Source organism: Notothenia rossii (genome assembly GCF_949606895.1).
Source record: "Notothenia rossii genome assembly, chromosome: 3".
NCBI lineage: Eukaryota > Metazoa > Chordata > Actinopteri > Perciformes > Nototheniidae > Notothenia > Notothenia rossii.
Window position 1 is genome coordinate 39,321,906 of NC_136901.1, and position 72,089 is coordinate 39,393,994.

General features: G+C 40.8%; 2 protein-coding genes across 2 annotated transcripts in view; one reads left to right on the forward strand and one right to left on the reverse strand.

Annotated features, from left to right (window-relative positions):
* The first annotated feature begins 1,671 nt into the window (after window positions 1–1,671).
* irs4b (insulin receptor substrate 4b) lies at window positions 1,672–21,072 on the forward strand. Its single transcript, XM_079672190.1, has 2 exons — window positions 1,672–6,045; window positions 17,458–21,072. The coding sequence occupies exons 1-2, from the start codon at window positions 2,043–2,045 to the stop codon at window positions 17,460–17,462; spliced, it is 4,008 nt and encodes a 1,335-aa protein (XP_079528316.1). The 5' UTR covers window positions 1,672–2,042; the 3' UTR covers window positions 17,463–21,072.
* A 16,446-nt stretch (window positions 21,073–37,518) lies between these two features.
* col4a5 (collagen, type IV, alpha 5 (Alport syndrome)) overlaps window positions 37,519–72,089 on the reverse strand; it is a 62,101-nt gene continuing 27,530 nt past the window's right edge. The window contains exons 12-49 of the mRNA XM_079672183.1: window positions 71,976–72,017; window positions 71,635–71,727; window positions 70,801–70,854; window positions 70,653–70,709; window positions 69,982–70,026; window positions 69,846–69,899; window positions 69,697–69,738; window positions 69,217–69,310; window positions 68,314–68,601; window positions 67,538–67,627; window positions 66,620–66,690; window positions 65,877–66,068; window positions 63,782–63,950; window positions 61,921–62,013; window positions 61,603–61,707; window positions 60,650–60,747; window positions 59,786–59,936; window positions 59,360–59,473; window positions 58,060–58,227; window positions 57,790–57,879; window positions 57,042–57,188; window positions 55,919–56,017; window positions 54,705–54,794; window positions 53,833–53,972; window positions 52,749–52,875; window positions 51,687–51,866; window positions 51,073–51,123; window positions 50,436–50,621; window positions 46,102–46,235; window positions 45,942–46,014; window positions 45,399–45,470; window positions 45,107–45,235; window positions 44,398–44,496; window positions 43,834–44,046; window positions 43,128–43,305; window positions 42,617–42,731; window positions 40,829–41,001; window positions 37,519–39,228 (exon numbers count right to left, since the gene is read on the reverse strand). Coding sequence (XP_079528309.1) covers window positions 39,147–39,228; window positions 40,829–41,001; window positions 42,617–42,731; window positions 43,128–43,305; window positions 43,834–44,046; window positions 44,398–44,496; window positions 45,107–45,235; window positions 45,399–45,470; window positions 45,942–46,014; window positions 46,102–46,235; window positions 50,436–50,621; window positions 51,073–51,123; window positions 51,687–51,866; window positions 52,749–52,875; window positions 53,833–53,972; window positions 54,705–54,794; window positions 55,919–56,017; window positions 57,042–57,188; window positions 57,790–57,879; window positions 58,060–58,227; window positions 59,360–59,473; window positions 59,786–59,936; window positions 60,650–60,747; window positions 61,603–61,707; window positions 61,921–62,013; window positions 63,782–63,950; window positions 65,877–66,068; window positions 66,620–66,690; window positions 67,538–67,627; window positions 68,314–68,601; window positions 69,217–69,310; window positions 69,697–69,738; window positions 69,846–69,899; window positions 69,982–70,026; window positions 70,653–70,709; window positions 70,801–70,854; window positions 71,635–71,727; window positions 71,976–72,017 — 4,398 coding nt within the window. The 3' untranslated portion in view covers window positions 37,519–39,146. The remainder of the gene's footprint in view (window positions 39,229–40,828; window positions 41,002–42,616; window positions 42,732–43,127; window positions 43,306–43,833; window positions 44,047–44,397; window positions 44,497–45,106; window positions 45,236–45,398; window positions 45,471–45,941; window positions 46,015–46,101; window positions 46,236–50,435; window positions 50,622–51,072; window positions 51,124–51,686; window positions 51,867–52,748; window positions 52,876–53,832; window positions 53,973–54,704; window positions 54,795–55,918; window positions 56,018–57,041; window positions 57,189–57,789; window positions 57,880–58,059; window positions 58,228–59,359; window positions 59,474–59,785; window positions 59,937–60,649; window positions 60,748–61,602; window positions 61,708–61,920; window positions 62,014–63,781; window positions 63,951–65,876; window positions 66,069–66,619; window positions 66,691–67,537; window positions 67,628–68,313; window positions 68,602–69,216; window positions 69,311–69,696; window positions 69,739–69,845; window positions 69,900–69,981; window positions 70,027–70,652; window positions 70,710–70,800; window positions 70,855–71,634; window positions 71,728–71,975; window positions 72,018–72,089) is intronic.

The following is a 72,089-nucleotide window of genomic DNA, read 5'->3' on the forward strand; positions in this document are numbered from 1 at the left end:
AAGTATGTAAAAAGGTTTTAAGCAATTTGCTCAATTTAAAGGAATCAAAGTCAACTTTATTGTCAATCTTTCAGTTTGTGTGTACAGACAGAGAGATCGAAATGCCGTTTCCCACAATCCCGAATACAAAAATACGTCTAAAGATATGTATATCCTATATATACACCATCAACACACACATTTATATACATGCACAATTTAGAATAGATAGCACAAAGACAGAAAGACATGGAGAAAAAAAACGTCCTCTGGCTTTGTTCAAAGTTTCAAAAGCATCCTGAGGTGAAATACTTTTTCAAAAGCGTGACGAATGGCAGATGCCATGGAAGGTAATGAAACGTGGATTTGATCTGAATTGACCGCAGTGTGCCAAGGAGGGGATTGGTTTTAGCGTTACAGGCCGTGTGAGGTCACACCAGCTGACACACTGGCTGGCCAGTTCCCAAACTCTCAAGCGGATTCTCACACCGGAGAGCGGCTCTGTGTGTTTTACTAAACCTCGGGCTTTGCAGGAAACCGGTCCAAGATTTTGGGGAGCTGTTAATATCCTCAGGGCGTGATCAGAGTTATCTAAGGTCACTAAATGAGCTTTTACTTACAGGTGTATGAGAGAGAAATGGGATGTTAAACAAGGTAAAAAAAACTACAGGGAATAGTGAAATGCGTAATTATCCATTCAAAATTGAAGTTACTTCTTTGACTGATTTTTTCTTTTACAGAGGAAGTCTGTTTTTTCTGCATTTGTTTGGTGTATAAGATTTTACATGGACAACATTGATTAAATCATGATTAATTGCCTAAATGTGGTCTTTGTGGATCCATTATATTGACTTATTGCTGCAGATTAACTTACATTTTTTCTACTAAATCTTGCTCAAAACTGCATTCAAAATTATATATGGTAAAAAAAGAGTAATCTTAAAACGTTTACATACAAAATACAAATATTTTTTGTGCTTCTTAGATATGTATTTAATTGGTTGTCTCATTTCGTTTACTTTTTAAATGCTCATATTTTATGCATAAATCTTGTTACTTTTGAATATTTGTGTGGATCATATTGGATTTATATTTTCTATGAATTATGATTAATGAAAGCGAGAAATGTAAAAGCTGTATTTCTGATGCAATTATGTGTAAGCTGCTGTTATTTATTTTTATTTCAGGGTAATGGCTCGTATATTTCGTACCTGAAGGTCTGATATCTTTTTTTAAAACCTAAAGCCTGACCCCAGACCTGTCTGCTCACAGCTACAGGGGGAAGACTCCGGGGGCTCTTTGGTTCGTCTGCAGGTCTGGGATCAGCTTTCTACGTCAAAAGAATAGCTGTAAACCCTAACAACAGACTCCAGATCAGCCCTGAAGTCACCGCCTTATTTATAACTTTAGTAAAACTTTCTGCAACGTGATTGGTGGCAGCCATTTACGCAAAAGCACCAATACCCTCCACCGATTGGCTGACACAGCTGTCATGTAACGTCAATCAAACTGACGGACCAATCAGAGCCCGTGTTTCCGTCTTTGTTCCTCCCGTTTGGAGTGTGACGCAGAGGGTCATGTGTTGACGCAAAAGCTCTAATATCCCACACCGATTGGTTGCCGCAGCCTTCATGGAACGTCAATCAAACTGACAGACCAATCAGAAGCCGTGTTTGGGTCTTTGTTCCTCCCGTTTGCTGCGTGACGCGGAGGGTCATGTGTTGTTTGTGCTCTCGCCCGTAGAGATGTGTTAAGGAGGAGAAGGGAACGGATTGCTAACCCGAGCTAGCCGGATCCCTCCCGATTATAGAAAACACGGCAGTGCGTGGCCATGCACACACGGCAGGATTAAATCCGTGAGAAAAAAGCACGCTTTGGAATACAAAAAAAGGGACGAGAGGACTACTTTTCTTGCGGAATAACAAAGCCGGTGTGGATTTTGCATTAAAAAAATCTGAGCCAGCTGGCCTAGCCGGACTCTGGGAGCTCGTCTCCCAAAAACAACAAGAATGGGGTCTAGCTTCACTCCGAATAGCTAGTAAAGAGTGACCTTTAATTGCAGAATGGCAAATTTCACGAATTACCAGGAGGGTAAAGCAGTGATGTTGATGGTGGAGGCGCACGGTACAAATGGAGATGGATCGGTCGGGGAACCCCCTTCCCAGTTAATTAATATCGGAGGTGGTGCTGGTGGTGGTTCTCGCTTGCATCAACATCTACCGCCCTCCAACCACCACAATCAGTACCAGCTGGCCCCACAGCAGCAGCATCTTTCCGGGGAAAACATTGCAGAGTCTCCAGGCTGCAGGAAAGCCTCTTCTTCTTCCAACGCGGAGGAATCTGCCGCTTCGCCCGCCGTTAGCGGCAGCCATGTCTACGCGGCGGTGAGCGTCAATAACACCTCCGATGTTGTGGATGATATTCGCAAATGTGGCTATTTAAGGAAACAGAAACATGGACATAAGAGATTTTTTGTGCTCAGGGCTGCCAGTCACCTCGGTCCGAGCCGCTTGGAGTATTATGACAGCGAGAAGAAATTCAGGAGCAGCCTGCGCTCTGCTGCCGCTGCTGCTGCCGCGTCTGCTGCAAGCGGTGGAGTTGTGGCCGCTTCTCCCCCGAAAAGGGTTATTTACCTCTACCAGTGCTTCACGGTGAACAAAAGGGCGGATTCCAAAAACAAACACCTCATTGCGCTTTACACTAAGGATGAATATTTTGCCATTGTGGCGGAAAACGAGCTGGAGCAGGAGGACTGGTACGTGGCTGTCAGTGAGTTGATGGGTGAGGGCAAAAAAGGGCATGTGGATTCAGATGATTTAGATGATGGATATGGTACTGTCACCCCTGGTACTGTGTTTAAAGAGGTGTGGCAGGTGAATGTGAAACCTAAAGGACTGGGTCAAACTAAAAACCTCACAGGTGTTTACCGGCTATGCCTCTCAACGAAAACAGTTCACCTGGTAAAGTTGAACTCTGAAACCCCCTGTGTTAACCTCCAGTTGATGAATATCAGACGCTGTGGACATTCAGAAAGTTTCTTTTTCATTGAAGTGGGTCGCTCCTCCTCAATCGGGCCCGGGGAGATATGGATGCAGGTGGATGATTCTGTAGTGGCCCAAAACATGCATGAAACCATCTTGGAGACGATGAAAGCCCTGAAAGCTTTTGCAGAGTTTCGGCCCAGGAGTAAGAGCCAATCATCCGGCTCCAACCCGATGCCCTTCATCACGACGCGGCGCCACCTTGGAAACCTGCCTCCGAGCCAGACGGGACTCCAGCGGCGGTCGAGAACAGAGTCAGTCGTCGGCACGCCACCGTCGAGTAAAAGCTCCGGGGCGAGTGGTTATCGCTTCCGAACATCCAGTGAGGGCGAGGGGACGATGAACCGGCCGTTTCGCTCCGCCACAGGAAGTCTGGTTCACCTCAACTCTGCACGGGCCCATCATTGTCGTCAGGAAGGCGCCGGCAGCAGTGGTGTCGCTACAGGAAATGCTGGTACGAGCACAGGAAGTGGACGCTACGTCAGAGCCATCCAGGGGTCGTCGTCCGCTTATCATGCCCGCTCCGCCTCACTCCCAGTCTCCCACTTCCCCTCCACCACCAGCCCAGTTAGCGTATCCTCCAGTAGCGGCCATGGCTCCGTTTCCGACACACTAACCCGCCCGTCGAGCGCCTCAATATGCGGCTCTCCATCCGATGGAGGCTTCAACTCATCGGATGAATACGGATCCAGTCCCGGCGACTTTAGGTACTTCCGGGTACGGAGCAACACGCCAGACTCCCTCGGAAACACGCCGCCAATCAGAGAAGAGAACTGTCTAAACGACTACATGGCGATGGGCTGGAACCGGGAAGTTTTCGGCACCAGCTCCGGAAACAACAGCGGAGGAGACACGCCACGAGACGAAAGCACGTCGACGACGGAAGAGGACCGCTTTTCTTCATCGTCGCTGAGGAGGAGGACGCACTCGTTCTCCAGAGCGGCTGCTGCTGCTGCTGCTGGCGGCAGTGGAGCGACCGGCGGTTCTGGGGTAGCAGTTTACCAAAAAATGACCCAGACCAACTTCTCATTGGACGAAGGGTCGGATATCGTGTTACCGTTTGGCAGTGGGTTGCTTCGTGGCGGGCCTTCTTCCTCTTCTTCATCGCTACGATCCGACTACAGCTCCTGCTCCGAGCACAGCCAGCCGAGCCGACCCTCCACTCTCTCCCGTACCGAAACCAGCTCTGATCGCCCTCCTCCATCTTCCTCTTCCTCTGCTAAAGAAGACAGCGGCTACATGCCTATGATGTGTGGCGTGGCTTCATCGTCGCAAGACACTCCCCCTGACTACATGCCTATGCAACCCGGCTCTTACCCCCACCCCGTCTCTAATTCCCCGCAGTTTCACAGTCCAGCTTTAGGTCACCGTTCAGCCCACCAGCTCCAGCCCCAAGACTCCCACGGCTACATGATGATGCTCCCAGGGGGCGGAGGCTCTCCTTCCCCAGGACATCCGGCCTCCCCCAGCCCTCACAGTAGCTCCAGCATGCCCGATGGGAGTGACAGCATAGCAGAGAGACCAGAAAATGGAGAATATATGGACATGTCGTACTGCAGCGGTGGGTCACGAAAGCCCCCGAATGAAGGGAACGGTGGGTATTATACACCTGGTACACCTGAGGGCACCCCAAAGTCTTACAGCCCTTATTTCTCCCTCCCTCGCTCCTACAAAGCCCCCACCAGAGAGAGAGATGAGAAGGAATATGGGGAGTATGTTCCCATGAGTTCTCCTGCCAAGCCAGTTTTTTCATCCATTGCCACAGCTTCCATGTCAACACCAGAGAAAAGGGCTGGGGGAGGCAGTAGCGGCAATTTAACCCCTTCACACCCACCCCCGCCTTACGGTGCTCACCACACGACCGCAGCGATGGGCGACAGACGTGCCGAGAGGCCGAACCGCCTTCCTTTGGGCCGACGAAGTTTCCACGGTCCACTGCGGGTTAGTGAGCCCCCCACGGCGTCTTCAGGCACCTCAACATCTGTCCCCGCCACCGTCAGCTCCTCCGAAAGACCCTCAAGTCCCGGAGAGTATATTAACATTGAGTTTGGCGATCACTATCCTCACCAACAACAGCCCCCCGATTATCCCCACACTGTCCAAGACGAAGCGCCTTCTTCAAGTGACCGCCGCTCCTCCCCTCACCAGGATTATATGAGTGTGGAGGTGGGGGCAGATCAGCAGGACGCCTCTGGATGTAAAAAACAATCACCCAGACCCAGTCTAGTCGCCCCCTGGAACCCACCGAGCTACATCCGACCGCTGGCTACCAATCCTGGGGCCTCTCCTGGAGCCGGAGGTCACTGGAGTTCGATGGGCGACGACTACACGGACATGACGTTCAGCAGAGGGGAGAGGACTCAAAGCAGTCCGACAGCCATGCTGCAGCATCTCTGTGTGATAGAGGGACGTTACGGCCACCCTCCCCCCTCCTCTTCCTCACCCCCTCTCCTTCCTCTCACCCCTTCGAGCCCAGGAAGGGTGCAGACACAACAGCTGGAGCCCAAGGTGGTTCGAGCCGACCCGCAAGGCCGACGGAGACACAGTTCAGAGACTTTCTCCTCCACATCTTCCTCTAATTCAACTCCGTCTGGAATTGTACCCTCAGCAAACCCCCCAACAGTGGCCAACCCCACAGCCCCTTACCTAGCGGAGGGTCAGGCTTCCAGGTGGACCAGCTCGGCGTCTTTTGACAGCATGTGGGTGTCCATGGAGGGTCTCGGCGGGGAGTCACCGGTCCACCATGCTCCTGTAAGATCCATGGAAATGGGTGCAGCATCTGCATCATCATCATCCTCTGGAGGCGGCAGGATGTGCAGGAACATGTCTGTGGGATACCAGAACGGCCTGAACTACATCGCCTTGGAGCTGCGGGAGGACGGGAGTGACGCGGGAGTAACGTCTGGAGCCGGGAGCAGCAACGGGGGTTTGGCGTCGACGCCGGGGACGGTGCCGACGCCGGAGAACGGAGCCTACGCCAGCATAGACTTCACCAAATCAGACGGGGTCACGACGACAACGAAGGGTGAGTATACAAGTGTGTGTTTGGGTCTAAAGATGCTGCATTGTGGGTCCTTTGACGGCCATTAGTCACATTTTTATAATAACTTTTATTTATGTTGCAACTTTCATGCAAGATGCAGCCCGTAAAGTGCTTTGCAGAAGAAGAGAAGATACATACAAACAATAACAATGAGTGCAAATAACGAGTAAGAAACATATTTTGAAATGAGTTATGAAAAACAAAACAGAAAAATCACAAAACCCCGAATTAAATAACTAATTTACATTCCAAGGGAGATTGCTGTTCTAAAATCCAAAAGGTTATTCTCTCCTTTCGTGTGTGTGTGTGTGTGTGTGTGTGTGTGTGTGTGTGTGTGTGTGTGTGTGTGTGTGTGTGTGTGTGTGTGTGTGTGTGTGTGTGTGTGTGTGTGTGTGTGTGTGTGTGTGTGTGTGTGTGTGTGTGTGTGTGTGTGTGTGTGTGTGTATTTTCTCCCGTCCCTGAAATCTAAAATAACCCTAAGTACCGCATGCTATTATTAGTCGGATTTTATCTCGCGAATCTATTTTGGATGGAGTCCCTGTGATCTTGACAAGGCTACGTTCGAGCGCTTTGAGCAGCCAGAAGTTACTCTTTGAAGGCATCTATCCAGGGAGCTGAAAGTCTCGCCTATAACAGGAAGTGGCACCAATATGTGGTTCACGTTGAGGTCTGCGTGTGTTGTGCAGTAGACAATTAGCTCGAGGTTCATCTGAGGCCAAGTGAGGACTGAATTTCTCCCCAAAAAAGAGCCCGACTTCCTGTCTTTGTAGTGTTTCTTCTGTGCCTGTTTGAGCATGTGCCGCTGTTTTCTTTGTGTCAGCATGTTTGCAGAGTGTACTTAATGTGTGTGTGTTCACAGCCTTTTGTCTGCTGTTAAGGCTGTCACTTGAGACATCGTTAAAATATATATTTATTTCTACAGAACAGGGATGAGTGCAGTAGCGGTTAGCATATTGGCAAACACATAAAACAGTGCTGTGATTGAATGAATCTTGATGGTGTTTACTTTTTGCGGTGTTGAGTAAACTCAGTAGGACATACGCTATGTGTATAATGTGCAAAGAAAACTTAAAATATTACATTTCAATCAAAGAAAAGCAGAGAATCCTCACAATAGGCACCATGGTTACTTCACGTAGGTTTTGATTTGTTGTCACTGTTATCGAATATCACTTCTAATGAAATATATATTGATAAAAGTACATTGTATTGAAATAGCAGCTGTAGCTTGCATTGAGACGTGAGTCTGGTTTACTGCAGTCTTAAAAAGCCCAGACGTGGATATGTGTGTGTGTTATTAACATAGTGCTGAGGTTAGGTCTGCAGTCAGTGTTCGAGATCAAGAGGAATACAAGAGGATGTTTTGACTCAGTTTTCAGTCTTGCGTTTCCCCTTTTTCCTCGCCTCCTTTCCCATATCGTGTCCTCTCTTTTATACTCCCTGCTCTCCCCCTCCCATCCTCCCTGACTCTCGCTTCGTGTGTGTGTGCATGAGTCAGGATTCTCTGCAAACGCTGGCTGACTCATTTGTTTATCGTGGTGCGATGAAAGCGTGTGTGTGTGTCGTGTAAATCAGTGCTGTGTGTGTGTGTGTGTGTGTGTGTGTGTGTGAAATGTTAATCCACACACACTGTCTGCTTTTCTGTGTGTGTGTTGGACACATCTATGTAGGTGTGTGTGTGTGTTTATACGCGCTGAGTCATGGCAGGCAGCCTTTGATGTGGCGCTGTAATTTCGGCGGCAGCGTGTCAAGGCACACAGTCGGGAGGAAACGCATCATCATCGCTCAGGAATGCACTTCCTGTCAGCTGCGATGCATGCACACCTGGATCCTTGACCCAGAGGAGAGAAAAGGGAGGTTTTCTGTCCAGCTGTCAAGAAAATTCAGCCGTAAATATGAGATAAAAGGTTCATTCAGCCGGGCTTTACGGGACTGGAGATGCCAGGGGGAGAACAATAATGGAGGAAATATTGGGACTTTGAGGAAGAAATAGCACTTTTGCGTTGAGTTGTGCTCCATTTGGAACAACATTGCTTATTTTGTTTAATAATGCAAATCAGTTTAGCAGGAATTGATAATCTGTGCATTGTTATTCTCATTATCCTTTTTGATTAAATATGTATTGAAGACACACAGAAAATACATTTGGTACATTGATAGGTTGGATTGAACCGTTCAAAGTGTTCAACATTAGTCTCTACTATTGTACATCAATTATTCTCTTATCCTTGCATCACGTTACATTGATCTTGATTGTGTTTCATTTGAAAGAAGACCCTTTCCAAACAGTCGGTAGAATACATCGCGTTGGTCTTGATTTCTCTGCAGCTCTACAATAGTTAATTACGAATATTATTTTTATAGTATCGTGCTTCCTGCGATTTGGATATTATATGAAATGAGTTGCGATTTTGATGCATTTTCTAACCCTAACAACAGGGTTTATGGTTCATTTGTTAACCTTGTTGTTATAAAGACAAGTAGTATTGCAACCAATCGTACTTTTAATAACTTAATTAATCTGTCTTTTGCAGACCATTGCAACTTTTTAGAGGCAAGAAAAACATGCAAAAACCTATGTTTGAGAAATCAAAACAAGACTATATTGTTGTGTTTTAGCTTCAACAGTTATTTAATCGTTTTAATCACTGATGGTTTTCCAATAGGGCTGTCCCGAATACCATTTTTCGGGCTCCGGATATTCGGTATTAATCAGCAGCGAATATTCGGCCCGCGGGCAGGGGGTGCGTAGTATTCAGCAGCGATGACCTTTCCTTTAGTTATTCTACAGTATTGTTGTTTTCTAGTTATTTGTTAATGTATACAACCCAATTTGTGTTCTTTGAAATTCAAAAGGATATCTTATTGTGTTTGTTTTGTTCTTTCGTTGCAGTTGTATATGTCTTAAGTGTAATTTGGCATGGCTTCCTATTTTGTATGCTTTTATTTTGAAGGAGAGGTAGCGCTGTTGACAGGAAGTTGTTGTTGCTATGGAAACACCATGACGGAGATTAACGGAGAAAAAGTAATATCTACATATAAAGACGGAGAAAGTAAACAATAACGTTTATGGTTACGTGTTAGCACCTCCCGAAGAGGCACAAGCTCTTATTTTAAATTAAAATAAAAACGAAAATCTGAATAACGAAATTGAAACCCAAATAGTACTCTAACGAACGAGTATTCGGATATTCGGGTACAGCCCTATTTTTCATGCTAAAGAACAGCATTTATTAACTCCATGTGTACTTTACATCTCCATCATTTCCCTTTTTTAGTTTCAACTTTGGACTTCTGCATCTGCTCTACGTTCTCAGAAACGATGCTCTCTCTTGGGAAAGTTTGATCGCTAAATATCCCGTTTTGTTGAATAATTAAAAGAGTTTTATATAATCTAGCTAGCAGCCCTTTTGAACAAAACAAAAGAGCGGCTCTATCATAAAACACTTATAATAACTTCCCACATCTGGAGAAGATGGTACAAGCAATACTATATTCTGTCAAAAAACAATCGTCAAAACTCATATAAAAGAATAAACAACTAAGATTGTCTTTACTTTGTGTACTTTTAATATATCTTAAAGGTCCCATGTCTTGCTTTTCCGGTTATTACCCGTCCCCTTGTGTGTTATGAAGGTGTTTCTGCATGTAAACGGTCTGCAGAGTCAAAACCCTCAAAGTACACCCTGTAGCGAGTAAAACCCTAACACAGAAAAGACCTTCCCAAAACGCGTCGTTGGAGATACGTCACTGTCCATTGTTTACTTCCTGGGTATCGTGAAGTAGGAATGGCCAGTAGCCGCGCCCAGAGCTATGACGCGATACGGTCATGCGGTACCCAGAACCAAATGGACCAATCCGTGGAGCCGTTACGTTACGTCCGCGGAGCCGTTACGTTAAGCCCCCGCTGATTGGTCCAAATTGACCAATCCACGGACTTCCTCACACACACACTCAGTGCAGGCAGCCCTGCTGATCTCTCCTCCCTGGCTGCAGGCTGATAACAGACAGTTGGGATCGCGGCGAAATTCTCTCTGCAGACCCATTCTCACAGCGTTTATCAACCTTTTTCTTACTCAATATCAAGCCACACTTATTGGTTTTACTTCGACTGTGACTTTGTGTGTGCTCAGGGTGAGTTTGGATGTGTTTCGCTAAACAAGGAAACCACACCTCCACGGAGCTCAGCGCGATTCACAACGTCCCGACCAATCAGAGCACACTGTTTGTTTTCCAATGTGAGTTTGGAAAATTGCACAATATAAATCTATTCTATTAGACCTCAACAATGGAATTATGATCAGTGGAAATGGCCATGAAATGGAACCTTCAACCACACATTAAATGGTTAAAAACTGTCTCCACGGCGTCTTTGGCACGATCTCGGTCTCTTTTAGTGGATTTTTCAGGCCCTTTTTAACAAAACAAAAGACTTGAATAACATAAAGTACTGGAGTAAATGTACTCAGTAACCCCCCAACCTCTGGAGGAGACGGTGCGTGGCTGCCCTTTTCCTCTCGTTCCCACCTCCTCTGCCAAACCCTTCTATATTTACAAGTCTATTTCCAGACTGACACCAGTTTATGGGCCGGTCCGAGGCACGCTGGTAACAGGACCCCCCTTTCTGCTCGGAGGGCTCTCTCTCTCTCAAATAGCCTCATATATTCACCCACAGATGTTAGAGTTATTAACCATCATGCATGCACACAAGGCCATTTACTTTCTGACCGTCACAGGAAAATACCACTGTTTTCCGCAGAGGTTTTGGTGTCAAAGGTGTCAAAAGTACTCGGCTCCGGTAGTTAAAAAGTAGAAATACGAGAGTGTAGGAATACTGTGTTACAAGTCCTGCATTCGTGAGGTGACTCGAGGTTTAAATTTCAGTTGCATTGTGTAATCAATTATCTTTTGCTAATGTGATAGTAAGATAGGATTGCTTATTTTTCCAAATAAAAGGGATTTATGGATTATTAATACATATTTTTTCTAAGTGGATCTGTCCCAAACAAAGCTAGGATGTCTCTGCAGCATCGAACATAATTAATACAACACAAGTCCATATTTCAGTCTTTCCACTATTTCTGCCACCACATGCTAAACACTTCGCTTATTAATTGGACCTAGTAGGTTATTTGAAGGCGTCACGTTGCACTTCAGACATTCAAATAGTGAGGAATTCATACAGTTATTGAACATAAAACCTAAATGCGGCTCCAGATGACTCGATGCAAGGAAACAGCTGTTATTCACCTGAAGTTCATTCATGTTTTACAAACAATTTTTGGAAGTCATGCAAGTGGAAGAAAGCGTTATTAATTGAGCTCCACATGCAGCAGCAGGGCTCTCTCTTTGGGAAGTGTCTCGTCAGTAATGCAGCCTCCTAAACTCTGACAGCTATGTGCTCAGAGAGTTCAGTTACTGTGAAGTGTGGGTTTCAGAGGCTTTCGTTCCGTCACTCGATCGGTTCCTCTCAAACATGCGGGAACTCCCATTTTCTACCTTCATTTGTCTCTCTCTCTCTCACTCTCTCTCTCTCCCTCTCACACTCTCACTCTCTCACTCTCTCTCTCTCGCTCTCTCACTCCCTCTCACACTCTCACTCTCTATCTCTCTCACTCTCACTCTCTCTCCCTCTCTCTCTCCCTCTCTCTCTCCCTCTCTCACTCCCCCTCTCTCTCTCTCTCTCTCTCTCCCCATTTCACTCTCTCTATCTCTCTCCCTCTCTCTCCCTCTCTCACTCTCTCTCTCTCCCTCTCACACTCTCACTCTCTACCTCTCTCTCTCTCCCTCTCACACTCTCTCTCTCTCTCTCTCTCCCTCTCTCTCTCCCTCTCTCTCTCCCTCTCTCTCTCCCTCTCTCACTCTCTCTCTCTATCTCTCTCACTCTCACTCTCTCCCTCTCACACTCTCACTCTCTACCTCTCTCTCTCCCCATCTCACTCTCTCTCTCTCTCCCTCTCCCTCTCTCTCTCTCTCCCTCTCTCTCTCCCTCTCACACTCTCACTCTCTACCTCTCTCTCTCTCTCTCCCCATCTCACTCTCTCTCTCTCTCTCCCTCTCTCTCTCCCTCTCACTCTCCCTCTCCCACTCTCACTCTCTATCTCTCTCTCTCTCTCTCTCTCTCTCCATCTCACTCTCTCTATCTCCCTCTCTCTCTCTCCCCATCTCACTCTCTCTCTCTCTCTCCCCATCTCACTCTCTCTCTCTCTCTCCCCATCTCACTCTCTCTCACTCTCCCTCTCCCACTCTCACTCTCTATCTCTCTCACTCTCACTCTCTCTCTCTCTCTCCATCTCACTCTCTCTATCTCCCTCTCTCTCTCTCTCCCCATCTCACTCTCTCTCTCTCTCCCCATCTCACTCTCTCTCTCTCTCTCTCTCCCCATCTCACTCTCTCTCACTCTCCCTCTCTCTCTCTCTCTCTCTCTGACATACGGTAATAATAAAGCAGGGTTTTACTAGAGAACCCCGAGACTCACTGGAATGTGACGTTAGATGTTTTACAAGAGAAAGTCTGTGTGTGTAAAAAAACGAGAGCGTTTGTTCGACTTATTGATCCTGGTTTCTTCTTTTTTTTCACATTTTGAACTAACAGAAAAATCCAAAATGTCTACAAGCTGCAGGGAAATAGTGTTTTGAGCAGAAATCTTAGAAGTTTTTACCTTTTTCACAACTTATATGACTAGAAGACATCATAGAAATATCAAGAAGTGTTCGATTGTAGGCTGTTTTTATACATTTTGTAGCCGTTCTCTCTGCGATAAATCACCAATATTTACGAAAACGGCCTTAAACATGTAGAAACACTTGTTTTTATGCTAGATATACAGTATATGGTTCATTTGACTACTACACTCCTTGACAATTTAGCCTGATTGTAAGCAAATAAGGGTAAAGATGGTGCAAAATGAAATCTATTACTGTTGTTTTTAAGCTGAAAACAAACAACAACGGCGTTCTAGATCTAAGGAGAAGGAAAAACGATTCGCTTCGAGTATCTGATCAAATTCCCGTCCACTCTCATTCCTCAATCTGCACTTTAAAGGCCGTCAGGTCAACACGTTGCACTCGCTGGAAACTCCCATCATGCATTTCATCTGTTGTCCCAGCTGGGGGAATGAGGATTTTAGGAAAGAGAGAGAGAGGGAGAGAGAGAGACGGCCTGTGTTGAAACGACACAAAAAGGTGTGTGTGTGTGTGTGTGTGTGTGTGTGTGTGTGTGTGTGTGTGTGTGTGTGTGTGTGTGTGTGTGTGTGTGTGTGTGTGTGTGTGTGTGTGTGTGTGTGTGTGTGTGTGTGTGTGTGTGTGTGTGTGTGTGTGTGTGTGTGTGTGTGTGTGTGTGTGTGTGTGTGTGTGTGTGTGTGAGATGGAGGTCAATTCAGTTCAGGTGGGCTTGTGTCCTAAGAAAGTTGTTTTGATTAAAGTCCAGGACGAGACTGCAGAAAACCCAGAGACCTCAAACTGCTCTTTTTCTGTCTCCACGTCTTTCTCAATTAATATCAATGGGGCTTTTTTTGGCATGGGATACATGTTAGCGTTGCAACTATATACAAGTACAGATAACTTGAAATAGCCTTTTGAAAAATGAATTTGTATAAGTAAAGATGTCTTAACATAAAGAAATGTAAACGTTGCATATATAACGTGGACACCTCTTTTATTTTTAATGATACGTGTTGCAACGTCACTTTCTCCCATGTAAAAAGTACCTCAGGTCTTTTTTGGGTTGCCAGGTTTGTCTGCATCCCTTAGTTGTGGTCACCTTACTTTGGATATCATCCCAAGTAATTAGTGCATTTTGTTGTTTTTTCCTTACGTCAAAGTCTTGGTATTGGACTTTTATTTTGGCATTGCTCTTCCTCTACCTCAGGTCTTTTTTGGGTTGCCAGGTTTGTCTGCATCCTTTAGTTGTGGTCACCTTACTTAGGCTATCATTCGGTTGATGTTTGGCCCACTGAAACATTTTATTTCTCAATCTGTGACACATATTTTGTGTTTTTTTCCTTAAGTCAAAGTCTAGGTATTTGAGTTTTAGTTTGGCATTGCTCTTCTTCTACCTCAGGTCTTTTAGGGTTGCCAGGTTTGTCTGCGTCCCTTAGTTGTGGTCACCTTACTTTGGATATCATCCCAAGTAATTAGTTCATTTTGTTGTTTTTTTTCTTACGTCAAAGTCTAGGTATTTGAGTTTTAGTTTGGCATTGCTCTTCCTCTCCCCCAGGTCTTTTTAGGGTTGCCAGGTTTGTCTGCGTCCCTTAGTTGTGGTCACCTTACTTTAAGTGAGTGTGTCGTTCTTCCTCTTCCTCCTCTCTGTGTGCTCCTGTCTTTTTTTCTATCCATCTTGTTCTCTCATCCCCCCTGACAAACATTCGCAGCAGCATTCCAGCCGTGCCCCCTGTCAAAGCGCCTGTATTGTGGCGTGCCGCTCACATTGTTGTTTCGCACAAAGCCTCGCTCTCAGTGGAATAACCCAGCTGGACTCCGGCCACGAAACACAGGATCACACGAGGCCAAAGCGGCCGTGATAGCAGGCAGGAAACAGACTTAATGTGTGTGTCTGCTGGCAGCCGCAGAGATCCAAAGTTCACCGGCCACGCTCACTTATTTACCGGGCAAACACGTTTTTTTAATCAGCGAGTAGAGAGAGCCAAAGCCGCCGGGTCTCACATGTGTGGGGCGTCTTTTTAAAAAGCTTTCAGACCCAATGTGACTGTGATTATAGGACCAGAGGTTTGTTTCCATGATTGTTGATGTTACAGCTGTGCTAAATGACCTCTAAGAGTGTACAGAACTTATTTACAAGTCTGGTTGTTGGTCATTTCTTCTACTATTTCAACAATTGGATAGTTTATTCATCCAAAAAACTAACAAAATTAGTAGAAACAGGGCAGAAAGCTCATTCTATACAGAGGTATTTCTCCCGTTAGTCATACATAGCAGGATAAAGAAAAAAAGATAATTCTGTAATCAAATACTCTCACAGGTAAACACAATTTTATATATATATATATATATATACATTAGGGCTGTCAAACGATTAACAATTGTAATCAGATTAATCACAGCTTAAACATGAATTAATCATGATTAATCACCATTCGAACTATTCCAAAATATGCCATTTCTTTATGTATATTGTTGTGGGAATGGAAAGATAAATGAAAGAAGGCGGATATATCCATTTAACATACAGTATGTATGTTTATTATAACATGTTTCTGTGTGTCAAAATGAAAGACAGCCCACACACCTATCAATCATCAAACCGTGGGGTCTTATTTCATTAATTTACGTGTTGATTTCTATCAACACGTAATGTTGTATCGATGTATATAGAGCAGAGATGTACTACAGCAAAAGTATTCTCCGTCGGGTCTTCCTGCAACAACACCACGCCGTTATCTTGATTCTGATTGGCCAGAAGACATTATCAAAGATGTTCTATTGAGAAGACGATCACTACGTGACAAAAGTTTTCAAAACGGTTTCTAGTCTTCGGTATTTCCAGACAAGTGGCTACTGAAATAAATCTTACTAACTGCTGTCTGTGCAATTTACTCCGCGAGTTGGAGCACTTTATTTTGCTTACTTTAACATCATTTTTCATGGTGGGGCTAAGCCATTTCTTGGTATGGCTGTAGCCTACCCCAGGCATACCCTGGCATTGCCACTGGTGGGATGTATGGGGCGTACCATTCTGCACATGCGTTAAATGCGTTAAATATTTTAACGCAATTCATTCAAAAAATGAATTGCCGCTGTTAACGCGATCATTTTTGACAGCATTAATATACATACATATTATGTACACACACTAGTGCTGTAGTGATGCGTCGACTTCAAAATATCGTTGACGACATATTTGCTCGTCGACGCATCGCCACACACACGTGGGTCACCCAAAACAACAACAAGCAGTTCGCAATCGCACTTTAAACACTATGGAGACTGAAAAGGCTACCACCTCCTCCTCACAGGATTGGGCACGAAGCCCTGCAAAAAGCCCCCAAACAAAAACATCTCGCCCTAGGTCTTTCAAATTGAATTTATTGAAATCTCCAATATCAACGTAAGAGCTTGTTCGGGGGGTGCTAACACTTAACCATAAACTTTATCGTTTACTTTCTCCGTCTTTATATGTAGATATTACTTTTCTCCGTTAATCTCAGTCACGTTGTTTCCATAGCAACAACAACTTCCTGTCAACAGGGCTACCTCTCCTTCAAAATAAAAGCATATTCATAAATAGGAACAGCTCTAGTGTGTTGTGCAGCTTGAGTTCTGTGCACTTGGGTAGTGCTAACTATCCTATAGCTCTCCGTGCGGTTTGTTCGTGCTTGGTTGGTTAGTAGTTAATGTTAGCTACCTAGCTAGCGGCGCCAGCTGTGTGTTAGTTAACGTTTTGTCAGCATATAGCAATGTTAAAACGAAGTAAACTGGATATAAAATCCCCAAACAGGTGAAAACCTACCAGTTTCCCCCACTGTCTCTGCCACCTCCCTCCATGCCTGGTTCCTCCGGTTTGTATCCCGGCAAATAGTTCTGGTCGTAAAGAACCGGGTGATTTGCTACCTTAATTTCTCGTTTGGAATATGAGGAAATGAACTGCGGTCTGGCTCTCCCAGCTTGCACACGGTTTGATTGGCTAGCGCTTGTACTGTCAGATTTGCATAAACGGGATTTGATTGGCTGACGCTTCCAGCTCAGCTTCAAAAGTTGAACATTGCTCAACTTTTGAATCCTGAAAATCCTGTAAATCTTTGCTTTGCTTCCCCACAATGCAGTTCGGCAAAAAGCGAGGCAAAGTGACGTCACCCCCATTCAAAGTCAATGGGCAGAGAAGCGTTGGAAGATTTTTTAAAGCTGCTGTGTGGACGTACCGTTAAAGTTTAAACACAAGTCATGTGCTCGGAAGTGCTGTTCAACCATTGGTCAGACATTAAGGGGGTAAAAACGCAAATCCTGACAATTTCTACCGGAGCTTTGGAGCATCGGCAGGTCATTTTCATGCTGCTGTTAATCTGGAGAGCATATCAATGGACTCTAGCAGACGGCGCATATGATCATATAATCAGACAACTTGCAATGAAAAACATTATAACACATATAATGAGACGTTCTGCAGTCAGGAGGGCGTTTCACCGACGACAGGTGGCTCTGACTTTTATGTATAGTTGACGGAGCATTTTTACACTGTTCAACACTTCATTCTGCTTCACTCTTTCGCTAAAATTTTTGAAAACATCCGTGTTCTTGTGACTCGTAAATACTACGCTTCCTATGTTTTGGTGCGGACTGCGTTCACACCAGCGATGAACCGCTCCAGAGTTCACGAGCAAGCGCTCCGAGACCACCTATTTTAGATTTCTGACCTCTTCTCTTTCATTTTCTCTTACAGACTGAGCGTCGGGATAATGGTTCCCCTTCTTCCTCCTCCTCCTCTTCCTCCTCATCTCTCTGGTCGGGGCTCTCGACCTTTGACCTCTTCACACAGACGGAGAAGCCGCTCTGGATGCAGAAAAACAACAACAACAGATGACTAAAATGCTTGCATTTTTTATAAGTGTATTTTATCATTATTTTAGTGTTTTTTATGCATATCTTGTCCCGTTTTATTTTTTAATATAATTTCCCCCCTCTCACAATCAATGCTGCGAGTGTACGCTGCTTTTTCAACAGACTTTGGTGGGGGGGGTTAAAAAGAGCCTCATTATCAGGCTCTCCATACGGTATTAAAAAAGGGACGCTGGAAGCAACGGCATTATTGGTACGGACTTTTATGTTGCGTTGACTTTAAAATATGATTTTAATTCTATTTTGTACCCCCCATGCATTATCCTTCCTCAATATGGTACCGTACAGTTATGACATAAGTTGGAGTAGATTTATTATAATAGATTACCCAAATAAATGGTACAAGCTCACAGGTACTGCGATTGTTCCCAAATACCATCTTTACCACAGTGTACTGAAACAACCTTAAAACCATTACCCTCCTCATGTTCTGTAGCACATATTATATATTTATTTGTTGCAATAGGTACAAATATTCCGGTACATTTCTTTGTTTGCTTTCACTACAGCGATGGTACTCTGCAATGCTGGAAAGTTTTATTGTTTTTTATTCATTACTGATGTGTTTTAAAGGGGTCGTTTTGGCAAAAGCTATGAGGCTAGTTAGCTTAGCATAAAGACTGGAAGCAGAGGGAAACAGTTAGCCGAGTCTGAATTTTTCAAATGAGACATTACAGTATCTTTTGAAGCTTATAGTTTGACATTTTATAACTTGTATTGTTTAATCTGTACATACAACCCAGGTGTAAAGTTAATAATTCATGTTTTATGGGCTGTTATTATGGAGGACAATTTCCTGAAGTCTTGTTGTCCATCCCTCTCGTAAATCCATTTTGTAAAATGCCGAAAAGTACCCTTCGGCTTTTGTGCAGGTTAAACCAAAAAGATATCACATCATTATTGAGATCTCGAGTAACTGACAGGTGGATTTTGTTGACCTTAAAACAGAGCTAGGCTAGCTGTTTCCCTCCGTCTCAAGTCTTGATGCTAAGCTAAGCTAGCATCATCGAAAACCTGACGAGCAGAAAACTATTCCTTTAAAAAAAAATGACATGAGGAATTAGCTTGTAGCGGTTTTGGAAACTCGACTTTGACTTATCCGAAACTAAAGCAGGTTTTTTTTTTCGTTTTTGTCTTTCTTAAGTTTGACCTCATATGGTCCGTAGCACAGTTCAGGTTAGCGAGGGAAAGACACACACACACACACACACACACACACACACACACACACACACACCCCAGTGTAAAAGGTTAAAGCACAAAGTACAGATGCTGACACTGGGATGCAAACATAACACCTATGCACACATACACACACAAAATATCTGCAAGTGAAGTGTGTACCTTACAGCTGTGGCATTTATACACACACACACACACACACGTCATAAAGACACGTGTCACGGTCATGTGGCGTCTCCCATGTCTGCTCTATTTAGGCCCCCATTTTGGCTCTTTGTCAATGCTCTCTTGACGCACAAACACACACACTCACACACACTTGGTGACGCAAAGGGGTTTCCAGTAACCTGAGCTTTAGCCTCCAGGTGCAGCGCGCTGGTCACACTCACCCCGCTACAAACTCTCACACACCCGTATATGCACACACACACACATTCGGACAGGCGGTGGACACACACATCAATCACAGTCCTATCTGAACGCTTGCTGCCTTTTCACACACACACACACACACACACACACACACACACACACACACACACACACACACACACACACACACACTTTAACAGACTGACACGCCCATATTTAGCCTTTCTACTTTTCTCCTCTCCTATTTCTAGACTGACAGCCCGCAGAATTGCATTTTTTTTTTTCAGCATTCGCTCATCTAATGCTACAAATGCTTCCCTTCTTTTTAATCCTCCCACTCTTTGTTTTGTTGTTTTGAATTCATTTAGACTGAAAAGGCCTGTCACTCTCACTGCTCTTTTGTGTGCGACGCATCATTGTGGTGCCGCACAGCAGGAAATCTGACCGACTGAGCCGAGTGTCTTTAAATAATCCTCGTTTGAAGACGGTTTTTTGTCGAGGTTTAAGCGGAAAAACGTCGGTACAGAAACTCCACTTCCCCCTCCCTTATCATCCACATTTCAAACGGTCTGATTTCAAACCCACCAAATGCTGTTTTTGAAGCCTGTGACGTGTCTTATATGTACATTACGAACAATTTGACATACTTTTAGTTTGCCCCGCTCGTCGGACGATCAAATAATATTAAGGCTGCTGCCCAAGAATATTTTCTTATGTTTTGTGTACTTGCTATGCTACAGCGAAGTGTTGCTTTTTGAGTTTTATTTTATGGTAAATGCAAGATTTTTTTTTTGGGGGGGGGGGATTTTGAAAGAAGCCTCTGTAACTTATTTGAAGCATTATTCAAAAAATGGCTAAATGTTGTTCATGTCTGATTGCCTTCATGTTGGATTTGACCCCCTTTTTTTTTTAACCATGACCTTGAATTAATTTACACAGAATCTGTGTTTATTTTGGCAACTACTCAACCTCAAAACTGTCCTCGATTTTACCCATTCTGATGTTGAAAATCAGCTGTTGTGAATTTTTCTTGTTGGGGGGTGGAGAAATGAGAAAGAAGACCTACGTAATATATCATTATATATATATATATATATATAATCCTCGCAGAGAAGACTTAAGGTTACTGCATCATTATGCAATTTCCTTTTTCCTCTAATATTTTGGTTTCTTTTGTATTCTAGTTTACAGAGGGGAATAATCATCTTATTTTTGGTTGTTTTTGTCGTATTGGGGCGACCTTGTTTCTCTGAAAAACAAAGCAAGGCTAGTATTTTTCTTTTTTAAGAGTACATAGGCATTTTGCAGTTATTTGTATAATAAAATGGGCAACAACCTCTGCCTAATGTTTATTTTTTTGTAACTATATTACAGTTTATTTGCTGCTGTGTAGTACAGTTAACGGTCGGAAATGCTGTCGATGAAGATGATTTGGGAGGAGGGGGATTGGGAAGCAGATCTCATGTGTTCTTAGTTTCCGAGTTGAACGATGTTGTTTATTAGCTTTACATGAAAGAGAAAGAGTTAAAAAAAATACTGTGGAGGTGTGTATCCTTCGTATGTGCATTATTTTTCAGCGACGTACGTCCCATATACGAAAAAAAAAAAAAAGAGTTAAAAAATGTGTTGGAAATGGAAAATCCTCCTTCTGTAAATAAGGAAAACTCAAGTTGTCGCTTTTTTCCTGTTATGATCGGCGCCTCGGCAGGTGCCCCCCCTATTTTTTTGTTTTTGTGTTACTTCCTTCTCTCTTTTCTTTCTCGTTTTTCCTCGTGGAGGGAAAGGGGGGCGGGAGCAGGCGATTTGAGCATCGGCATAGTGTTTATATTTATCAAAACTTTTTTGCTTTCGATAGAGCTATTGCAATAAAAATGTGTTCATGTAACTGCGGTGGTCTCACTGTCTTCTTTACTGTGTGGGCGTCGTTCATCTTCATTTACAGTGCATACACAACCAGTGGTGGAAAGTACATTTACTCAAGCACAGAAGTAAAAGTACTGTCAAATGTACACATTGCAGCCGTGATATTAAACCAAAAGCATCATATATAATAGTGACGGTACATCTTAATGCATAATAACTTTGTTTTTCATATTTTAAGCACGTGTTTTTACTTAAATATGGGTTAGAATTAGGGCTGCTTAATTAAACGTATTTTAATCGCGATTACGATTATGGCTTGCAACGATATACGAAAACAACGTAATCGAAATAAAACGATTATTTTTTTATTATTATTACTTTTTTTTTTTTTTTTTGGGGGGGGGTTTTCAGTTGAATTATATTTAAAGTTCCGGGTAATCAACTGTTAAAAACATACTGTTCAACTTTTTTTCTCGCATGAATTAATGTTTTCAAAGTCAATGAATAATCGTATTTAATAATCGCAATTGCAATTATTGACCCAAATAATCGAGATTATGATTTTTGCCATAATCGAGCAGCCCTAGTTAAAATGCAGGATTTTAAAGTATTTTCACTATATACAGGACTGTCTCAGAAAATTAGAATATTGTGATAAAGTTCTTTATTTTCTGTAATGCAATTAAAAAAAACAAAAATGTCATACATTCTGGATTCATTACAAATCAACTGAAATATTGCAAGCCTTTTATTATTTTAATATTGCTGATTATGGCATACAGCTTAAGAAAACTCAAAAATCCTATCTCAAAAAATTAGAATAGTTCCTCAGACCAAGTAAAAAAAAAGATTTATAACAGCAAAACACAATCAAACATTTGAAAATGTCCATTAATGCACTCAGTACTTGGTTGGGAATCCTTTTGCACGGATTACTGCATCAATGCGGCGTGGCATGGAGGCAATCAGCCTGTGGCATTGCTGAGGTGTTATGGATGCCCAGGATGCTTCAATAGCAGCCTTTAGCTCATTAGCATTGTTGGGTCTGGTGTCTTTCAGCTTCTTCTTCACAATACCCCACATATTCTCTATGGGGTTCAGGTCAGGGGAATTTGCAGGCCAATCGAGGACAGTAATGCCATGGTCAGTACACCAGTTACTGGTGGTTTTGGCACTGTGGGCAGGTGCCAGATCATGCTGGAAAATGAATTCCTCATCTCCATAGAGCTTTTCAGCAGACGGAAGCATGTAGTGCTCTAAAATCTCTTGGTACACAGCTGCATTTACTCTGGGCTTGATGAAACACAGTGGACCAACACCAGCAGCTGACATGGCTCCCCAAACCATCGCTGACTGTGGGAACTTCACACTGGATTTCAAGCAACTTGGATTTTGCTCCTCTCCAGCCTTTCTCCAGACTCTGGCGCCTTGACTTCCAAATGAAATACAAAACTTGCTTTCGTCTGAAAAGAGGACTTTGGACCACTGTGCAACTGTCCAGTGCTTCTTTTCCTTAGCCCAAGTCAGACGCCTCTTCCGTTGTCTTGAGTTCAGAAGTGGCTTGACCATGGGAATACGGCTATTGTAGCCCATTTCCCGGACACGTCTGTGAACAGTGACTTTTGATACCTGGACTCCAGCTTCAGTCCACTGTCTTTGAAGCTCCCCCAAATTCTGGAAGCGACTCTTCTTCACAATGCTGTTAAGGCTGCGGTCATCTCTCTTGGTTGTGCAGCGTTTCCTGCCACATTTCCCCCTTCCAACAGAATTTTTGTGGATGTGCTTTGAAACTGCACACTGTGAACAGCTTGCTCTTTGAGAAATTTCTTTTTGTGTCTTACCCTCCTGATGGAGGGTGTCAATGACGGTCCTCTGGACAGCAGTCAGATCAGCAGTCTTCCCCATACTTGTGATTTAGTTTACTGAACCAAGCTGAGTGTTTTTCAAGGCTCAGGAAACCCTTGCAGGTGTTTCGAGTTAATTAGACGATTCAAGTGATTCGTTGAACACCCTACTAGTATACTTTTTCATGATATTCTAATATTTAGAGATAGGATATTTGAGTTTTCTTAAGCTGTATGCCATAATCAGCAATATTAAAATAATAAAAGGCTTGCAATATTTCAGTTGATTTGTAATGAATCCAGAATGTATGACATTTTTGTTTTTTTAATTGCATTACAGAAAATAAAGAACTTTATCACAATATTCTAATTTTCTGAGACAGTCCTGTATATTGTATTCGTACTTCTATTTAAGCTAACACTTCTTCCACCACATTTGATATTACTTCACAAGTCTGTTGTCTCTTAACTTGAATAGCACTTCCAATCAAAGTCAGTAGTGGAAAGTGCATGGAATCGACCTAAATGCATAAACATTGTCAAGTGTACACATTGCAGCAGTGATATTAAACCAAAAGCATCGTATAGAATAGTTAAGGTACATTTGTTTTTCATTTTTCCATCACATGTTCTTGATGATAACTCGTGTTTTTACTTAATTATGGTTTACAATGCAGGATTTTAAAGTATTTTCACTGTTGTATTAGTACTTCTATTTAAGTTAACACTTCTTCCACCACATTTGATATTTCTACACACGTCTGTTTTCTCTTAACTTGAAAAGCACTTCCAATCAAAGTCATTGAACGTAGATATTTTTGGTGTACAAAAATGTTAACGTGTGTGTTTATAGCGACTCTCAGGCAAATTTTGACACAGCGACTGTTTGAGATGTTTCACACACTTTGATTGAAGCAAACAACTGCCTGAGAAACAGGAGTAGAACAGAAAGTCTAGTACTCAACGTGACATTAATGTACATTAACGAAGTAGTATACTATGATATATAAGAAGTTGAAGAGGGATTTTCTCCTCTTGTGCCAGTCTAAAATGTGAATTTGCTCATTAAATAAATATATATATAATTGGACATTTGCAATTTTCTCAATGTCTGACACCTTTATTAGACAATCCTTTTTTGGCACATGTACTTCCTCCGCCAAAAAATGAGAAAACATTTTGACTTTTGCGCCAAGATATGTGAAGCTTGGCCTGACTGTGAACATATACCGTGTTGATTACAATAAAAAAGGTTTTATTCTTTGTATTCTGGTTGTTTTTCTAGGAAATCTCAAAGTCATTGACACATTGTTTAAATCTGCACATGATAAAAGAATTGACAATTTGTTAATTTAAGTTGATAATACGTCCACTTGTTGTAGGTATATGTTTGTTTTCCAATTGCTTCCAGTCTGTTTGCTAAGCAATACTTATAATATATTATGAATACTGCTTATAATAGCATGAGAAATAACACTAGAAAGAAAGCTAGCCTTATTTAATTCCCGCCTTCTTTTGTTATAGTAATAAATAGGGATGGGTACCGGGCCCCGGTATTAAACGGGCCCGGGGCTGAATTATTAAAGATCGTGGTACCGTTAAGCTCCAACGTTATCGATCTTGTGGAGACATGTAAAAAATATATATCATGTGTATTATTGCTACACAAACATTATATTGCAGTTTTAGTTTCACCAACTCCGTTTCTAATAGGCTACGCAAAAAGACTGCAAAATGCAGACGAGAGATCTCTCCCCGGTCTGTGTGCAAGGGGGCGGGGCAGTTTACACACGCGGCTGCCACATGCTGCCACATGCAGCAACACACACACACACACACACACACACACACACACACACACACACACACACACACACACACACACACACACACACACACACACACACACACACACACACACACACACACACACACACACACACACACACACACACACACACACACACACACACACGGAGGAGATGGCGGAGAGAACTCGCTGCGAGATGATGTTAAACTTTACCCGTCTCGATGTGGACAATCCTCGTTACCAAAAGTGCTATAAGAGTTTAGCATGTAAGGGCGGTAACACGAGCAATTTGTCTAAACATTTAGCAAAAGTGCACCACATCCAGACGGAGGAATGCACCGGGTTCGACTGTCTTTCTAGTAGCTCTAGCTTCTTTTGTATGGTGCAAGAGTCAACATTTACATTAGGCTTCATTAGGAAATTAATGGAAAGACCTATTTGAGACTTTTTATCACCTTTCTGTTCTTATCTATATTGTTTGCAGTCTTTGTTTGATTTCATTCAGTGTTCTTATAAAGGGAGGGGCTGTCTTATCTAATTTGTTTGACTTCCCTGTGAGCTCACTTTAATTAAACCTTCTCATAAAGTCCCTTTGCTTCCTGAATGAAGGAGCAACATGACCACAGCATGTTGTTTTCTGACTGAATTGATAATCATTTATGCGTTTCACTGCCTCTCCTGACCCTTTGGCCTCTGAAACCTAAAAAGATGGCTGTCGACGTGAAAAAACACTCTTACTTCCTCGTTCCTGCAGCTCTTTCGGCAGGTTAGTGGTTTTTTCGCCGTGTTTATCCAGCTTCAGGTGACCGGCCGGCATCTCAAAGTCCAACCGTCAAAACAAATTCAAAGTTCACTTTGTGTTTGAGAGGTCAGCTGAGAGGATCTACAACTCGGATTCTCTGGTTTGAATCCATGGATTAGCAGCTTTTCACATTTCATTGTCATTTCAATTTGTTCATAAAATTATTTCTGTTACATTTTAAAACGGTTAAACACTACATACTGTATATCAAGTTCCAAACTACAGTTTCCCCAAATGCAATGCAAAACATTGTACACACGGTTCCTATTCCTCTCAAGTTACACTATACAAGTAATACTTTCAATTTATTTTAGAGACTACAGACTTAAAACACCCAATCACACCTATGGACACACACAATCTAAATAATCTTAAAATTGTTGCATTTTTTATATGTGGTTGAAAAACTGACTGATGGGGTTTCTGCCTGCCAAAATCTACCTTTTAGAAAAACATGTCATGCCCAAATTAGCCCTTTGTCAGGTACAGAGGAAATGGACTTTAAACGTGAAACATGGATAAATCCCAAACTAAAGTGTATTTGGATTTAATCACCTTGGTTGCAAGCAAGTCTTAGAAAGTGGATTGCGAGTCAAAGTAAAAAAAAATCTTTACAAATCCTCTACATCCCATATTTTTAGAGATAAAAGGGAAAGTTAACTGTCCATCAATCATCTGAAAAAACATATTTGATGTTTTCTTTGGAGCATCTATTCGTGATAAATGTCTTACAATAACAGGAACAGTTCACTGCTCCATAAAAGAAATGTGGTTTGTGAGGATTCACCATTAAACACTTCCAGATTCTGTAAAACAGTTTGAAGAGCGGCTGTGTTTTGTTATTCAAGGACGTGCTGCCAAAACCAGGGTGAATTACACTTTGGCAAAATGTCAAATTGTGCTGGGAATTCCCTCCTTTCAACAAGCTTTCTGGAAACTCAATGAAGAGCTGAGGTTTAAACATGATACTGACCATAGACGTTATCAGGAATCGTGATTGGATCATCTAATGAGATTATCTTTGAGTCCCGTTTTAGGCTTTTTGGTCTTGTTGACAGAGGTGGGAAGCAGTGGAGTACAAATACTTCGTTACTGTACTTAATTACATTGTTCTGGTATCAGTATTTTACTCCACTACTTACTGTAGTCTGACGACCTTTTACTTTTACTTCTTACATGTTGAACCCAAATACCTGTACTTTCTACTTCTTACATGTTGAACACAAATACCTGTACTTTCTACTTCTTACATTTTGAACACAAATACCTGTACTTTCTACTTCTTACATGTTGAACACAAATACCTGTACTTTCTACTTCTTACATGTTGAACACAAATACCTGTACTTTCTACTTCTTACATTTTGAACACAAATACCTGAACTTTCTACTTCTTACATTTTGAACACAAATACCTGTACTTTCTACTTCTTACATGTTGAACTCAAATACCTGTACTTTCTACTTCTTACATGTTGAACACAAATACATGTACTTTCTACTTCTTACATGTTGAACACAAATACCTTTACTTTCTACTTTTTATATGTTGAACCCAAATACCTGTACTTTCTACTTCTTACATGTTGAACTCAAATACCTGTACTTTCTACTTCTTATATGTTGAACACAAATACATGTACTTTCTACTTCTTACATGTTGAACACAAATACCTTTACTTTCTACTTTTTATATGTTGAACACAAACACATGTACTTTCTACTTCTTACATGTTGAACACAAATACCTGTACTTTCTACTTCTTACATGTTGAACACAAATACCTGAACTTTCTACTTCTTACATGTTGAACTCAAATACCTGTACTTTCTACTTCTTACATGTTGAACTCAAATACCTGAACTTTCTACTTCTCACATTTTCCAAACAGGCTGGTTCCTTTAGTTTGAATGTGTGTTTGGTGGCGTGATCATTATTATTTAGAGTCATTGCGTGCCTATTGATTTGAACACAATCCGTGTATCCATCCTTTCCTGGTCTTCTCTAAAGAAGAGGGAGCAATGAAAACGTTGTCATGTTGCCGTTGCTCAGCATGGAAACATTCATTAGCTAACAATGTATGGGCTCAGAACAGTCTCAAGATACACACATGCACACAGAAGGATTCACACTTGTATTTCCGGATACACACTTGTGTTTTTCAATGCACACACAAATGTGTTCCGTTTCATATACTGTACATGTAAATAAAATCCAAATACAGAAAAAAGTTTTAAATGTGTATTTTTGATCCTCACATATTTGTTTTCCGTTTAAAACCTCTGAACCTGCAAACACAAACCGCTTTCTGTGCACGGATCGCTGTGCATTCGTGTGTGGGTTTTTTGAGACTCCCCTGACGCTCAGCCGATTCGTACTTGTAATTTCTCTCATCTATAGCCAATCAGATGTCTCCTTCAGTCTAAGCCAATCACATGAGCGCGCCCCCACAAGGGTAGGATTTATTGCGTTCATGACACTTCACGCATTTTGCGCAGTCCGGTCAGCTCGCTAAACAGAGGGCGGAGCTTCAGGTCATCATGCGGAGCTGCGTGTCTCCGTCAGACTCAGCAGCTGATCTGATCTCTCTCTCGCTTCCGGTTACACTTCACTCGCGTTTATGTCCATATCGATCAGATCCAGCTCTCCTGATCGGCCTTTATAGAGAGCACCGATCAAACTATTAAGAGTGAATATCGGCCGATAATGACCGGCGGGGCTCCCCCCCGTTGACAGTGCACTGTCTAGCACTGGCTTCGTAGTGCACTGATCGATTAGGCTAAGCGAACCTGTAGCTGCTCCCTCCACACTCACAACAACTTCATACAGACATAAATAAAGCAGCTGTATTCGCCATACAGGAAACACACATTTAAAACGGTTTTGCCTGCCGTTTTTGTGTACACACAAGCATTCATCAATGGTTCGGAAAGTGGCGCTGTACCTTAATAATAGAAAGGCTTGTATTTTCGTGCATTTCCTGTTCGAAAACTGAGAGTGGAGGTGTCCTGAGATTAGCGCGTGCAGGCAGGCTCCATGGACCTGTCAGCTCCGGACTGCGCAAAATGAGTACATGAAGCGCTACGTCATGAACGCAGGAAATCTACCCTCGTGGGGGCGCGCTCATGTGATTGGCTTAGAATTGAGGAGACATCTGATTGGCTACAAAATTACAAGTACGAATCGGCTGAGCGTCAGGGGAGTCTCAAAAAACCCACACACGAATGCACAGCGATCCGTGCACAGAAAGCGGTTTGTATTTGCAGGTTCAGAGGTTTTAAACGGAAAACAAATATGTGTGGATCAAAAATACACATTTAAAACTTGTTTCTGTATTTGGATTTTATTTACATGTATATGAAATGGAACACATTTGTGTGGATCCTTCTGTGTGCATGTGTGTATTATGAGACTGTTCTGAGCCCATAAACAATGACATTATTGTTCTATTAATATAAAGGGAGGTCAGGTACTCTTTAAAACAGCTGCTAGTTATGGGTACTTTTTACTGAAGTACATTTCAAAGCCTCCTTACTTTGACTTGAGAAAAGACTTTTAGTCAGTACTTCTACTTTTACCAGAGTATTTTTAAACACGAGTATCTGTACTTCTACTTGAGTAAAGGATGTGTGTACTTTTACCATCTCTGCTCGTTGATGAGCGACAACAGTTCAAATGACGGTCAAACTCAAGCGTCCTAATTAAAGTTGTTAGTCTGAAAAACCACATCTGATGTCTGCACATATTATCAGTAAACCTCAATTTATGACTCTGCCCTCCGATTGAACTGCGATAGAAATTTGGGAAACTTTCTCTGACGATATTGGCGCTAGCCAGCACGGATATTTATTCAAGAGGATTCATCCTTTCTAATGAATTTACATTTCCATTTGTTGACATTATGAGTAAACGGAAAAGAGATAAGAGATACAACAGATGCTGTGGTGGAAGAAATATTCAGATCCCTTTCTTGAGAAAATTACTAATACCACACTGTGAAATACACCACTATACAGTATATGGGTAGAAGTCCTGCATTCAAAACCATACTTAAGTAAAAGTATGTAAGTATTATAAGCAAATTGTAGTAAATGTATTAAAAGTAAAATTATGAATTGTGCTCATTTTATTGTTATGCATGATGCTTTTTGGATTAATATTACTGTTGTATTGTGTTGCATTTTACTACTGTAGATATGAAATGTAATATATATTATTGCGTTGAATCCATAGCAATGCATAGCCTACTCATATATATTTGTAGGTTTGTTGATGTCCAAAGTCAACTTTACATTGAGTTTCTCTGAAAAGCAGCTGTGACGTTGCACTTCAAGCCGAACAAAAAGGCTTTTTTTCTAGAATTAGTTAAGCCTAAGAAGTAGAATCCTATTTCTCAAGACATTAGGAATAACTGTATCCTTTGGTTAATCACAATCTAGAAGTACAATTACTGGACAAGAAAAGGGTTTTAAAACTGTAATCTGAACTAAAAAAGATGTACAACTACAATATGCCTTTGTGATGTATTGGAGTAGAAAAAAAGGCTGAATAAATGTACAAGAACATGTGTTGTATTTAAGCTAATGTACTTTACAGTAAAACAAAAAATATCTTGTAGTAGCCTAGCTATGCTATTTATCATGTGTCAGGGATTAGCTATTAGCACTGGATGCTAACCGCTAAGCACCAGACAGCACACAAAGTTAGCTAGCTAGCTAGCTTCAGTACATGCTAGCTCTTGAACATTGTTGAGCATTTAGCAGCTAAAGAGTCAAATGTGTTTTTCAGGAATAAAGAAATAAGAGGATAGTATTTGAGTATTTGATTTACGTTCATCAGGAGGAAACAACAGAATTTATGCTAATGTTGCTCTCTGTCTGCTGGATGTGTAGCAGCTCTTTGCTAACATCAACAGGTGTTTTCACTTATTAGTGCGAATGCTGTGCCACAGCTACAGAAACCATTCAAATATTAAACTATTCAGCCTTTTCAGCAATTGATGGGAAACTTTCCACTTTTTCAAAATATTTCATACTTTTTTAAATATTCAGCTTTTTAAACTGTTTTTTTAACATTGAAGTCAATGGGAGATGCCTTCAAATCCACTTTTCCTACACTTTGCGCCAAATGCTTCTCCTTCCACATAATTTCAGCTGGACACTTCATTCTAACTTTCAAATGATCACAAGACCTTCAGCTATTCAATTCCTATTCAGATTTTTGATATATTTTAAACATTTTGAGATATTGAACTTAGTTTGGAGCTTGGTAGAGAGGCCTTTTTCAGATTTTAACATTAGAGTGGATGGAGCAGCTTGTTAACTCTAGAGTGCTTTGATCTCAAAACAGAGTGGAGCAGTGCTTGAAATTCTCCCCCAAAAATGTTTTAAACTTGCCATATTTCCCAAACCCTACACTCCTCAGACATATTTTTTCATGAAAAACGTAGGAAAACCTCTCCTAGGTTGGAAAATAAAATACAAATTAAGAAAAAATATTAAACAAAATGCCTCTTGAGGGCATGAAGAGAGAAAAAGTCCAGCTGATACACAGGACACTACATGCATTAAATAGTACGGACAGAAGTATCTGATTAAGATAAGATAAGACTTTATTTATCCCGATGGACATTGTTGTGCTAGAGTTACAAAAATACAATAAACACAGCAGCATAATATTTAAACTGTACACTAACAGTGCAGTAAAAAGAGCAATTAAATATCTACAGGAAACATAGACGGTCACATGGCGAATGTAAATATTAATTAGTAGTGCAAAAAAACGTAGTGGCAGATACGTAATTGCACGTTATCATGGCACATTATTAATAAAAATAATATTGCACATGTTATATAGCAGCGAGTGTTTTGTAATGATGGGAATGATATTTATATAAGACACTTTTACTTTTAATTTGTTAACATCCTGTAGGCCCAAAGTAAATCCCATTCCAGGACCGTGGGAAGTACGGGTGCTGAGGGTGCTGCAGCACCCCCTGGTGGAAGACAGGGGATCTGCACTTCCACAAGATATAATACAAATATAATACAACAAAAACGAATTTTCCGCCTTGATGTAACAACATTCATAATTAAGTAAAGATAACACCCTTTTCACCGCGGTTACATTTTCCATTTGCCCTGTACGATGGGCGCTGTAGTGATGAAAGTGGGGGATGTTGGCTTATCAGGCTCCCGCAGCTCACAGCCAAAGGGAGAGAGATAGAGAGAGGGGGTGCACCGGTACCGGCGGGGATTGTTTTTAGCTTCTGTTGCGCTAACGGATATAAGAAGCTGTTTCTACAATAATGTGGAGGGAGAGTTCTGTCCTGTCAGACTGAGAGGCTCAGTGAGGTAAAGGACTCTGAGGGTTTAGATAGTTCACTTCAGTCTAAGTTATCTCAGTGAGTCTCAAATATTTTGATCACAATTTATGTAAACAAATATTTCCAAGTTAAACCTTTATAATTTTTAGGATAAATAAAAACAGGCTTGAAATCATTCCAATGTATACTATAGGATAGTAAACCAAAAATATTGTTTAAAATTGGAGAGATTAAAAATATGGATAAATAAATAAATGTTAACTGGTAAAATAAGATATGAATGAACAACACAAATAAAATAAGTTACATTTATTTGTTATTGGCTATGGTAGGTTATTGGAAATGTTCAAATACTTATTTGATTAATAAAATGCAAACCGATCTTTTTCATATGGGTGTTTAGAGTTGTACCCCCTAGATCAGTCAGTAGTAATTGGGCGCTCAAAGTGCACCAGATTGAAGCATTTTACTTTAAAATGTTTAAAAAATCTTCCCGGGGGTGAAGTTTACCCCCCAATTAAAAAACATGTTATAATACTAAATAAATGTGAAGCCTTTTTATATATAAGCTGTCCACCATGTCAATATGTTTCTCTTTTCATAGTGTATTGGTCTTTTGTAGAGGTTTTTCATTGCCAACTAAAATCTTGCCTATAGGGCAGCACATTGGTCAGAACCAGCCCTGGTGTCATCCCCACAGCACCCCCCATTTGAAACATGTTCCCACGGCTATGTCCCAGCCTAACCCTAACTGTACACATCGTTTAATTGAATAGGGTAGCTAAAAAAAACAGTATCCCTAGAAATCGTGCCGATGACTTGTCCTCCGTGTTATTGTTGGTAGCTTCGGCATCTGCTTAGGTCCACGAGTGTATCCACTAGAGGGTAAATTACATCATTAATTAATAAATTGACGACTGACAGACTTCCACATTAAGGTCAGCACAGATACGATGATGACGTGTGTGTGTGTGTGTGTGTGTGTGTGTGTGTGTGTGTGTGTGTGTGTGTGTGTGTGTGTGTGTGTGTGTGTGTGTGTGAGGGTCAGGCCAGTGCAACAAGCGGGGGGGCATTTCAACACCCGCTTGTGACCCATAGCTTCCATTACTGATGGACGAACCATTGGGCCCACTTGGGATGTAAACTGGTGCTAGAGTTTCAAAACAACAACCAGTGTGTGTTGCTGCAAGTGTGGGTTTTTGAGCCAGGGATTGGAGTCCATTGGATCTGACCTCACAGCCACAGTCGCGCTGATATGTAGGGAGAGAGAGTGCTTTCCAGGCATCCTCCAGACGTAAGACGATAATTGGATATCTACTGGAAGGAAAAGCGCCCGACCTACAAAATAATGAAATTCCTGTTCCACTTAAGGGTTGGATTCTGATCAGCTAACATTAAGAAGTTGTTATAGTTGTCATGCGCTTGCTATTGGACACAACATCAGAGCTAAAAGATTATCAATGCTGTATCTTGGTTTAAGTCAAAAGTCAAAGTCAACTTTAATGTCAATTTGTCTGTGTGTTCGACACAGAGATCGAACTAACGTTTCCAACAATCCCGAATACAAAATACAAATATACAAATATGTATAAAATATGTATGTCCTATATATATGAGCATTATGTACTTTCTATTTACAGCATGTTTGTACAGATTTCACATATATTTGGTGCCATACCTGCATTATTCAAAAGTAATCAGGTCCGAACACTTCCCGACAAACACCAGGATATTGAACTCATGATTTTGCTATGCAAACAGCTAGCCAGTAACTGAAATGTCTAGATATTTAACTCTCTAGGGTTTTGTAAAATATGTCCTTAGGGGAAACCTGTTCGATAATTTTGATGTTTTATATTTAAACTAATCTGATTCTGGTTATATTCTGATATTCAACCATGTTTGATTTGGTGTTCAAGAGATAGTAGGTTGGATTCGAACACAATTTGATCCTTTCCAAAGGGACCAAATGTGCACCATTGTTGTTGTTTGGTTAAAAGCCAACAGCCCTATACTTTATAGTGTAAACTTCTTCTGATTTATGGATTCTGGATACTTTGGGCTTCCCAGAAGGACCACGTAATCTTTTATTTGGTAATGGGATGGGGTCTCTTATTAGATATAGAGATAGTTCATGTATTGTCTTGGTAGGACATTCATGAACCTGTAGGTGGGATTCTGTACAAGGTTTGATCCCATCCGATGTGGACCAAATGTGCACCATTGTTGTTGTTTGGTCCAAAGCCAACCGACAGTCTTGTAAACTTCTTCTGATTAAGGGATTCTGGACACTTTGGGCTTCCCAGAAGGACCACGTAATCTGTTCTAGTAATGGGATGGTCTCTCTTATCACCAGGGAGTCTCCCAGCCATTATTATATCATGCTTTGTGTCTTGTTGCTCATCTATGGCAAGCCGTTTGAGTATTTATTCCATATCCTTGATATCAGACGGCAGCTGCCTACACTTTGATTTCACTTGTTGGATATATGGCCACACTAGTTTGGCACTCTGCTTTACTAGTTGAATAAAACATTATTCTAGTCACTCTTTTTCAGCAACTAGTGGCACTTTTGTCCGACTAGTTCCTACATAAGCCTTACTAGTGACGCCAGGATTGGCACTTGTAGCACCAAAGTCCCAACTTATACGCTTTTCGATTAACTAGTGACCCTCTGACCGTACGAGTGTTTCCATCAGGAACAGCTTAGAGCTCTGAGGGAACACACAGACCACCTCGACTCCGATCTCTACTCTCTAAAGCTAAGCCAATGACCATTCACAAAGTAGATTAGTTAAAGAAAGCCTACAGCCTTAAAAAGATTAAGAAAACAAACAATAGCTGCAGCTCCCCATTGACATCAGGACAGCAGATAGCTTACACATCTTCCGGCGCAGACTGAAAACTCATCTCTTTCGACTCCACTTCGAACGATAGAACTACTAACAAAGCAAATATACTAATAAAGGACTGGCTTATCTAGACCCAGTTGAGTAGCACTTGAAATGTTTGGCTCTATGAAACCTGATGTATGATTCTGTTTTCTTCTAGTTTGTATCTTCTTGGTCGAATGCACTTATTGTCATTCTCTTTGGATAAAAGCGTCAGCTAAATGTAATGTACAACACGGAGAAACAGAAAGGGAAACATAGAAACACTTCATTTCATTTTTTTCCATTTGATTTGTTATCTTTAACACATTGGTACGTGTCAACGCTGTCTGTGTTTTAAGACGTTCTTTATGCATTTAGAAAGTGAAATAGCTAACTTTTAGGACTACTTTCACTCCACACATTGGCCACCTTTTGTTTCTGTTCACTTCACCCTTGAAGGGATTGATCCTTATCCCTTTGTCTCGTCCTTTCACTTTCTGACCTCAACATTATCCACATCCTCTCATCCCTCTACATCCCCTCCCACCCCTGACCCAATTCCCTTCATTTATCAACTTATCGACCTCTTCATCCCTTCCTTCTTAACCTGTGCACAATTCTCTTATGTCTCGTTCTTGGTACCAAGGGGAACGTAATCAGCTTGAATCGGAAATACTCTGAGTCTCTCTCTTAGTTATTATTATTTCACGTCCTCCTATACGGTGGCCTAAAGGTCGTCATTCTTCATAACCTTTTTTTAACGTTGTTTTCGTTATAAATGCATTGAAAAATTGGTCATATATTGTTTATACCAATCAGAATAAATGTACTTGCATGTTTCATATAAGGCAATTATTTACTTGATCTTCTGTAATAACAATTGATTATGAGTCTTCATTGATATATCTAAGACAGTGTTTCTCAAACTTTTTCATACAAAGGACCACTTAACCAATAAAAAAACACTCGCGGACCACCTAACTTCACAAATATCAAAAAACACATCGTTTTTCTAGAACAGATTACAAATCGCCTGAAAATGGTACAAACAAGTGGCAACATGTGTGATGAAGGTGTTGCGCTGGGCTATATCATGCAATCAAAAGAAACTTAAGCTCGCTCCCTTGCGGAGATATTCCCGCGAGAGTGCGGAAGACTTACATTTATTTATTTATTTCAAATGTGGAATTTTACCAATATACTCACGGACCACTTGGGGGCGCTCACGGAAGTGTGGTCCGCGGACCACACTTTGAGAAGCACTGATCTAAGAGATTATTTTTATTCATATTTGTGAAGATGTTCTTTCTTTAGTGGCTCTAGCGTTGTGTTTTTACAACCTGTGGATTTCAAAATATGTTTTTTCAGGTTGAGTACGATGGAGTTTTAACATGCCATTATAATGGGGTGTAAAAAGCCAGTACTTTGATCATTTCAACTTTTCATTTTATGTGTGTTTTCTGGGTATTTTAAGTGTGTGTCCTTGACTCTGTGTGGCAGTGCTGCCATCTGCTGGTTACTGGCTGTGAAAGCATAGTTTTGAGTTGAGAAATCCCTACTTAAAAGGTACAGTGGGGTAGGTAATTCACTTCAGAAATACTTTTTGTCATATTCCATGGAATGCTCTTAACATCCCGAATCGATAGCAATGAATATATTAAATGCTTTGAGAATAAATACTACAAATATTTCATCTGTGGAAGCCGTGGCGCTGTAAAAAGCACGACCAATCATCTGAGCCGGCTAAAATAACTAGATGGCCTACCTGCCTGTCAGCCTTCTATCTGTGCACAAACTTATCTCGTACCCTCATTGGTCATGCGCGCGTTCGTGTGTGTTGGAGGAGGGGCTCTGTAAGGAAGTCTGAAGGAAGGGGCAGATTTTTTGGTTATGGCTAGAAAGGATCCGTCTTTTGTAAATATGACGTCACGTTCTCGTTGTAACTCTCGTTGGAGCGCCTCGGAAACACACCTACAGCAGTAACATGCAACATACACATTAATGCAGCAGTAATATTAATAGAGAAACATCAGACATAATAGTAAAATACTGAAAGGGAACATTGTATTGCATCAGGAGCTATCTTGGGACTTTTACTGCGACAACGTTGACTTGCCTGTGAATAAAAAATAAACCATAGTGTTGGTGATCTACAGTGTTGTCATTCTTCTTTGAACAGCAAGACCACTAACACCCTATTTCAACAATCACACTCCCTGTCATTGACATAATTAATAGATGGTTTAGCTTCTCACCATCATTTGCTGTGGCCCACTGATGTTAACGATCGTAACTGAAAGACTGCCTGCCAAACGTAAACATTCAGCCACGTGACTTGCAAACTATCGCGAGAGTTTTACACTAGACGGATCCTTTCTAGCCATAACCAGATTTTTTTCGTTTGCGTACTTTCAAATTCTAGCGCACTCGAGCTGGTTTCTCCATTCTTACCTACCCTACCTTTAATACTTAAAAAGTGAAGTAAAACAACAACTCAAAAGCAATTCAATCTATGAAATCTCACGTACATAAATTAAGGGTTGGATTTTGACGCCCTAGACGTCTTAAGCCCCTTTGGAAAAGCCTTCACTCCTATATATATTTATTTCAAATATATTATATTGAGGAGATTATTAGCTTGCATCACACCGATTGACATGTAATGTTTTTTTTAATATGTTTTAAGAATTATGCTAGGCTGCAAATCACACTTTTTCTATAAATTATGATCGATAAAGTTGGTAAAATAACCCTAAAACCTTCATAATTTTACAAATGTTCTACTAAAATGATATATCTTCACAAGACAGCACTTTGGACATAGTATTTATTTCAGTCTTAAAAGTTTATAACAACTTCTGGATAACATAACATGAAAAAAAAAACAAAAAAAAACAAATACACATTTTTTTAAATCGCCCCCCCAGGTTGACATAATTAGAATTCATAAAAGCAGTTTTGAAAAAAAAAAAATAACAATAAAATCACAGGAAAATAAATCTTCTCCCCTAAAACAGCTCTTAGACTTTCGGTACGTCAGGTTTGTGAACGCCTGGCGCACCGGAAACGTCACATCAGGGACTGAAACACCTGATAAATGTACAGACACTTGAACTTGTGTTTCCACAGATCAGTGTGAACACTTTAACTGATTTGGGACCAAAATTCAAGCCAGTGAAAGGATTTGAAGTTTTTTTGGGTGCGAAAACAGGCCCCCGTCAAACCTCAGGAGGCCCTCTTTTTTACAAGTTAAGCCCAGCACCTGGAAATGTTAAAAAACACAAAACAAAAAATGGAGGTTTCCTAATCAAGGAGCCGAGATTTAATTCAAAACCTTTTTTTTTTTTTGCACAAATATTTGTCCCTAATCATTAGACTACCTAAAAAGCAATCCCCTTTATTTATCAATTCTACAATTTGAATACAAAAGCGATTGGCTTCGTTAATATCATACAAGACTGTCAGGGAAACGGCTCTGTCGGAGTTCATAGTTGGATTTTCTTTCTTTTTGTGTGTTTGAAAACAGTGAACAATCTCCCCCACAGCCGAAATAAAGTTTATATACCTTTTAACCTCTTTTTCAAATATATATTTATTATATATAAAATACTGTTTCATTCATAAAAGCCTTACTTTGTACAAAAATCTGAGTGGATGTGTGTCAGTGAGTGTTGAATGTGTGTGTGTATAATGGTCGTATAACAAACAGCCGGTACCGATTCAGGACCCTAATACACTAAAAACAAAAAAGGTGTTTTACACAATATACACATTTTATTACTTACAAAAAAAAGGAAGAAGGTGTAGTGTGATGTTAGAGTCGGGCTACAGCAGGGTTAGTACCACCAGACGTTTTGAACGACAGAGAAATGACGCGGGAGGAGAGACAAGAGTGTGAGTTTTTAGTTATAAAAAAAGGCAGCCTCACTACGGAAAGCTCATCGTCAGTGCATCTCTCATCTCGGATGCTCCAAAGTCAAAGTGCTGATTTGGTAACCTCCCCATCGATAAGGCCAACAAAAACAAGAGCACTTCTGTGTAGACAATGGTTACAGTATCACATTTTTGTCGTCAAAAGTGGCTTTAAAAAAAGGAGAGAGAGGAAATAAGGGATAAGAGTTGAATGTTTGTTGTCACACATCCATCATGGCACCATTTAGCGGATCATTTTCCTTTTTTGAGGTACTTCTTAAGAGGAACGAAGAATAAAATGTAAGATTCTTTACTTTTTTTTTTTTTTTTTTTTTTAAGCTGTGTTGCACAGTAGCACCATTGTTTAAGATGTAAGGTTGTTTTTTTTTTTTTTATCCGGGAGACAAATCCACCGTTGGATCCACCTTGTCGTCATGGGGTCGATGTGACTAACGCCCCCCGTCATCCAACCGTCGTGTTATTGATCGTGCGTCTCCGGGTTAAAGGTGTGTTCTGTTGCCGTTTGCCGTTACGTCCTCTTCATGCAGACCACGCAGCGGCTCACGCGAGTCCGCAGGTTACCCGCCTTCAGAGTCTCAGACTGGGGCTTCCTGTGAGGACAAAGGGGGAGATATGGTTAAAATATGGAGGTGTCTGTAACGGTACGTCCACACAGCAGCTTTGAAAAAATCTTTAAAATCTTGGAGCTGGGCGTGTCTGAGAGCTTGGGGATTTTTCGCGAGCAACACGACCAACAACCAATCACATGAATCTCCCGCCCCCGGCATACAAAGCAAAAAACCCAGTTTTTTTTTTTCGAGCAATATATATATATATATATAAAATCCCCAAACAGGCGAAAACCTACCAGTTTCCCCCACTGTCTCTGCCACCTCCCTCCATGCCTGGTTCCTCCGGTTTGTATCCCGGTAAATAGTTCCGGTCGTAAAGAACCGGGTGATTTGCTAACGTAATATCTCGTTTGGAATATGAGGAAATGAACTGCGGTCTGGCTCTCCCAGCTTGCACGCGGTTTGATTGGCTACTATGGCTAGCGCTTGTACTGTCAGATTTGCATACACGGGATTTGATTGGCTGACACTTCCAGCTCAGCTTCAAAAGTTGAACATTGCTCAACTTTTGAATCCTGTAAATCCTGTAAATCTTCGCTTCGCTTCCCCACAATGCAGTTCGGCGAAAAGCGAGGCAAAGTGACGTCACTCCCATTCAAAGTCAGTGGGCAGAGAAGCGTTGGAAGATTTTTTTTAAAGCTGCTGTGTGGACGTACCGTAAGTGTTTTTAAATACATCTTCACGTGACACTTTGACAGGGAAATGACTAGGTTCTTAGGCGGTGGTAAAATCACCACCGTGAGTAATAAAGTCACCTGTGCTGTAACGGACGCACAGTGTAAGAAAAAAGGGTTTAAACACCATAAATGATATAGGATGTATGTTGTAGATTTAAAAAAAAGTATTTTTAGACCTGCTACTTTTCCCTCTCAGGATGTGGAATAAGACTCATAGTCAGTCACAAGAAAGCAGTTTTATTTCATAATAAAGTTATTAAAACAACAAAGAAAAATATGTTTGTCCTAAATCTCTATCCTAGTTACGGATTCACTATTTAACTGCAGCAACGTGTCGTAAAGTGCTCATTTAAACGTGATGCCCCTGACGATAAGCAGATAAGATTAATGCTCTTAATGTCTTTCATTTTTGTAAAGCACTTTGAATTGCCTGGTGTTGAAAGGTGCTAAATAAACTTGCCTTGCCTAAAACCATTACACATACAGCATAGATTGAGATGTGTTTGCGTACCTGAACATCTCAGAGGGTAGATAATATTTCCCAACAGAGATAGTATACAGAAACCCTAAAGATATCATATCAGTCTATAAGCAGCCCCCACCCTCTGGAACGCTCTCCCTGCGGAGATTCGCAACATCCCCACACTCGACGCCTTCAAAAGGGCCCTCAAGTCCCATCTGTTTGCCAAGGCTTTCGGCCCCTAATCGATCTGTTGTTTTGTCTGTCTGACTTTTGTTTTGTTATGTTTGTTTTTGCCCTATTACTTGTAAAGCGACCTTGGGTCCCTTGAAAGGCGCTATATAAATCCAAGCTATTATTATTATTATTATTATTATTATTATTATTATAACTATTACACATAGATAGAGATGTGTTTGATGTGTTTGATGTGTTTGCGTACCTGAACATCTCGGAGGGTTCCACCGTGGCCAGCCAGAAGCTGTAGGAGTTCCCGTAGTAGTTGCATGTTCCTCTGCCGTGGCATTCGATGAAGGGAGCGCTGCGAAACTCTTCCAGACAGGAGCCGGGGGAGGCCAGAGCCTGACCCGAACCCTCTGCACCGGCACTGGTGTGCTGGGGGGGAGAGGGGGAGAGAGGGGAGAGTTAGTCATGTAAGAGGGGTGTCTACCGTAGTGTGAAGGGGAATTCCTCTCTATAATTTGCACATTTCCGCACAATCATACGTCAAACTGTTCAGCTTTTCTACGACTAAATTCAGATATGTGTTGTATCAGGAGTCAGAGCGCTCAGAGTTCCCTTTCTCTGAACTTCCTGTTTTAATCAGAGAGACAGGAGGTGTTTCTCAATGTCGAGGACGCTTCCTTGGTAGTACATGTCTTCCGAGTCACTTCCTTCAGAAGCGAGGCAAGAATCCTTCCTAGCCTCGGAAAACTAAGAATGGTGGAACAGGCTAACAGGTGTGCGTCATATGCGAGGCCCCGCCTTAAATGGAGCGCGATTTCCGCCAAAGATTTTGGAAATTGGTCCGTGCGCAAAGCATTGTGGGGATTTTAAGACCGCGGAGGATACACATGTGTAGCCTTGAAATTTGTCGCTACAAAGGACGCCGGCCTCAGTAGAATTCCAAGGAGCCTGGACATTGGAACAGTCCTTCGGCGGGACTCGATGACGTAGCATCCTTGAAATAGTGGCTCTGGAGCATCCTTCCTTGACATTGAGAAACACCCAGAGTGTCGAAACCTTTAAGAGCGCGTTGAAGACATACATTTTTAACAAAGCCTTCAGTTAGAGCTGGCATTTTATGGTATTCATTTTATTGTTATGGTAATTCTATTGTCTTTTGTTGTATCTTATTTTATTTAGTTTGATTTCTACTTGTATTCCACACACTATCTTGTCTTCTCATGTTGCTGTAACTCCAACCTAATGTTGTTGTTTGTTTTTAATCTGTGAAGCCAACTGAGACAAACGTGTTTTGTGATATTGGGCTATACTAATAAAGTTTGATTTGATAACTATTGATTTATATGTTGTTACTGTAAATGTGTTTTTTCCACATGTATATTTTCTACTATTTTAATGCTATTTTATTTCTATTTGAGATGCTTACATTTTGGACTGTTTATTTCTTTTAATGTGCAATGCCTTGTCTTGTGATGCTGCTGCAATGCAAACATTTCCCAAATTGGGTACTTCTTATCTTTTTTTTTTGGTATATTTCTATTTCTTGTCAACTTTTCCACTTATTTTTTAAACAGTTTTTAAATAGTTGGGTACCACTTGGCAATAAGACTACCCTTATAAAGGGTTTACGAATAGGTTATGAACACTTTATAAATCATTAATAAGCTTTTACAAGACATGAGATAAACAGGGCGACTGTGACCGGTTGCTTGCCAAATAGTGAGCCCACATTTATCTGTACTGCTAAGCCTTATACTGGCTACCTAGCTTACTTCGTCTCCTTCGTCAGCAAGCATCCTTGGTATCTGTTGCTCACCGAGTTGATTCTCGCTAAGTACCCAATATAAGGCTTAGTCATCAAATAGTGAGCCTGAGTTGACTGATGTTAGAACTGGTTTATAAATGGTTCTTAATGATTAATAAAATGTTTACAACCTATTTAATAACCTAATTATAAACCTTTTATGAATCCTTTATAAGGGTAGTCTTATCGTAAAGTAGTACCAATAGTTGTTATATATACTTATTCCTTGTTACATCTTACCATCATGAAGGAGTATCCGATCCACAGAGCCTCCCAGTTTGAGGGGCAGGCGGGGATCTGGATGGTTTGACTGTGCACTGCGATCACCATGGCTGGAGCTTCACAAACCGAACACCTGCACACAGAAACACGTCACATTAAACACCTCGTGTTTCCCCTCGAGCCAACTGGTTATTCTATCAGAGCATGTATCAAAAGCAGGTAAACAAATCTTCACTCTATAGAGAAATAGGTAGAGTAACAATGTAAATACTGCTTAACACCAGGGCAAAGAAAATCCACACAGACAAACAAAAAATAAACAAATTAATTAATTAATTAACTATGTATGTCTTAATGTGTGCATATGTATACATGTGTCTGTTGATTGTGTATATATAGGATATACATATTTGTTGTATTCAGGATTGTATTTTAATGGTATTTCGATCTCTCTGTCTGTACACACAAACTGAAAGATTGACAATAAAGTTGACTTTGACTCTGTCCTCCTTCTCGTCTCCTTCCCTACCTGCTGATGAAAGGCTTGATCCCCTCCCCGGTGATTGGGGCCATGGAGCTGGGCATGGGTTCGGGTGTGGACAGCCAATAGGAGTAGTCGTTGCGGGAGGCGAAGTTACAAACGTTGTTGATGTTGCAGAACATGAAGGGCATGGTGCTGAAGCGACGCAGACAACTGCCGGCCGAACCTGCGGGGGAGAAGAAGGAGAAGAAGAAAAGAGTCCAATTTAATGTTGAAGAATCAGGTTTTTCCTACATCCAGGGCGGAGTCAAACCATCTTCAGCACATGCACTTATTGTAAGCTAATGTACTTGCAGGATTTTTTATTTTTTGTTATTGTGCTCATGTGTCTTTATGTGCTCTTGTATGTTTTGTTAAAATGCCATCAACCTGCCAGGGACTGCAGATGCAAATTGGTCTCTAAGGTTACATCTGTCAACATGATGGACTCAAGAGCTCATGTTAGGGAATGACAATGTGACACTGTACTTGTATGCACTTATCTTGTAACTCCTATATCACTAAATAAATAACTAACTAAATAAATAAATACATTTTAAAAAGCAGAAATCCTACATATGTAATCTGTATTTTGTAATTGCTGTTGTCTAATTTTTCTTTTTCTAATGTACTTCTAGTAATTGTATTTTACATGTTGTGTATTAATCAATAAAAATGTGATCACAACATTTAAAAAAGCAGAAAGTGTCCGTACCGAGGTCCTGTCCGTGCGCGCGCTCGTTGCCCTGCACGTAGAGCAGAGAGTATCCGTCATAGATGGGGCTGGTTCCATCGGGGCAGTACGGCACTTCCTGTCCCTGACTGTGACGAGTGATCAGGAAGCCGTGGGCAGCAGACCCTGATCCTGGAGGACCGGGGAGACCCTGAGGACCGTCAGAACCAGTGGGGCCGGGGATACCACGCGTGCCTGGGATCAGGGGAAAATACATGGTTTAGAAAAGTGGGAGCTGTGGTTCAAGATCTTAATTTATAACCACCACGGCCCCTGGTAGACCACACACACCCACACACCCCCACACCCCCACACCCACCCACCCAGCCAAAAAATCGTTATGACATCATAAAGTGGCCAAAATCTGATCAGCTCATTTTCAGACAGGTTTTTATAGAAATGGATCAGGACAGAAAGAGAGAGAATCTTTGTTCCTGAAACTTTCAGAGTCTCTTTCCACAGAGGGGACACATGTTGATGTAGAAGAGACATAAAAAGTGGATTATGCATAATAGGTGACCTTTAAATTAGTTAAACTTCACTCACCGGGGCTGCCGGCGGGGCCCGTGTCTCCCTTCCTGCCGTTGGGTCCGCTGAAGCCAGGAGGCCCATCAGGACCAGAATCTCCGGGGCCACCAGGCTGACCTGAGAACAGCCAGTGAGAGGAGATGAACAAAACAAATCTGAACTACTTCTTGAGAGGTTTTTTGTGGTACTTGACCAATTTCTATATTTGTTCTTCTTTATTTATCTATTCGTGAGTGGATAGGGTGTTCAGGTTTTCTATTGTTCTGTTTACTTTTATTTAGAAGTACTTTATTTTCTAGCACATGTTAACAAAGTATATTGTTTTCCTTAATGTTTATGAATTTATGTATAGATATCGTAGTTGTACGAAGCTTTGGCAATACTGTATGTCATTATGGTAATGCCAATAAAGCTATTTCACTTGAATTGAACCGAGTGTTGTCATTGGATTTAAAATACATTAAAAAATAATAATAATAATAAACAAGTGATTGACCACAGTCTTAGAAACTCAAAGCCATTAAAAATACAGAAGAAAAAAACCTGAAATAGTAAAAAGTTAAATAAAATTAAAAAAATGTAATACTTTTTTATCATTCCTCATGTCTCATTTTGTTTATCAAGAGTCCATATTTAATATTTTGTAAGTAATTGCTGTTTTCTAATGTACTTTTAGTACTGTTGTGCTTTTAGTTTTACCTCAAATAAAGAGTCCATATTCACTCACCTGTAAGTCCCTCACGCCCAGGAGAACCAGGTATTCCTTGACCTCCAGGCAGGCCTGAGGATCCGGGGAGTCCGCGCTCTCCCTTCACCACGATGGGAGTGGGAGAAACACCGGGGTCACCAGGAGGGCCTGAGAATCCAATGTTATAAACAATAAATCAGTTTGAAATAATTTTGCAATCCCAATTTGAGATCCCACATATTTTGAGACACTTAATCGGCATATCTAAATATTTTGTGTTAGATTTAATGACATTTCAGTTCCAGTTAAGACTGTAACTGTCATCACCCACCGGGGCCTCCGGAATTTCCAGGATCTCCGTTAAGGCCGCTGCCGCCAGGAAGTCCAGAATCTCCCTTTGGTCCTGGAAGAAACACGAGCATAATAATGTTGGGGCTTTGCTTTTGGTTATTCAACAAGACATACATAAAAATGGTACTGTTCAAATATCAGAGTCCACATGATAACAAAGGTATCCCAACTGTAGCTGTGAACATGACAGGATGTGTGATTACCTAGCAGAGCATCAGGACTGTTTGAGGCATATGATAGCTATGTGATTAACATGATGATTCAGCCTCTATGGAGAGAGACATATGACAAGCATGATCATTTCTGACGTGGAGCTAATCTGAAGTAAACATTGAATACTGCTTTCTATTCCTCCATCTTGTGACTGTGGAACTCCCTCTCTTGTACATCAGCATGTGAAGGACACTGTTCAGGAACTAGTTGATGCTCTGTATGTGATGACTCCTTCCATTCTGGAGAGGATCACAGATACATGGATCCTGAGGTTGAAGCTCAAGTTAGTCCAAAAGAAAAGTGGACTAACCAGGGAAACCAGGAACGCCGGGAAGACCGATATCTCCCTTGAAACCAGAGCCGCCGTTAAGACCAGATGGACCCTGGGAAATAAAAAATAAAAACAGTTACATCTCCATCCCTTTTCTCATCCCAACTACAAGTGAACAGGATTAGAAAAATGATCTTACTGGGAATCCGGGACCACCACTCTCTCCCTTCTGTCCTCCAAAGCCTGGCTGACCAAGAGCGCCGGGAATACCCTGATCTCCCTTAATGCCGCCACTTCCTGGGGGACCACGAGGACCCTGGGGCCCACCTTGACCTTCATAGGCGAACGGAAGAAAGGAAAAAGTCAGAAACGATTTTACAGACAAGTTTCCTCTCTTTGTATTCTCCCCAGGATCAGACCAGTTTCCATTTATTGAGTTAAAAGTGGGATTTCGGTTATTTTATCAAAAATATTCAGATGTTTTGTTGCTAGTGGTTGACAGACTTAGCTTTTCTTAATGTATATTAATAACTGAAAACGTTGTAGTCAACCATATTCTCCCTTTTTATTTTTGAACCGTTTGAATGGAAACTGAACTGAGCCTTTTTTCTTGATAAAATGCACAGACTCAAAGCCTGCACTTACTTTACAATACTTAATAATTATACATCTAACAAAAAAGATAATATCATGTCAACTACAATTTCATTCAAGGAAAACTAGTTTCATAACCCAATTTTTACTGGCTAAGAAATTCGTAATAGTAGATAAAATATCATAGTAATGTTACTAGTGAGGTTAGCTTCTTCAATAATTCAAGATTATTTGTTTCCTGTAGAGCAGCTTTACCTCAGAGAAAACTTTCTCTATCAAACTTGTAAAAGAAAATAAAAAGACAAGAAAATAAATAAAACAACACAATTCTTCCCCAATACAAATGGCAGTAAAACGTCCAAATGAAACTCATTAGTAAAACAATTGGAGTAAGTTATGATTATGAGCAGTCTTGAGTGTCCAGCCTGTCCTGTAGGGTAAAGACATTGTAAAAAACAAGCAAAAAACACACCTTTCCACTTATTCTCACACACCAGGATACCACATATGACACATATATAAGACAGCATGTATTAAAACCACCCTGGAGTCTAACCTGGAGGACCTAGGTTTCCCAGAATTCCCAGGTAAAGCGGAGCCGGGTTGACGGCACAAAAATAGCAAAAAAAGAAGAGGGGGTTTAGACAGAAGCAAGCCTCAGTACAGAAACACAAGTCACACTAAACACAATGCATTGCCTTTAAAAATAGAGGAGGTATTAACTAAGGTTTAATGCTAAAGATACTGACACTGTGCAGCTGTCGTTACTTTTCTTACTTAAAAATCAAAGTACTAAGGTAAAAGTGCTACGGTCTCAACATTTGCTCCAAGCTAACGGTTAAGTTAATGAATTATATTAATCCCCTGGAGGTCACACGGTAGAAAAATATACTAATTTGTGTTCTAAAATAAATAAACTATCCTTCTATAGTGCTATCATGAAGTCAAAATGTATAATTTTGACCCAATAGCTGCAAAACCAATGAGATTCCCCATCATCCTCATCCTCTGTTTAGTGCTAATTAGCAAATGTAGCATGCTAACATGCTAAACTAGCGCAGTGGACAGGGGACATTTCACAGCTGGTAATCAGTCATTATTTTAACTGGTGATGTGTAATGCCTGTAAATATGCTGCTGTGACACACTGCCAATTTGGGATGAATAACGTAGATCTAATATTATCTAATCTAATCATCTGCATGTTAACATTGTCATTTTTAGCGTTGTCATTGTTAGCATGTAGCATTTAGCATGATAACCTTTTGCTCAAGTCACCGAGCTAGCGTGGATGTATTTTATACCAAGTGACCTTCAGAAAGAACTGAGAACACTTTGGATTTAAGAGATACTGCTTGTTGCTATTACTAAAACTTTAAAGTACCAGTATATTTAAATACACATAATGCTTACAAACAACACATTTCAGTGAAATCCAACAAAACTACAATTATAGTATGTGACAGTAAAAGTAAAATCATTGATTTTCAAGGTGAGTTAGTTTAATTATGATGTGGTTTTGTGCACAAATGATACGATATTGTATGCATAACACATTCTGCATATTAGATTTGAATTTTACAGAATGATTCATGTTAATCTTGCTCGAAAACTGTGAGTTTAAAATTACTACAGTGGATTATTGTTTTTTATCATGATTTATTTTTCATAAAAAGGTGCTTACTTGTTAAAAGGGTGCATTAAACTACCATCAGAGTGCATGGGAAGTGAAAGAAAAAGGTAATTAGAAGGAGGAATAAAGGTAAATGCAGTGATTTCCCAGCAGAAATGTGTTCCCTTTAGATCAGAGAGTGTAAAAAGTCAGACAGTGGTTCTGTAAAACGTGCAGCAGACGTTTCAACGTCGTTCATCTGACCTGTTGGACCTGCAGCGGCGGATAGTCATCACACGAGGGGGCGGGGCCACAGGAAACACAGGTGGTAAAATATACATAGCTTCATTTTGTCACCCGGACACCCAGAAAAACACTCGAGTGTTTTTTCAAAAGCCTAACACAGTGCTGGTGTGTGGACAGCGCTGACATTTACTTTCAAAGGAATCAATATTGTGAATAAAAGGACACAAGATATTAATGTTAAGGCTTATAGTGTGTTTGAGTTGCTAAAAAATGACTTCTAATCAAATTTTTTACGTTTTTTTAATTGTCTTTTTATTGAAAACCATTGCACTGGATGCTTGTATCTTCCTAAGGTGTGTGTCAGGGAGGTCCATCATTTCCAGCAGTGTGTTAGGTGTACCTTCAACTTGTGAGTGTGTTTGTGTGTGTGTGTGTGTGTGTGTGTGTGTGTGTGTGTGTGTGTGTGTGTGTGTGTGTGTGTGTGTGTGTGTGTGTGTGTGTGTGTGTGTGTGTGTGTGTGTGTGTGTGTGTGTGTGTGTGTGTGTGTGTGTGTGTGTGTGTGTGTGTGTGACAGACAGACAGTGTCCATGCAGATGGCTGATTTGGTGGGACAAAAAACACAAGACAGCAAAGCCTGATGCAAACCCAAAAGCTCAACTTTTAACTAAAGTTATTTTAGTAGGGTAACAAAAATATCCGATCCAAAAGATAAGATGGTTGTCTTAGTATCAACCAGTTATTTTGATTTCAGTTTTGTTCTTTTACATGACAGATTTCTGTATATTTTTGTATACTGTATGTAGCAGCTTATCTTAGTTTTAAAGTGTTTGTAATTAATACTTATTTTTGATAGTTTCTTTGTTTAGTCAATTAGCTTTGAGATAATTGACAAAAGGGCGGCTGTGTACTGAATCCCATTAAATAAAATGTACAAAATCTTGAACTATAAGATGCAAGTAGATTTTTTCTTTGTCTCAGGCTCAGCTGTTTCACACCAACATTTCAATGATCCAACACGACCACAAACACACAAACACACACACACACACACACACACACACACACACACACAATGAAAACACACACACGAACAGTACATCATGGCTGTGGAGAGATGGATGGATTACAGCTTTCCTTATTGTGGGATCGGGAAAAAGGGGACAAGGTGTGAGGAAGACATGAGGACGAATGAAATGGTGGATAAAACACAAATAACTGGATGATGTTGACACAACAAAGTGCTGTAAACACATGCTCGTTTTGGGGTCAACCTCCCGGGACAAACAGTGATTGGTGCGTGACGAGCACCAATGAAAATTCCTGGTGAAAATGGATTTTGATCATCCGTGCTCAGTGTTGTTGACAATGACTCGACAGGTGGTGCTCAAACAGTGATAAAACGTCCCATGCAAATCAACTGACATGGAGATGAAAGCATTCACATTAACAAGTGCAGTTTCTGCCGTTTGCTGCCTGGTTTTCGCAGGTTAGGAAAACCAAATAAACTACATTTTAAATAATCTTAATGCAACGGTAATGTATTTTCTTTAGTTTGTAAATATAATGTTTGTATTGCAAATTACGTATACAGGATTCTGCTGGTTTTGTATGTATGAGACGAATAACTACAAGCTGCATAAGGCAGACATTTATTTATCTATTAAAAAGAACAATCATAGCTTTTACACTTAAGTTACATTATAGGCCTGTTTGTAATACACTCTAACAACTGCATATCAAGGCTATTTTAGGTGTCAAATATACAAAAATATCCATTTAGATATTCTTTAAGATTCGATCGGAATTTACAAGAAATAAAAACACAATTGTACGAGATTTTCTGTGAATTTTTATTATAAATTTGCACAAAAAACCCTCCAATTTTTTTTTTTTTATGTCGAGGAACCACGTCGAATAATTTAGCCAAGTTTGATCAACCCTACCTTTTCCCAGATGCCATCCCAATTAATGCTTTTCTGTGAACATTACCACCCCTCAAACCAGCCCTCAGAATCAGAAAACCAGGCAGCAATTTTTCTGGCGGCACATGTGGAGACAAATACGTATTTTCGGATGCTTTACCTGCTCTTCCGGGGGGTCCAGGGGGTCCTGAGAGTCCTTTGGGGCCCTGCAGAGCTAGACCTGGAGACCCTGAAGGGCCACTGTTGCCTGAGGGACCAGGGTTTCCGGGAAAACCAGCATCTCCCTTAGATCCGGGAAAACCAGGAGTGCCAGATGGACCAGGACCACCGGAGTCTCCCTTTGAGCCTGAGAGGGAAATAAAGTAAAGATATTTAGGGTCTTTTATATTTTATTCCCTTTTTATCACCACTCTGAAAAGCGCTTCGAAATCAAATGTATTAGTATTATTATAATTCTATTAGGGCTGCTGTCCACAAATTAAGAAGGTCATTAGTTGGTGGTGAAATATACATGGCTTTTGTCACCCATTTTGTTTTTTCAAAAGCCTAACACAGTGCTGGTGTGTGGACAGTGCTGTTAATTGATTAAGTTATTAATTTTGAGGTTTAGAGTGTGTTTGAGTTACTAAAAATATGACTTCTAATCTGGGACAACATTTTTTATTACATTTGAAGTCCCAAAATATGATTATTTGTATTGTCTTTTCAGTGAAAACCATTACACTGGATGCTCCTAAGGTGTGTGTCAGGGGGTGTGTGTGTGTGTGTCCATTATCATTCAGTGGGTTGTTACTCACCGGGCAATCCTGGAAGTCCGGAAGCGCCGGGTCCACCGTAACCTGGAAGACCTGGAGAAGACGGGAAACAGAAGTTCATTTAGCCAAAAATATTAGGGATGGGAATAAAAAAAAAAAAAAAAAAAAGTTTTAATAATAAATAAATGTTCAAATAAATATAGAATTTGTCCAATTTGTATGTGGTTAAGCATTGAGCTAGTTGACCTGTACACAAGTTTAACTTTGCATAGTTTGCACTCTACACCGTCCTCACTAACCTGGTTGAAATATTTCCACACTTTACTCCGTTTCGACGCCATGTTTGTTTTGTAGGACTCTGTAGAGCGTACGTAGTGGTTTTTTTTTCTTTGGTATTTTTCTTAAGATATTTTAAATGGCACTGTCGTATACATTTAATTAATCCATTTGATCATATGTCATACATATATTACATACATACATATACATATATATATTATATGCCATATCAACTTAGGCACCCCTCCAACAAATATTCATAACTCATATTAAAATACCTGAATCATTTTGAATATTCGATTAATCATTCCCATCCCTACGAAATATGTTATCAACTTTTATTTAAAGTTTAGTTTTCCTAACATTAGTGGTCTTACCTTGGTCTCCTTTGACTCCAGCTGGTCCTGGGATCCCGTCCCGACCCGCCTGACCCTTGTCTCCGGGTTGTCCTGGGCCTCCTGATCTTCCAGACTCTCCTGGTCTACCTGGAGCTCCAGTGAGACCGGGACCACCGGAACCGCCGTCCAGACCCTTAGGACCGGGAATACCGGGAGAACCTGAGAGGAGACGGAGACAACGCATCGGTTAATGTTGCTCTGTTTTACCTTAACAATAGCACTGAAAATATGCATTGAGTGCACTTTTTTCCGATTTCCCCCCCCATAAGCCGCGTTCACACCGGAGTTCTTTTCCCACTTTAGTTCCGATATAGTTCTGAAATGTCGAGTTCACACCAAAAAGAGCCGGAACTAAAATGAGTTCATCAGAACCTTTTTTGTCCCCTTTTCCGTACCTGCTAGAGAGCAGGAACTTTCGTGGGAGAAAAAGGTACCTATGTCTGATTGGCATTTGGCAAAAAGTTTTGTGAAGCCGCCATTTTATTATCTTAGCATTAGCATTATTAGCATTAGCCCAGCGCAGAAACGCAGAGAGACTAACTTATGGCAACACAAAAGAAAACATGGGAGCGGTGGAGATGAGGAGGTGTCGGCATTCTGGCGATTTACTCTGAAGGCTTCAGTAGAAGCTGCTGGGAGTCCCAGCAGCTTCGACTGAAGCCAGTCCCCAACTCCGGGGACTTCCGGTCGGGGACTTCGGGTGGCAGTATACGCCGTGAAGTTGTTTGCGGCCTGCCAGTAAACCCAAAGCAGAAGAAGAAGAAGTGACGACAGCGGCTTCATTTGCCTAATCCTACCTCAGGGACTTTTTTCACCCATTGTCTTTTTTCACGTTTTCCACATTTCAAGCAAATACGGAAAAAGAAGTACAGTCAAGTAAAGATGGACAAAAGGATCCCAAATAGAATAAAAAAGGCCTCTTGCTTTTCTTTAAGAGTGTAAGTACTTTTCTCCAAAGAGGGGCAGGAGGACATCTCATGAACTGCACAGTTATGACTTCTGAGTGACTTTCTTGAAGCGTTATTCAAACTTCAGACGTACCTTGGAATCCTGGAAGTCCGGGGTCTCCTTTGGATCCTGGTCCTCCTGATCCTCCTGGTTGACCTGAAGATCCTGGAGTTCCTTTAAGTCCTGTATTTCCTGGGAAGCCTGGCTGACCTGGTTCACCCTGTGGGACACATTTCAAAAAGATTAAATGCTGACCTAAAATGTGCACTTTTTAAGTAGGACATTTCTTCTTTCAATGTTTTTTTATTGAAGAACAGGCACAGGGTCATTGAGACAATGATCTTCATCAATTTTCACTTTTTTTAGAACAAACCATCACCTCCCCTCCCAGCCCACCTTGAAAAGTTTAATAAAAAAATTAAACATATTGAGTCCACATTCATATATAAAAAACAAAAACACAGTGACAACAAATTATATTAATAACAATAAGTAAATAAAATGGCAAGTACAAACGTATCAGTAAGTACAAATATAAATAAGAATATATATCAAAATAAATAAAAACATTAAAAGAGAGGTAATTTCCCACTATCAGTCGGGAGTGTTTGGAGGTTGTTGAAATAATCTATCAAACATTGCCATTTCTTATAAAAAACGTCTACAGACCCTTTAAGAGCATATTTTACTTTCTCAAGCTTCAGAAAGAATACCAGGTCTTTAAGCCAAATAGAGTAAAATGGGATAGGACTAGGGTTGGGAATCACCAGGGCCCAGGAGTTCAAAACTTTTAATCCCTATCTGATCAAATCAGATTTGGATTTTGGGGATTTCAAAACCAAAAAACAGGATTAGGATGACTTTCTTATCCGATCAGATCAGGAAATCCAATCCAAGCTTTAATCTGGATCAAATCTTCAAAATGGGTAGTTCAAACCGACAGCACAGGATTGGGATCAGTTTGATCCCAAAAAAATGGATTTGATGTTTTTTGGTTTTTGGAGTTGGAGTGTACGACCATCTTTCCGAGGGATATGCTACAGTTTCTATAATAAAATATCGATCCTTGGCATCCGTGTATCGATACAATATCGCCACTCAAAGTATCGCGATACCATACTGTATCGATTATTTCCCCCACCCCTAGATAGGACATTTCTACGGTTGAGTCCTTTACCTTAAGTCCTCCGGATCCGGGGGGTCCGACTCCAGCAGATCCGGGTTCACCTTTAGATCCAGGGAAACCAGATCCTCCGGGTTGTCCTGGACCTCCTGGTCTACCTGGCTGACCTGACAGACCCTTCTGTCCTGATGGTCCTGTGACATCATCAAAGTGAGACATTAGCATTTTTGAAAACAACTTTTTCGTTGACCCTTTTTTTGCTTTATGTCAATCTTTATTTATTTATATTGCACATTTAAAACAACCTCAGTTGACCAAAGCGCTGTACAGGGAACATATACAATATAAAATAACACAATAGGAGTAAAATAATAAAACAATAATCAAAAAACAAGATAAAAAGCACAATAACTAGAAACATATTTGTATTTCCACATGTATATATTTTGACTTTTTAATGCTATCTTATTTCTATTTCAGAAATATTTTGGATTGTTTATTTCTAGTGTCTTAATTTCTCTTATGTACATTTGCCTTGTTTTTTATGCTGCTGCAACGCAAACATTTCGCGAAATGGGATCAATAAAGTATCTATCCATCCATCCATCCATCCATCCATCTATCCATCTATCCATCTATCTATCTATCTATCTATCTATCTATCTATCTATCTATCTATCTATCTATCTATCCATCCATCCATCCATCCATCTATCTATCTATATAAAAACACATACAAATGTCAAAATGTTACGTTCAACTCCTACTAAAAGCCAGTACAAAGAGGTGAGTTTTTAGCTGAGATATAAAAAGTTCAATAGACTGAGCAGTTTGGATTTGTACTGGGAGGCTGTTCCTCATCTCTGACCACCTTTATAAGATAAGATAAGATGGACCTTCTGATTTAGAACTGAGTTCAAACCCACCTGGGAATCCCATTTCTCCCATGCTGCCCTTTCCTCCAGGACCTCCAGAACCACCGGGGCCTCCTGGGATACCAGAATCTCCCTTTGGACCTTTATCAGAAAGGAAAAACATGTTAGGTTGCTGTTATGTTCAATGTTTGTTGTTTGTTTTTCATGTATTGTGTCTGTTAGGTGCCCCGATAAACATTCCTGTTGTCATCTTGCAATCTACTAATTTATATAAATAGTTATCACCGCAATAAACCGTATTTAATTTACATTATTTAACTCCAAACCAAATCAAACAAAACTAATTTGATATTTAAAAAACATTTAATCTGAAGTTATAAAAATGTATTTTTCTTTCCTTTTTTCTTTATTTACTGTATGTAATGTCTTGTTGCTTTGTATGCCTGCCCCTGGACTTGGCTGTATGTAAAAATGTGTGGTGCTCATGTATGATATTGAATAGATGAATAATAAAAAAATAAAGAAACAAAAATGAAAAAAAAAAATAATAATAATAATGTGTGTGTGTGTGGGTCTGTATGTGTCTGTGGCCCTTTCTCAATCTCGAGGAAACTGGCTTCCAAGCCAATATTTCAAGGATGCTACGTCATCGAGTGCCGCCGAAGGACTGTTCCAATGTCCAGCATACTTGGAATTCCACCGAGGCAGCGTCCTTGGTTTGGGGAAAATGTCGAGGCTGCACATGGGTAGACTTCGCGTCCTTCAAATCCCCACAATGCTTTGCGCACGGACCAATTTCAAAAACCCTTGCGGAGAATGGCTGAATCGACGCAGCACACATTTAAATGTAAGTATGTAGTGGCGTAGAACATGTGTTGGTAAATATGTTACTTTGTTGCATTTGTTAACACCAAAAATGTGTTCCGTGAAATTGTTGCAAGTTCATAATTAGATAGACATCGTGAGGTATTTATTTTCGGTACAGTTTATGTTGAGACCGTTAGAGAGGGTGGCACACTTGTTAGCCTGTTCCATTCTTCTTTGTTTTCCGAAGTCGTGGCTTGGAAGCATACTTGCTTCGTTTCTGAAGGAAGTGACTTGGAAGTACGCGACTACCAAGCCAGCATCCTCGAGATTGAGAAACGGCCTGTGTGTGTGTGTGTGTGTGTGTGTGTGTGTGTGTGTGTGTGTGTGTGTGTGTGTGTGTGTGTGTGTGTGTGTGTGTGTGTGTGTGTGTGTGTGTGTGTTGGGAGTTAAACGCATACCTGGTGGTCCGGGGAGTCCAGGGCGACCGTCTGATCCTGAGAGACCGGGGTCGCCTGACAGACCGGGGACACCTTTTTGACCGGAAAAACCTGGTCCACCTGTAGAACAAACACACCAATAAAGATTATTCAAAACAGTGGTGCAAGAATGAGTCTTAAAGGTCCCCTATTATACTGTTTTTCATCAATATATTACAGGTCTCAGATATATACAGAACCTGTCTCTGATTGGCTGAAACACCAAACAGATCATTGCAGCATCCACAGCATGTCTGTTACTTTAGGCTAAAATAAGGAGCCCCTCCCCACGCCCCTCTGAGAGATATTTGGTTGAAATAACTCAATGGTCCTCGAGGAGGAGATTCAGGTGATAAGGTGGGGGGGGGGGTTACCTTGGTTGCTGATTGGCTAATGGTTACACAAGCCAAAACATCGTTATGACATCACAAAGTGGCCAAAATCTGATCAGCTCATTTTCAGACAGGTTTTTATAGAAATGGATCAGGACAAAAAGAGAGAGAATCTTTGTTCCTGAAACTTTCAGAGTCTCTTTCCACAGAGGGGACACATGTTGATGTAGAAGAGACATGGAGAAGAGGGGACACATGTTGATGTAGAAGAGACATGAAAAAGAGGGGACACATGTTGATGTAGAAGAGACATGAAGAAGTGGGGACACATGTTGATGTAGAAGAGACATGAAGAAGAGGGGACACATGTTGATGTAGAAGAGACATGAAGAAGAGGGGACACATGTTGATGTCGAAGAGACATGAAGAAGTGGGGACACATGTTGATGTCGAAGAGACATGGAGAAGTGGGGACACATGTTGATGTAGAAGAGACATGGAGAAGAGGGGACACATGTTGATGTAGAAGAGACATGAAGAAGAGGGGACACATGTTGATGTAGAAGAGACATGAAGAAGAGGGGACACATGTTGATGTCGAAGAGACATGAAGAAGTGGGGACACATGTTGATGTCGAAGAGACATGGAGAAGTGGATTTTGCATAATAGGTGACCTTTGAACCCGTACATTAGTTAGCATGTTAGCACCTATGGGCTCCCTCGTGTAGTCAATGTCTTTTTGTTGAGTGAAGGTGTTTGGTTTTATCCATACCTGGTAGTCCAGGTTCTCCTCTGGTTCCCTTTGTGACGGACGGGGGCAGACTAGCTCCTGGAGGTCCCGGAACGCCGGGGTCTCCTCTGTCTCCTTTTCCTCCGGGACCGCCGGGAGATCCGTCTCTTCCTGAGAATCCTGGTTCACCTGGAGAGGAGGGCGGAGAATCAGAGACGCTTAGCAGGGAATAGGGATGTTTTCTTTTTCTTTTTCGTGGACTGCGGTTGAGTTTCTTCTCAGTTATATTAACAACAGAATTAAGATGGCTGTCCAGCGACATCATCTGGGACCCAAACCATGTTCTGAACAGTGAATATGAACTGCTACCATCTAATCTGAGATTCAATAAAGTCAGACTGAAGCATCCTTTGTGTTCCAGTCAGTCCTCTCAGTGAACACAGAGCTGAATCCAGATCAGATTCACGCTGAAGGCTCTTTGAGCAGCTTTTCTCTCACTGATCCTGCTGTTATGTTAAATGTTAGTTTTCCATGTATTGTGTCTTGATGTTTGTCTGTTGATGTTACACATGGAGCTGCTATGATGCAAGCCACATTTCAGACGTGATCTGACCATTCAAGTATTATCGTATCTTAAGAAAAACAGGATGAATGAATCCTTTAATATAAAAGTATGATTTGTTCCTGTTAACCTGGATTTATACATGTAAAAAGTGCAATGTAACTTGTGTCAGTTTTTTAACATATATTGAGAACTTGAGGGCTTGATGAAAAAGTTATGAGTAAAAACCTTTAAATCCGGGTCCGCCGGGTCCTCCGGGGCCTCCTGGTCCTCCTGAGGGTCCTGGAGTTCCCATGGAGCCCATGTCTCCTTTCTGACCTGCAGGAAGTCACACAAAGGAGCAAAGAGAGGTTCAATTCAAGATTCAATATTCAAGGCTTTATTGTCATTTGTAAAATAGTAAATTAATAAAACAATAATGAAAAACATGATTTTTCGGACATTTCACAGAGAAAATAACTCATACTGTAGATTCACGATGTTAGCATTAGATGTTACCTGGCAGTCCGGGCAGGCCGTCACGTCCTGGCCCTCCAAGGGGTCCCGGGCTTCCCACTTGTCCCGGGGATCCTGGGAAACCGTTACCTCCTCTCTCTCCTGGCAGACCGGGGATATCCAGACCTGGAGGTCCGGGGTCTCCCTTCCCTCCGTTTGATCCGGGGAAACCTGTAATCATGACATCAAGATTTAATCATCTGGAAACAGGACCTGAGGCTTTAAGCAGGAACATAATTATTCTTTATGTGAATGTACTCTTATATCAGAGTCCACATGATAACAAAGGTATCAACTGTAGCTGTGAACATGACAGGATGTGTGATTACCTAGAAGAGCATCAGGACTGTTTGAGGCATATGATAGCTATGTGATTAACATGATGATTCAGCCTCTATGGAGAGAGACATATATATATGTATATGTCTTTCTCCATAGAGGCATATATATATATATATATATTATCCATAGGCATGATCATTTCTGACGTGGAGCTAAGTATTCAGAAAAAGTCAGAATTTTGAGAAAAAGTCAGAATTTTGAGAAAAAGTCAACATTTTGAGAAAAAGTCAACATTTTGAAATGTAGAGAAAAAGTCAGAATTTTGAGATTTTGAGAAAAAGTCAGAATTTTGACATTTTGAGAAAAAGTCAACATTTTGAAATGTAGAGAAAAAGTCAGAATTTTCAGAAAAAGTCAACATTTTGAGAAATAGTCAACATTTTGAAATGTTGAGAAAAAGTCAGAATTTTTTTAAAAGTCAGAATTTTGAGATCTAGAGAAAGTCAGAATGTTGAGGAAAAAGTCCGAATTTTGAGATTTAGAGAGAAAATCAGAATTTTGAGAAAATGTCAACATTTTGAGAAAAAGTCAGAATTTTGGTGAAAAGTCAGAATTTTTAGATAAAGTCAACATTTTGAGAAATAGTCAACATTTTGAAATGCTGAGAAAAAGTCCGAATTTTCAGAAAAAGTCCGAATTTTGAGATTTACCATAGAGAAAAAGTCAGAATTTTGACATTTAGAGAAAAAGTCAGAATTTTGACATTTTGAGTAAAAATCTGTATTTCCTACATGACAGGATGTATGATTACCTACGAGAACTGGTATTCCTCCATCTTGTGACTGTGTGACTCTCTCTCTTGTATATCAGCATGTGAAGGACATGTTTAGGAACTAGTTTGACCAAATGCTCTGTGTGTGATGACTACTTCCATTCTTGAGAGGATAATAAATACATGTCCCCTGATTATTGAAGCTCAAGTCGGTGACGAGTGATATTTTTCAAACATTATGTTTCTGACCTGGTGATCCCATTGGTCCGGAGGGTCCGGGGGGGCCGGGCTGCCCCAGAGAACCCGTGGTGGGGGATCCAGGTGGGCCGCGAGCTCCAGGTATTCCAGGTGTTCCAGGGTCACCTGCACAGAGACAGGACAGAACATCAGCTTGGTGTATGCTTGGAGAGGTCAAAGCAATATGTCAAAAATAATATTAATATCACAATATGAGGCGAGATATTTATTTGATATTTGATATGAGATATGATAACAGTGTACAATGTACAATGTACAGTGAGGAGCAGTATTTAGTATGTTGGTATGATATGGTAATATCATTTCTTTGAAAAGCACCAATGATTAACCCTTGGTTTTCTCCATATGGCTCTGTTGGCTTTAATACATTTTCAAGTATGCTTTGGGGTGTGCAAAGAGCATTAAACTACAAAATACCTTTGGATCCAGGACCGCCATCAGATCCAGATCTTCCAGGAGAGCCGGGGCCTCCAGAGAAGCCGGGGTCTCCCTTTACTCCGGTGAAGCCTTTAGATCCAGGGACTCCTGGGAGACCGGGGGGGCCGGGGAGACCAAAACCAGGCTCACCCTGTCACACACACACAGGCGGAAAAGCGTTAATTACATGCAAAGTATATCAAGGTTCAAGATTCAAAGCTTTTATTTTCATTTGTACATACAGTAGCTACAGCGTAGTTATGACAATGAAAACCTTAGGTCACAGGCTGATGATGTATGAGATACTTTGTGATGGATCATTCATTTTTATTGTTAATGTTTTGAATTTCTTATTGGGATATCTAACATGACCAATATTTTATTAGTCAATTTATTGAACATGTTGGAACCAAAAAAACAATAATAATAATAATAGTTGTTATTATTATAATAATAATTATAACAAAGAGAAGCAAAATGAAAAAAAATGTCAAGGTACATATATATATATAAAAAAAAAAAAAAATCTAAAATAGTTTCTGTCATGTTGAAAAGGGGCAAGAAGAAGCGTAACAACTTTTCTGGCCCCCTTCTAGCTTACATTGTTCATGAAAATAAAAGATTAGGTCATCGTCATCCGTGATATTATATAAACACACTACAGGAGAGGGATACCCCAGAAAGTATAATATGGACCCCTTTAAAACATGATGTTTAGGCTTTTGTACAATAGCTATCATGGTGTTATTGTTTTGGATCTCACTTCCTGGAAATGTCCTGACCTAACTAAAGGTTTTAAATGTTTTTCTTTCTCATTAATAAAGCACTTCATCCATCAATCTAACTAACTCTCAGTCTACATACCTTAGATCCAGGGAATCCAGGCTGGCCAGGAAGTCCGTCCACTCCGGGTCTTCCTGGTCCTGCTGAAGGTCCGTTCTGACCGGGAATACCTGGGAATCCTGGAGGGGGAAAAGGGAATTGTGAGGATTTGACTGTATATACTGCTACTGGCTATCTTTAGCTATAATAATATATGATAGTGTATTTGTAGCTGACGCTCAAAGTGCCCTTATTTATTGTTTTGTATTTTTGAAGAGTGCCTAATGTATGCTTGAACTTGGTTGTATTTCGTAAAAGATTATAAGAGTTATCTTTCCGGAAGTCATGTGACCTCTAGCCCGGATGTTTACATTGTGTTATCGAGAGAGTAAAACAGTGCAAAAAAAGTGTCAACGATGTTAAAAACGTGCCTTTTCTACTGCTTGTCTACTCGGCGAACACGTTTTCACGGTGTTTCATAATTGTACCAAGAGGTAAATAAACGATGCGTAACTTTCTTTCAATACCAGAGTAGTTACAGTATTTGTATATGCTGTATTAGCTATTATTCTGAATCTGTAATGTAACCGAAGCTACCAAAATGTAGCAAAATCAAAGTATAACGTTGCATGATATATATAAATACTCAAGAGAAGTACCTTGAAATGGTACTTAAGTACAGTACTTGAGTAAATAATATACTTCATAGGTGTCCTATGGTCATTACCATCATTACAGAACACTCACTGCTATATAACATGTGCAATAATATCATTATTAATAATGTGCTATGATAACATGCGTATCTGCCACTACGTTTTTTTGCACTACTAATTCATGTTTACATTCATCATGTGACCGTCTATGTATCCTGTAGATATTTAATTTCTCTTTTTACTGCATTGTACAGTATTATTGTTATGCTGCTGCGTTTATTGTATTTTTGTAACACTGGCACAACTATTTACTTCGGGATAAATAAAGTCTTATCTTACCTTTTACTCCTGGGGATCCTGGGAGTCCGATGCCAGGAAGTCCAGGGTCTCCCTTAATTCCCGGTGATCCCGGGAAACCGTTCTGTCCGGGCCCACCGGGGTTACCTGCAGATCAAACAACAGAAACACGAGTCAACACCTGGATGCATGAAAGCAGATTTAAAATGTTTCATTGTTTTATTGCTCTTAATGGTCTTGGTCCTAGCTGTTTACATGGTGAACAAACAAACAAACAAACAAACAAACAAAAGGGGCAAATAATAAAGTAAAAAATTAAATAAAATCTTCTTATTCTTCTGTAAAATAATAGTTGTGTACCTTGTGTTCCGGGCAGTCCTGGAGAGCCGTCCAGTCCTGGTGACCCTGATGATCCTTTCTCTGCAATCGCTAGACCGGGTTCACCTTTAGTACCTGAGAGGAGAGAGGAAGCAAGGAGAGGAGGTCAGTGAGGAGACTCTAAAGGATGCCAAGTGCTATAAAGAGATATCTGTACAACAAACTTGTACTTCATATAACACGAGTATGAATATAATGCAATACCCTACAGGGTAACTTGGAGAGGGTCGGAGTCTGACCCTTGTCAATTAACTACAGGGGTACTTCAGGGCTCTGTCCTTGGTCCCCTCCTCTTCTCTCTGTACACAAACTCGCTCGGATCTGTCATTAGCCCGCATGGTTTTTCATACCATTGCTACGCTGACGACACCCAATTAATTCTGTCTTTTCCCCGTTCAGAAACCCAGGTCGTCCCACTCTTGACCTAACAATCAACATTGGCACCTCTGTTGTTTCCCCGACTCAGACTGCAAGGAATCTGGGTGTGACCCTAGATAACAAACTGTCCTTCACTGAAAACTGCTGCTGCAGATACACGCTTTACAACATCAGGAGGATACGTCCCCAGCTGACCCAGAAAACAGCGCAGCTTCTGGTCCAGGCTCTCGTTATCTCACGCCTAGACTACTGCAACCCTCTCCTGGCTGGTCTACCTGCATGTGCCATCCGACCTCTGCAGCTCATCCAGAATGCAGCGGCTCGTCTGGTCTTCAAACTTCCTAAATTCTCCCACACCACGCCGCTCCTCCGCTCCCTTCACTGGCTTCCAGTAACTGCTAGAATCCCCTTCAAGACACTGGTACTTGCGTACCAAGCTGCGAATGGATCTGGCCCTTCCTACATCCAGGACATGGTTAAACCGTACACCCCAGCACGTGCACTCCGCTCTCTTCGGCCAAACAGCTCGCTGCACCCGCACTGCGAGGGGGACCCAAGTTCCCATCAGCAAAAACACGTGGGTTTGCTATCCTGGCTCCAAAATGGTGGAATGAGCTCCCCATTGAAATCAGGACACCAGATAGCTTACACATCTTCTTCAGACTGAAAACTCATCTCTTTCGACTCCACTTCGAGCGATTGAATTACTAACAAAGAACTGCTAACAGAGCACTTATATACTAATAAAGGACTGGCTTATCTAAAGCCAGTTCAGTAGCACTTGAAATGTTTTAGCTCTATGAAACCTGATGTACTTATATGATTCTGCTTTCTTCTAGTTTGAATCTTCTTGGTCGAATGCACTTATTGTAAGTCTCTTTGGATAAAGCGCCAGCTAAATGCAATGTAATGTATGAATAGTCCTATGAGAAGTCTAGCAGTGATTTTTCCACGATCTAACGGGCTTTTACTTGTTTAGCTTTCTCTGCTTTTATTTTAAAAAGTCTAGAGGAGATAAACAACTTCCTGTGATCCTGCAGATGTCCCATAATGTTAGAGTCTTGTCAGTTTCACTGGCCTATCGAACTATATAGATATGGATTCATTGTTTTTTCCTGGTCTTAGAAACACATTTCCTAAACTCACAGTATAAGAAGTGTTTACCCTTTTAATAAGACAAATAAACGATGTCCTCTTAATACAATAAGTACATTTCTTTCTATAATGTATTTATTTTTGGGATTTCTTTAGTTATTTCTTTTTCATTTTTTTCCTTTGACGTAATTTATGTATTTATACTTTGTATTATTTGATTGCATGTGTGGAGAATGTGTTCTGTGTTTGGGATAAGTGGGAAAAAAGGGGGTACATTGGTATCATGCTCCTTCTTCATTGTGTTACCCTGTGAAAATGTAAGAAACATATTAAAAAAATAACAATAAGTACATTTTTAAATTAAACTTACCGGGGGCACCGGGCCCTCCAGATCTTCCGGAGACTCCTTGGACACCTTTGTCTCCTGTAGACCCTTGAGGTCCGAAGCCCGGGGCCCCGCCAGGACCTCTGTCTCCTGGGTTACCAGAGGGACCTGAGTCACCAGGGGGTCCTCGCTCTCCTTTCACCAGCAGGGAACCCTGTCCAACACAGAGAAGTTAAACAACCATCAACTTATGAATCGTCTTCCCGTTTCAGATCCGTGAAGCTATTTCCGTTGACTCCTTCAAAAGCAAACGGAAAAACCAATCTCTTCTCATCTGTCTTCCTTGTGAACTAATTTCCCTCACCTAGTTTCATCATTACCATCACTTCAGTCACATGCTTTTATCACATGGCAATACTTATGTTGATGTATAATGTTGTATAATGATTTTATAATTGTTATGCTATGACGTTTGCATTTGCTTTTGTTTGCTTTGTACAGCCCTTTGGAGGCATTGTTTATGATTTGGGGCTATAATACATTTTGATTTGATTAAAGAAAATCCATGGGTTTTTATAAATATTTTGAATACAAAACATTTGTTGTATTCCTTATTGTTATTTATTTCTTGTTCCTAAATTGTTTTTTTTGTCTTTACTTATTTGTCCCACTCACACACATTGACACTGTATTTGTCTTCTCTTGTTCTGTAATTGCTATATCACTTAAAGGGGACCTATCATGCAAAATGCACTTTTTGATGTCTTTTATACATAAAGATGTGTCCCCGGTGTGTCGGGGAACTCACGCAGCGTCAGAAAATAAAATCTTCTCTCTTTTCCTCCGTACCCAAATCTCTAAAAACGGGGCTACAACGGAGCTGATCCAGATTTGCGTCCGATATGACGCAATATCTGAAATGTGGACCCACGGCCCTATCAGAAACGTTGCTATCAGAAACAATGCCCGACTGTTTTGGACGTAATATGGTCGGTGTTTACATTAGCATCGCTAACACTCAGAGCTAACCTGTACTGGAGAGCATGTGTGTGAAGAAGCAGGAAGTAAAAAGGAACTCACCTTGTGGTATAACCGGCAAGAGAGAAAGCCTTTGAGCTCCATACTGATTCAGAAATAATCCTTGATCTAATAATCCTTGCGTTTCATCACCGCAGCATTTTAGACAGTATCTGCCAGGTCCCGCATGAGCCGGCATAAGCTCCGCCCCCTCTTATTTTTTTATTTTCTTTCAGTTAAAGAAAGAAAAAAGCTTAATTTTTTTATTTTTGCCTTTATTTATACAGATTTAAAATCTCATTGAGACACAGGGTCTCATTCTCAAGAGAGACCTGTTTATACCCAGAATCAGCACTTTTGAAACAGGAATTGAAATAGTGAGATATGAGGCATGGCTAGAATGGGTGATCTGTTTGGTATTTTGAGCAAAACACTTCATAGATATGTTTTTTATATATCTGAGACCTATGCTATTGCCTAGAAATAGCATGATAGGTGACCTTTAACGTTTTTCAGCGACTGCCTTTCTTTTTAAGTTCCAACAAGAACCCTTAGATCCTCCACTGCCCTGCTTTTAGAAACCCCAAGTATCACACAAAATATCTGGGGTCCTTAGAACAGCAATGAAATGTTTCCAATGGCTTTTAATTTGGGTTAACTTTCAGTTCTCACTAATCATTGTAAATGTTTTACTGTGTTTTTTCAGTTTCCCTTTTATTTTACATTTTTAATTTTCTTTTAAATTTGTTTTAATTTAACCTATTTTAATTTATTGTCAGTTTTACTTCAAGGGAATTTCATTAGGATCATTGTAGATGTTTTATCTTTATATATTTTCATATTGTTGTTGTGTTTTCTTCTTGTTCTGCAAAGCACTTTGGGCTCAAAAGGTGCTATACAAATAAAGTGTATTATCATTATTATATCATGGATGGACGGGTCTAATTGCTGGAGGGAAAGTCGCCTACCGGAGTCCCTCTGGCTCAAATTGTATTTGTAAAGCACCTTTTATTGCTAAAAGTAATCCCAAAGTGCTACAAGGGGCGTAATATAAAAAAGAAACAGAAGTTTAATCAAAGGTTCTTTTTAAATAAAGGTTTTTAGGCCCTTCTGAGCCGCCTACCGGAGTTCCTTTGGCTCCTGGGTTTCCGGGTTGTCCATCGCGACCGGGTCGACCGTCCAAACCGGGAAGACCGGGAGATCCGGGGAATCCGCTGTCTCCCTTATCTCCCCGCCCACCGCTCACCGTGACGGCATCTCCGGGGTCTCCCTTCTGTCCGGGGAAACCTGGAGAACCCAGAGAACCGGAGGGACCCTGAGGAGAGGAACAGAGAAAGAGATTTATTTAGTGAAACCCAAAGGAGACCTAACCATGGAAGACAAAAGACTATGATTGAACTTTTTAAATCTCAGCTAAAAACTCTTCACACTGGCTTTTAATGCTCGTTGAACATTACATTTTTACATTTGAATGTGTTTTTATACGTTTTCTAGTTATTGTTCTTTTTATCATATTATTTGTTTATTATTTTACTCCCATTGTGTTATTTTATATTGTATGTATCCCATGTACAGCACTTTGGTCAACTGGGGTTGTTTTAAATGTGCTATATAAATAAATAAAGATTGAGATTCCCACAGCAGAAGCCTGGAGTGGTGTAAAAGCAGGTTTTATTGGACTTGATGTACCGGTACCTCTTTTCATACATGTGACAAATGGGCCCTTAACTTTCAAACAGTCTCGTTTTAATGTGGTCTACATAGGTCTTTTTTTAACAACTTGTACATTTGTATTTGTAGTATTTGCATTTATAAGTTGTCAACCCTGTGAAACCACTGAAGAAGAGAAAGTCAAAAGGTACTAACAGCGGGTCCAGAGGAGCCTGGAGATCCTGGGTATCCTCGGTCTCCTTTGCCTCCTGGACCTCCGGGAGCTCCTGTTGTAGGAGAGGGAACGGATTAACAACACAGTACATTCAAACCTATTTAAGTCCAAAGATTTCTCCATCAAGCAGGGGTGTCCAAACTTTTTCACCGAGGGCCACATACAGAAAAACATATGAAGGGCTCGGCCAATCACTAGAGGTATATCGCCTCATAAATTCAGTTATAAGTAGGTAAATTATGCTTGATACTTGAAAATGCCTTATGAAAAAAACAGCCTATATCACAGCTCTCTATAGAGGGCCACAGAAAATTATAAGAGTAGGGTAGACATGTGGAGATCATCCGTCTCTTAAATGTGTGTCAACCACGGCCCTTATTTCCAGCTATTTTCCCAAATTCTATGGAGAAATTGCATTGTTTTTTTGTCGAAGGAACCCATGCGCAGCTTACTTCCGGGTTTTAGGACGCGTCACTGTGGCTCTCTATAAGGTTTCATTTATTTTGTTGGCAGCTCATTCCTCAAAACAGAAGCCTCAGATCGCTTATAATAAAAGGAAATATGAAGGGGATTTTTCAAGCTTGCTATGTAAATACGTTATCGGGCCTTTTTTCTTATCAACTAAGATTTGTTAGAAAATGTTCCCAACTTGAATTGACTGAATTTATTTGAAAAGTGGGCTTATTACAGTAACACATGAATACTACTGTGAAATATATGTTTACATATATATTTAAGAAGTAAAATATAAGACAAGCACAAGTTTCATTTGTGGGCCGTATTCCATTATACTTTTTTTTATTTGCTGAGGGCCGAATCAAAATGGCCCCCGGACCATAGTTTGGACACCCCTGATATAAAGCAATGCATGATGGGAGTAGAAAGTGAAGAGGGGTTACCGGGGAATCCTGGCTGTCCGGCAGGTCCTTGGGGTCCTTGGATGCCGGTGCTACTTCCAAAGCAGTTCACACACGTCTCGCCCTTATCACCTGAACGAGCAAACCATCACTTAGGTCAGTGCATATTGAAGTATAATGCTTGCTCTTGTTTTTTTTGTTTTTTTTCTGATGGCACCTTAAAAAAAGGAGTCGCTCTACTCATCTCATTGTACCTGTATAACGACAATAAAGGATTTTATATTCTATAGTGTGACCATCAGACATTTTAACTCCTCCCTTGAAAAGTCAATATGCTGGATTTTCACTTCTTATGTTTGTATAACAATCTATTCTTTTTATTGTTTTGTTTTATATTGTGTTGACTGCAGGACGGAGGGATAGAAGGGCTGATCCTCTGATTGGTAGATGCTTATTTCCCCACTGTGCCAATTTTAATTCATTTTTTGGGGGACTTAAATTTAAGTTGTTAGACGCTGTAAAAATCTATATAACCCAACTTTTAAGTATTGGTTCATTGCTGTAATACCCTTTCTAAGATAATATAAGATGGACCTTGATTAATCCCCGTAGGGAAATACATGTGTGATAGCAGCAACAGAAGGAAACACAGATAGTACGCATGGAATATACACGGGAATAATATGAATAAAAGTACAAATACAAAATTAAATGAAAGAAGAATTAACGAATACAATTAAATATACATTTGAATATGTGTCAACCTACCTGTTTCTGATTCTGATAATTAAATCCACCAACACCAGCGTCTCTCTCACCTTTCTGTCCAGAACCTCCGGGGAACCCCCTATCTCCCTGGACTCCTGGGCGTCCGGGCTCTCCGGCCGCGCAGTTCTGTTGAGCCGAGGAGAATCCTGGAGGTCCGGGGAGTCCTGGAGCTCCCTGACCCCCGTTGGACCCTGTTCGTCCTGGGGGTCCCGGCAGAGAAAGACCGGGAACGCCAGCATCTCCCTTCCCACCTCTCTCTCCCTGGAAGCCTGGAGGTCCTGAGACGCCTCCACCCCCAGTAGCTGAGACTCCTGGGGCTCCTGGAGGGCCCGATAAACCTGGGGAGGAAAGGAGGGAACAGCTTTGATCAGAAATATATATTTAAAAGGGTTGGGGAAATACTGAATGTCCTCTTCCAATATCAGAGTCTGCATGATGACAAAGGTATCCCAACTGTAGCTGTGAACATGACAGGATGTGTGATTACCTAGAAGAGCATCAGGACTGGTTGAGGCATATGATAGCTATGTGATCTAAGCTAATTTGAAGTAAACATTGAATACTGCTTTCTATTCCTCCATCTTGTGACTGTGGAACTCCCTCTCTTAGATATCAGCATGTGAAGGACACTGTTCAGGAACTAGTTGATGCTCTGTATGTGATGACTACTTCCATTCTGGAGAGGATCACAGATACATGGATCCTGAGATTGAAGCTCAAGCCGGTGACGAGTGAGATTTGTCTAACATAATATCCATCAACTCAGTTATTGAGTAAAATCTAAATGCAGTACAAAGTACAATATCTGCCTCTGAAATGTAGCCAACCCTAACCCTAAATGTATTGTAATACATTTGAATGCGTGTGTGTGTGTGTGTGTGTGTGCGTGTGTGTGTGTGTGTGTGTGTGTGTGTGTGTGTGTGTGTGTGTGTGTGTGTGTGTGTGTGTGTTACCTCCTTGTCCTCTCTCTCCTTTGTATCCAGGGGATCCGGGGTAGCCGGGCTCACCTTTAGGGCCGACCTGCCCCCCCTGCTGCGAGCCGATCACCTGGTGGGACGAAGAGACATAACACACGTTTAGAAGACAAGCAGGAACTCTCACAGGCTTCTTGTTTGACTTATAACAGGTATTTATTCCAATGTATTAATAAATAATTCAAATAAAGTAATAATGAAGAATGATATTCATATTTAGAAGTAATCAAATGGAGTAAAGGTGAGACAGAGGGATATCTTGCCACCATTTACCACCAAAAATAAAGAAAATCTTTATACAGACAAATGTCTCTACCTAGTGGTCAGAAATGTGTAGTGCACCTAGAAGCCACTTTTGAACTGTTCGTTGATAAAGACCTGCAGAATCTTTTCAAAGTAGATCTAAGATAAGAAAATTAAGTTAAGATCGTTTTAATGGACAAAAGGTAGAACACATACCACGCCTGGTGGGCCTGGGTATCCACGATCACCTTTGAAACCCTAAAAAGAAAGAAAGACGGGGACATTATTCAAACAATAATGACAACACGAATTTTACATTTCATTTTATGATTTGAATATAGTTTTTATGGTTGTAGAAAACCTACCGTCTCTCCATCCCTTCCTGGAGGACCTGGCTGGCCTGAGTCTCCTTTACCTCCCTGATGAAGGAATAAAGAAAGTTAGAAATACAATTGAGAGATTTTTTTTTTATGAATCGTCTTGTTTGTTGGTAATACTCACGGGGAAGCCTGGACCACCGGGGTCGCCATCTTTTCCGTTTTTGCCCTGCGGATAAAATAAAAATTGTGATCAGTATTGAGGTCAAGAAAGACATGTAGGATCTCTATGAACTTAAATACAATTTGAAAGGATAGCCATGCTTAGTTTAGACTTGACAAGTGAAGATATTTTTGAAAATGCATCTACTTGTGCTTGTTCAGTAAAAGGTTGATTGTTAACGCTTCTTCAGTCCAATGAAATAGGACACCATTTTGAATAAATATGTCTGTATAAGATGTGATCTGTAATGGTAGCTTCCTTTTGGCTGCATCCCGCTGCTTGTTTCGAGAATTCAGATTCTTTAGTGTGTCTTTGTGGAATTGACTTAATTAATGATACGAGTATGGACAACGCTGCAGCTTCATATTGTGACTTTTTAAAGGAAATAAAGATGTTGAATACACAGAAAAAAGAGCTTGAGAGAGATGTTTTTCTCTTTTGGCGCACACTTATAGGAAGAGGAGTTCTTGCTGCTTTTAGACGATTCAAGAAAGTTCTCTGAAGCATACTGACATCTTTACAAGAAAGATTAACTGTATGAAAAGGCTGGGGTTGGACGTACAGAAATGATGGGAAAAGACTTGTCCTCATAATAAGTCAAAATGAGAAATATATCTGTGATGTGTACTCACTCGTTTGCCTGCATCTCCTGCTTCTCCCTTGCCTCCTTTCTGGCCTCCTGAGGGACCCTACAACATCAAAAACAAGTTTCACGTTGAGATATATTCTTATAATGTTCATATTACATATTTTATATATCGATATACAACAGATACTTACAGGGGCTCCTGGATATCCTGGATCACCTTGAAAACCTTGAAGACCGGGGTCTCCCTGCAGACAAAAGGATCAAAGTTTCAATATAACCGCTCCAAGAAACATTATCAGGGAATTAAGACTTTAAAAAAAACTACATTTTGTACGATCAATGGTGCAACAGATTTCTAGGTTTTATGCATCATCCACTACGGTGAGAATAAAAAGGAAAAAAAATACAAAAAATCATCAAAAACATTTGTAAAAATGCTTAATAAATTAACCTTGTACGTCCTTTAGCATAGGGTGCACTTCTTTCTCCATTATTCAATTGACCATCCCACAATTCATTGCCCATACATCATTTATTGACCTCATGTTTCTGCCGTCCACACAGAGGGAAAGACATTGGACGTCATTCTTTGAACTATTACTGGATTTCTGGAGGACCAACAGGTGCAATACATATCTGCTGCCATCCAGTGGCTGTAGTGAAAGTAGCAGCATCTAGCAGTTTGTAAAGGACTTATAAGGAAACGTATCTTAAAATAATCTGTGTAGATATTGTTTTTTGCTTGTTCATGTTTTCTTCTGATGGAAACATTTATTGCATTGTACATTTGAACAAATTCTCTTTCTTAAATTAGGCTAGTTTGTGCTTTGGCTGCCATATTTTCAAGTCCATTTTGTGTCCTTCCAACTATATAACTTTTCATTTTCTTCGATTTCACTGCTCAGATCATCTCTAAAAAAGCTCTGCAGCAGATTGAATAGAAAAACTTTACGTCTGAAAAACTGATCGAAAGGAATAAATGTTGTGTGTATATAATGTAGTGTCGGTGTCTCTGGCTGTATTACCTTATCTCCTCTCTGGATCTCTGTCTCTGGGGGTCTCTTCTGCTCTCCCACTTGTCCCGGAGGACCAGCAGGGCCCGCCAGACCTGGTTCACCCTTTGATCACACACACACACACACACACACACACACACACACACACACACACACACACACACACACACACACACACACACACACACACACACACACACACACACACACACACACACACACACACACACACACACACACACACACACACACACACACACACACACACACACACACACACATTAGATCAGGTTAAGTTTTAAGACTTTAGAAGATGCTAATCAAACTTTGACTCTTGTAACATTAAATACCTTCTCTCCTTTGGGGCCTTGGAAGTTCAATCCCATGTTTCCCTATAGGAGAAAGCACAAAAACAGGTTATCAGTTTCATAATACTTAATGAAAAAGAAGTTAATTGGAGAAAA

What these genes read in the sequence shown, in the direction of transcription:
- irs4b (XM_079672190.1), top strand. Translation starts at nt 2,043, where the DNA reads ATGGCAAATTTCACGAATTACCAGGAGGGTAAAGCAGTGATGTTGATG.